The sequence below is a fragment of the Suncus etruscus genome, chromosome X (assembly GCF_024139225.1).
Source record: "Suncus etruscus isolate mSunEtr1 chromosome X, mSunEtr1.pri.cur, whole genome shotgun sequence".
Classification (NCBI taxonomy): Eukaryota; Metazoa; Chordata; class Mammalia; order Eulipotyphla; family Soricidae; genus Suncus; species Suncus etruscus.
The window spans coordinates 97,569,417-97,641,505 of record NC_064868.1 but is presented as its reverse complement, the minus strand read 5'-3'; the positions used below and the strand labels follow the sequence as shown (position 1 = coordinate 97,641,505).

General features: G+C 40.2%; 2 protein-coding genes across 2 annotated transcripts; both read left to right on the top strand.

Moving 5' to 3' along the window:
• The first annotated feature begins 26,073 nt into the window (after window positions 1-26,073).
• LOC125998967 (casein kinase II subunit alpha-like) lies at window positions 26,074-27,273 on the top strand. Its single transcript, XM_049766983.1, has one exon. The coding sequence runs from the start codon at window positions 26,074-26,076 to the stop codon at window positions 27,271-27,273; it is 1,200 nt and encodes a 399-aa protein (XP_049622940.1).
• A 25,980-nt stretch (window positions 27,274-53,253) lies between these two features.
• LOC125998966 (casein kinase II subunit alpha-like) lies at window positions 53,254-54,678 on the top strand. The gene has a single exon (XM_049766982.1). It carries the CDS (start codon window positions 53,254-53,256, stop codon window positions 54,676-54,678), a length of 1,425 nt encoding a protein of 474 aa, XP_049622939.1.
• The last annotated feature ends 17,411 nt before the right edge of the window (window positions 54,679-72,089 follow it).

Below are 72,089 nucleotides of genomic sequence, written 5' to 3'. Positions count from 1 at the left end.
GGCATAGTGACAACTAATATGATCATTAGTTTCTTCCTTTCAAGACAAGAATTAAGAGAAAGCATCATGAAGAACTGGAAAGCAGGGTTCTGACATCAGACAAACATGTTCACATCCTGGTTCTGCTAAATACTAGCTATGAGACCTTGGGCCAGTTATGTAACATTTTCTGTGGCTCAGTGGTCTGCCTCGGAAACCTGGGCATCTAGGTATCCCACCTTAAAGTGGTAGAATTAAATCTCTATGTTTAGGCTAACAGACATACTGAGCATAGGTATGGACTGCATCACTCATGTCATTATTATCATGTTCCTGATTAATTGGGAGTGGTCAAGGGTTCTTGAAATAATTGGTGTTATCACCTCAAGATATAAAAAAACTACATTATAGGGAGAAATAAAATGAAAACAACAAAGAATATCAGTAAAGCAGAAGAGATTAATTTTAATTTACTTCTTTTAAAGAGCATGTATCACATAGTTGACACAGTTGACTATAATACATTTTTTTTTCAAATGAATTTTTCTTCGTTCTTTTTTTAATATAATTTTTATTTTGATCATCATGGCTTACATATTGTTGACAATATTATTTTAGGTACATATTTACATAAAATCAAGGGGGATTCCCATCACCAGATTGTCTTCCCTATAACTCCATTTTTGTCCTCCCATTTCCTCTTCCCTCACCCCCAGGGCGGCTAGAATATGTGGTCCCCCCTGTATCTGACCTACTACTTAGTAGTCTTGCACCTGTTTGGTCTTGATGTCTCCCTTATTTCCCCCTCTAACTGGAGGCAGGACTAGCTAGTTCAAGATGCATGGTTTTGTTTGAAAAAGAGAAAAGTAATAAGCTGGGGTAAGAGTCTAATACGCCGAAAATGGGCGGAATCCTTCTAGGGGCTCTCATCAACGCTTTGAGTGATGAAGGAGATAAAGAAGGTGAAACACTCCACCAGTACCAAAAGAAGTGTCAGATATCCAGTGAGGATTCCAGCTATATCGATTAGCACCACAATACATTGGTTTTTAGAAAAGAGGGAGCAAAATAATTTAAAAAAGGAAAGGAGAAAAAGAAGGAAGTGGGAAAAATGAAGAACAGCAACAAGCAAATTTGTGAAAACTATTGTATCTTCAGAGAAGTCATTAAGTTCTTGTCAGACGGTTTAGTAAGCTCTTGTTGCTAGCTGACCATTCTGCTACTTCAATAGTTTCAACATTAGATGGCTTCAGATACACATTGGCATCTAGATTGGTATGGTCACACAGGTCACAGTATTAAACAAAAATGGATTGTCCAGGAATTTCAAGTTCTATTGGTGATACTGCAGCTTCTGTGGGGTGTGTTTTCTATTAAGTCTTCTGAAAGTACAAGAAGGGGGAAATGGGGGATGGTTCCTGCATTAACTCCAAAAAAGTCCTGGTGAGATCAGCCTAAATACAGACTTACCTGGAGTGTTGGTCAGATTGGTGTCTCTGCAGAATTCTAGAGGGGTGGTGAAGCAGAGCAAAGTCGTGATTGTGGACCATGAGTGCAGCAAGCATGGCTGCAGCAGGGCAGGGACTTAGCTTGGCTTTTCTTTCCAATATTGATTGATTTCAGCTGTGTGGCTGGTGTACCCATGATTTCTTTCATGATTGGTTTACATCTCTTTCAAGAACAAAGTGAATCTATGGAGCTGGCCTGGCTTAGACATGGCGACTGCCTTTGTGCCAGAAAGGAGATTCTTAACACAGAAAGCATGAATATGATAGAATCAAAGAAAATATAAGGTTGTCATTTCAGATCAGGTCATGGCCAAAAAAACCCCCATAACCACTTCTGAAATGAAAGTGTATGTGTCTGAGGTAGAGGGAAACCCAAGAGTCCTGATTTGTTATACTAACTAGTTTCAACATATTTTTTCAGATTTTCTGTTCTACTGAATTCATTTTCACTGTCATCCAGACATGGATAAAAAGGTAATTTCAAGATAACCCCAAGTATACAATCCAAAGAGAGCCCCATTTTACCCATTCTTTCTTTTTTGGAAAGTTCTGATATAATATTTTTGTTACAGTTTAGGGCATGGCTCAAAAATAAAACAAGAAAAATTAAAAGAGCAGTCAGGTACAGATTATAAAAATTATAAAATATCCATGCTTTCATTATTTTTTCATTTTTTCATGGAAAGAAATTTATATAAAAATAAGTTTGTTATATTTCCATTATACTGTCAAGTCAGCATGTAAGTTTACTAGAAAAATAAAGTATTCACTTTTATTTTTACTTGGTTATATACCAGAATTTATGAAGTATTTTTGATTGTTTTTTTTTTTGAGGGGGAGTGGGGCCACACCCAGTAACGCTCAGGGGTTACTCCTGGCTATGCACTCAGATATTTCTCTTGGCTTGTAGGACCATATGGGTGTCAGGAATCGAACCCAAGTCCATTCTGGGTCAGCCGCGTACATGGCAAATGCCCTACCGTTGCACTATTGCTCCAGCCCCTTTTTGATTAGTTTTATTTTCAATTGTGATTATTATTATTATTATTATTATTATTATTATTAGTAGTAGTAGTAGTAGTAGTAGTAGTAGTAGTAGTAGTAGTAGTAGTATTTGGAAGAATCCAGAACTATATTTCATATTATTTTATTTTAAAGTTAAGATTTCATGTCCAAGAACCTAAATAGAGGAGATATTGATATATTCTTAGGGTCCTATAAAATTCCCTTTCAAAAATAATGCATACATGCTATATAGATGAGCCATAATGTATTTCATCTATTCTACTGCCTCACATAGATTCAAAAACTACTTTCTGAATTGTTAAGTGCAGACATTAAGGCTCATTTACCTGCCTAGTAAAAGAACTGCGATTCTCAGTATACTAAACGTATAGTGAGTCTCACCTACACAAAAGTTACAAGCAGAGGTTTCAGCTATCAGTACTTAAATAAGTTGCTGAAGCAAGCACCTCCAAAGTCAGAGGAAAGAACACATTATTCGAAGGTAGGATGATATATCTCTTACAGAGTGGAACAATTGCAGTGCGGCGGACTTAGGTCATATCACTGGAAAGCCTAAGAAAAATGCCTTGATACCAGACTATTTCCTACTGGAAATTTGAGAGATATTGGAGTCAAAAGAAAATGCATAAAAAGAAGTGCCCTAACTGTGTGTGAACCTTGTGAACGAACTAAACACTTATTCATTGTTCTGGCAACTCCTGGGCATGACTATGCCTCTTGGTCTTTTTGTTTGATTAAGTTTTGGAAGTACAATATTTGGACTTTTAAAAAACACAATATCTCTTTTATATTTAGTTACGTTAATTTTTTTTTTTTTGTGGTTTTTGGGTCACACCCGGCAGTGCTCAGGGGTTATTCCTGGCTCCATGCTCAGAAATTGCTCCTGGCAGGCACGGGAGACCATATGGGACGCCGGGATTCGAACCGATGACCTTCTGCATGAAAGGCAAATGCCTTACCTCCATGCTATCTCTCCGGCCCTACGTTAAATTTTTCTTAAGCTCAGATCACAGATGATTCATACTTTTTTTAATAATATAATTTTTATTTTGATCATAGTGGCTTACATATTGTTGACAATAATATTTTAGGTACATATTTACATAAAATCAGGGAGGATTCCCATCACCAATTTGTCCTCCCTACACCTCCGTTTCCGTCCTACCTCCCATAACCTCCTCCCTCACCCCGGGGGCTGCTAGAATATGTGGTCCCCTCTGTACCTAGCTTACTACTTAGTAGTCTTGCACCTGTTTGGTCTTGGTGCCTCCCTTATTCTCCCCTCTAACTGGGAGGCAGGACTAGAGAGTTCAAATTATGTGGTTTTGTTTGAAGAAGAGAAAAGTAATAAACTGGGGTAATAGTCTAATGCGCCAAAAATGGGCGGAATCCTTCTAGAGGCGCTCATCATCGGTTTGAGAGACGAAGGAGAAAAAGAAAGCATTTCACCCATTCTTACCACGACCACAACATTGGGGGGAAAGCCCCAAATTTCACCAGCACCCAACAATGTTCTGATTTTTTTTTTCTTTTTGGTTTTTGGTTTTTGGGTCACACCCGGCAGCGCTCAGGAGTTTCTCCTGGCTCTACGCTCAGAAATCGCCCCTGGCAGGCACCGGGAACCACATGGGATGCTGGAATTCGAACCACCATCCTTCTGCATGCAAGGCAAATGCCTTACCTCCATGCTATCTCTCCAACCTCCTGTTCTGATATTTTTACATGCTAGGCAACTGGGTCGGTATAGACCTCTCAAGATAAATATGAATATAGATGATGAAACTACCTGCTTATGCCTCCTGATAAGTTTGAAAAATACTAAAGAAATGTTCTAAAATAGAAAACAATTTCCTTGTTTGAGTTGCTAAAATTAAAAATGCTTCTTTATTTCTTCTAAAAGAATAAAAAAATTAAATTAAGTAATTAGATTTGATCAGCAATTCCGGGTTCATTGATACTTCATTATGACAGCATTTCATGAAAGATAAATCAGCAGACAGTCAACACCTTAAAAAGATACACACACAGCAAAGGTCCAAAGGCAGTACAATGGGAAAATTGAGCCACAGAACCAAATTGGGAGAGCAAAGTTGAAAAGCAGCCTCCTGGGGTCCATGGGAAAGACATTGGTGATGGATATGGTGTTGTATTATGTACACATGAGATCATCATTAGTAGCATTGTAAATCACAGTACCGCAATCATCAAAAATTATTTTAATAAAAAAAGAGATACTTAGAGTCTGATACAGTCAATGTAATCAATGCCATAAGGGCTTTATGTATGGTAAAATTAATTTCCTCTGGACTCCGGGGGAAATATTCAACTATTCCAGTGTGGACAGAAACTCAATAGTTGAACAGACATTTTCCTTTAACTTTCAATTACTAAAAACAATAACTCCTATGTATTGACCACTTAGCCTGACTCACAGCAGGGAATAAGTATTTTATCTCACTTAATCTATGCAGCCACTCAATGAGGTAAGTACTGTCAGCACCTGTATTTTACTTAAAAATTACTTTGCATAGTTTAGGTAATAGGGTATCACTCATGTTTGTTTATGGTATTGATGTACAAATTGACTGCATACCACTGCCACCCAAATGTTCATGACCCTCCATCTGTCATCTCTACTCCAAACTTCGTCCTTTATTTTCCAAAATAGATTTTTGTTTGCTTGCTTGCATGCTTGCTTTTGTTTGGGGGCCACATGCAACAGTGCTCAAGGGTTACTCATGGCTTTATCCTCAGAACTTACTTCTGGCAGGCTCTGGGGACCATATGGTATGCCAGGGATTGAACCCAGGTTGGTTTATGAAAGGCAATTCCCCTACTCACTGTGTTATCACTCTGGCCACTCCACAATAGTTGTAACCGAAAAAAAATTAGAGAATGTATGGGGAGAGAAAGAGAGATGAGTAAATGTTCAAGAAAGAGCAAGGCCTTTTTCAGAAGGGAAAAATCTCCAAATTTTCTTTCTTGGCTAAGTATTTGCTCTGAACCCTTTCATTCCTTATGGATTGTTATGTTCATAGGGCCTTCCTAGGTTACTCCGGAGTGGAGAAATGTTCTCTCCACTACAGAAAACTCTAAAGTCCACTCCAACATTTTATGTATTAACCCTCACATAGAAAGACCATGAGATCATCCTGCACATCAGATTTCTTGCACCTTCATTTGAAAGCAAAGTGAAAAAATTTTTAATGCTAGATCATTCTAGGACTCAAGATTCCTTTCTATGGCATTTTGGAGACTCATCCTCTGGCTTCACTCCAAATCCTTGTTGCATGCCCTGGTGAAAAAAGACAAGAACAGGCCCAGAGCTAGTGAAAGTGGCTTAGGTAGTTTTTAATAATTCAGAAGTGAGCATCAAGGGACCAGAGGATGGGGAGCTGGGAGGTAGGTAAGCCTAAGTTAGTCTAAATCAGTTCTTCTTTTGATCAGGGAATATGCTATAGAGTTGAATCTTTCACTCAATGTCTCACTCTACAGTTTTTCATAGTTGCAAAAAATGTTCATGGTTGTATTTTGTCATATAACGTTCATTACTCTTTACCAGTACACATTTTTCTGCCACATAGGTCTCCAGCTTCCTTCCTGTCCTCACCTTTCCCTCCTTTCCTTTCCCCTGCCTGCCTCAGTAGTGTTACTGAAGGGGTATTATGACTATCACTTTATCTCCTTTTAGCACCCAGTTATAGACGGGCCCTTATGTGCCAGGCACTATTCTATGCATTGGGGTTCTAGCCTTGACTAGAGGGAGGATGTTCTGCCTCACTGGAATTTGTCTTCTATTAACATCTACCACCCTTAGAGTTATAGGTAAATGCAGCTTTGGGATGGAGATATTTAGAGCCCGTGGCTTCTGTCACTTCCACATATAATCTGCTGGCTGGAGGCAGAAGTATTCTCTGAAAGTGAGAGCAGATTATTAGAAACATCCTCCCACATCAAAACAAGGCCAGAGAGTGGTACAGTGGCAGGGCATTTGCCTTACATGCGGCTGACCTAGGACAGACCGTGGTTCAATCCCCAGGCGTCCCATATGGTCCCTCAAGCCAGGAGCGATTTCTGAGCACATAGCCAGGAATAACCCCTGAGTATCACCTAGTGTGGCCCAAACACACACACACACACACACACACACACACAAAACCAACACTCTCTAACATGTTCCCTCTTTCCTTCTCTACTCCCACCCCAATATATACTTTAGTGTGGGGTGTGCATATTGTCCCATTCCTTCCTATTTATCATGTTTTCCTCTTAGAGAAAGTCAAATCACTATTACCAGGAACAAGGCAAGGAGCTTCTCCAAAGGCAATGTTTACAATACATTACCATAGTTAAACTTTTATTCCTTGATTGTTTTTATTTGTTGTTTGTTTTGGGGCCACACCTGGAAATGCTTAGGGGTTACTCCTGGCTATGCACTCAGAAATCACTCTAGGCAAGGGGCCGGAGCGGTGGCGTGAGCCATAAGGCATCTGTCTGCCTTGCGCTAGCTTAGGATAGACAGCAGTTCGATCCCCCTGACTCCCATATCGTCCCCCAAGCCAGGAGCGATTTCTGAGCGCATAGCCAGGAGTAACCCCTGAGTGTCACTAAGTATGGACCCAAAACAAACAAACACAAAATAATAAAGAAAGAAATCACTCCAGGCGGGCCCAGGGGGTCATCTGGGATGGAGGGGATCAGCCGGGTTAGCCGCATGCGAGACAAGTGCTCTATTTGGCTGTTTTTCTTTATATTTTTGAGCATAAAGACCTTTGTTAATGGGAGCCAGAGTGACAGCACAGTGGGTAGGCTATTTGCCTTACACCTGGTCAACCCAGGTTCGATTCCCAGCATCCCAAATGGTCCCCTGAGCCTGCCAAGAGTGGTTTCTGAGCCAAGAGTCAGGAGTAATCTCTGTGCGTCGCTGATTGTGGCCCACAAACAAAAAACAAAACGTTTGTTTTAATAGAGGTTCACAATGACAGGCTTGGCTCGCCACCTAGTGGTCAGTAGAATTAAATACACAATCCTTTTCATAGTCTCCATTCCCTTTAATCCATTTGTTTCCTTTTCTCCTCCCTCTTCCTCCTTGATTTCCCTTCCCTTTCTTTTTTCTCTTTTTTCTTTACTCCATGTCACCTGAAAAGACAGTTCTTTCATGAAAAAAATGTATCTCATTTTCTGAGTGTTCTAGTTAGTAGAAGGAGACAACATCTAGTATAGACACTCTAATTAGTACAGGATTTGGTGTCCCCTATCCCCCCCAGACTAGAATAAATTACAGATTTATTTCAAAACACACAGGAAGTAGCTCCAGATTAAGACATATGACTCTTGACCACTTCAAGGAAGGCTCAAATCTCATGCTCCTGTTCTATATAGTTAGTGGTTATAAACAACAGAGGCCCTGTAGCACTCAACTACAAGCAACATAAGTAGAAAAACCAAAAACAACACAATTTAGCCAATAGACAGCAGCTAAAAATTCCCAATTTGTTTCAGGCAGGAGATCTGGTAAGCAAGTGAAACCAAGATAACACAAATCCACTGCAATGCTACGGAGATAGGACTAGCAAGTTATCTGTGCAAGCACCTATATGGTTTGGACATGAAGGTCCTGCCAGCCTCTTGAAGGTAACCATCATGCCAAGATCCACTTTGATCAGAGTGAAATGGTAACTGATTTCTATCCCCAGAGTTTTGGAGGATCTATGGTTCTATTGAAGCAGAAAACAGGCAGACAAGTGAGGTCCTGGCAATGTATTAGAAAGAATTCACAAAAATAGGCTGTGATAAGAGTATCATTCCAATGATACACATCAACCATTCCAAAGCCTGGACAATACCTTAGCAATTGATTTTTGAGGGCAGTTTGTGAAAACATTCTATAACCTAACTTTGCAGGGGTATAGATGTGAACTCTCCATCCTGGGGGTCCCCCACCTCTCTGCTTTAGATGTATGTTCTCAAATCTCTCCTTTTTGAGAAGTCCATATTTCTCTGAATTATGTTCTTTCCTTCCTCTCTACAATAAAATGATTTTCTCACAAACTTATCTTCCTTCACTATTCATCTCTTTCCTGTAATTATTTTCTTAGAAGATGAACTTGGGAACTTGGGCTAGAGGTCTGGACTAACTTTTCTTTATTTTCTTTTTTTTTAATTATCTTTATTTAAACACCATGATTACAAACATGATTGCAGTTGTATGATTACAGTCATGTAAAGAATACCCCCCTTCACCAGTGCAAGATTCCCACCACCAATTTCCCAGATCTCACTCCTCCCCACCCCATCCACACCTATACGTTTCCTTATTTTCAAAGAGCAAATTCATCACTCTATCTTCCATAGTACCCAGAGAAATTGGTTCATAAGGAATTATTCTTGCAACATGGTAGAGTTTGGACACAGTCCGGGGCTAACTATCAGTATTGGCAGGATTTCCTTGCTGAGTGGGGTCTCCCGAAAGATTTTATCAGTTCTAACCTTCTCAAGGCACTTTATTGGGTGACTAAGGAGGATGAAGCAAGAAGACAGTAGCACTCACCCTCTCAAGGTTACAATCGCCCTTGTTCCCCACTTCACAAAAGTAGCCAGCAATATAATTGGTAAACCAACATCTTAAGAGGCATTCAGGAGTTAACTGACTTGAAAAGTTTCAGAAAAAAAAAGTTTCAGAAGTTACTCAAGATACTTATTATTATTATTATTATTATTATTATTATTATTATTATTATTATTATATCATTAACATCATCATCGTCATCATCTTAGTCTTGGGGCCACACCTATCAATATTCAGGGACCATTCTCTCAATGACATGCGTATAATGACAGATGAGTACCACAAAGCTCCTTTATCTCTTTGATCTCTGGGCCACTAATCATTGCTGTTCTATTCACACATTACTCCTGGCCATTTTCCCAATCATCTATTACTGGAATGTGCTAGAAACACTGTGTAGTATGCATTATGGGTGATATCTAGGCAGGATATTTGCTGCAGAGTAGGAATTGTATAGATATAACTTTAGACTATTTCTGTCCGCTCATTGTTTTAAATATTAAATAAATATGTTATCAAACAAATAAAGAAGGTGGAGCAAGAAAGAGGAAGGAGAGAAGTCAGACTAGTAAATTATCTTATTCATCCTAATTTGAAAATATGATACTGACCTTCTGGCAAACCTTATTTGAATACCTATATATGAGGTGAACTTAAAAACCCTTATGAGCCTGATTGGTTTTCCTTCAGAACACATTTGCATCAGGGCATTTGAAAGTTTCCTACAAGTTCTTATAAGGGCATGTGCAATCTGAGTGGACACTCCACAAATGCCCCACACCTCATCTGAATACACAGTAAGATTGGATATTTCAATTAGATGACCTCAGAGGATTTAACTAATTAGATAGCAGAAATAACTAATGGACATAAATTCAGGTCACCAGACAAAAATGGGTGCTTCTGTGACTGGAACTAGGAAAGAAAGAAGGAAGAGAGTGGTGTGGTGTGAAGACTGGAAGAGCTGAGAACAGCAAGTGATGAACCTAATGCAGTGTGGCTTGAAAGAGGAAAAAAAGGGGGGAATATTGGGGTTGCTGTCCAGAACAATGAAGTTCCTGTTTTTGTAGCTTTTGCACTATATATATAGAAATATATATAAAAATATGATTCCATGAATAGATAAAGCTCTATTGATTAAAATAAAAGATTTAACACAGAAAATCCGCAATGGTTAGTGTCCTAATCTTACATGCCATCCAAAAGAATTACAACTTGTTATAACACATGTACCAGTAAGTACCACCTCACATACACACACATTCATTGGGTACTTTTCTTGGTGCTTTCTATATTGATTTTTTCCTATTCAAAAATTTTAAATTATTTTATTTAAACAGCATGGTTAATAAGGTTTTTCATAATACAGTTTTTCACATTTGCAAAAATGTTCATGGTTGCATTTCAGTCACATGATGTTCAACAACCTTTAACAGTACACATTTCCTGCCACAAATGTCTCCGGCTTTCTTCCTGTCCTTACCTTTCCCTCCTTTCCTCTTCCCTGCTTGCCACAATAGTGTTACTTAAGGGGAATCATTTCTTCATTTTATCACTATATCTCCTTTCAGCACCCAGTTCTTATCCAGACAGATCATTTCCAACAATCATTTGATGGTGGTCCCTTCTCTGCGCTAACTGCACTCTCCTATTTCTGGCAAGCTTCTTACCATGGACTGGTACTATTGACCTTCCTCTATTGTCTTTGAATATTATCACCATACTACTTTTTTATATCTCATAAATGAGTAAAACCATTCTACATCTATCCCTCTCCCTCTAACTCATTTTGTGCAGCATGATACTCTTCATATCCATCCATGTATAAGCAAATTTCATGACTTCATTTTCCCTAACAACTGCATAGTATCCTTTGTACAGATGTACTACAGTTTATTGAGCAAGTGGGCTGTTCTCAGGCACTTGGGTTGTTTTCAGGTTCTTGTTATTGTGAAATTACTTCAATGAACATAGAAATGCAGAGGGCTTTTCTGCATTGATTTTGGGTTTGGCACACCCAGAGTCCCTCAGAGGTTATGCCTAGTTCTACATTCAGGAATTACTCCTGGTGCTGCTTGGGAGAACCAAATGTAATGCTGGGAACTGAACCTGGGTCAGAATTATGATATACAACTGTTCTACCCACTCTAGCCCTGCTGCTTTCTAATTTGAATCCTCTCCCCTACTACAGTTGTAATTTTCTTTTATTAGCTTCTATATAACTTTAAACTGTACTTCCTTCTTTCCTAGAATCTTCCCACATCAATTGAGTTCATAGAAAAGTGCATTATTTAATTGCTTTTAAAAGCACATTATTTACATCTGCCTAATACTTTAATTTTTCACAAGTTTATCATTTCCACCTATGATAACCATTAATAACTCAAGTCATTAATAAGTCAAGTTATTAATAATTAATCCATAAGCTGAGGTAAGGAGGGAAAATAAGGAAACTAGTGGAGAGTCATGGACACTAGTGAAGGGATTGCTGTTGGAACATTGTATACCTAAAACTCAATCAAAAATATCTTTGTGGGGCCGGGTAGGTGGCGCTGGAGGTAAGGTGTCTGCCTTGCAAGCGCTAGCCAAGGAAGGACCGTGGTTCGATCCCCCGGCGTCCCATATGGTCCCCCCCAAGCCAGGGGCGATTTCTGAGCACATAGCCAGGAGTAACCCCTGAGCGTCAACCGGGTGTGACCCAAAAACCAAAAAAAAAAATATCTTTGTAATGTTCCTTAAAAAAGGACATCATAGTGCTCTAAAGTACAAAAGTCAGAGAATAGAGGCAAGGCCATGATGGTGTTGAAAGTAGTTTTCTAATCTACACTACAGTTCAAAATCAAAAACCAGAATTGGTGAAAAGTTGCTAAAAGAACAAAAGGAGAAAAAGTCATATGAATCCCTCTAAGAGTTCTCAAATAAGTGAACTACACAGATTCACTCGAGTCACAAAAACATAAAGAGAAGACCACATAGAATTGTACAAAACTTAGTGAGTAAATATAATAGCCTGGAACGCTCTATCAGTAATAATCAGCTCTAAAACTTCTCAGCTAATGACTTTAGAGAGATCGATGGGTGTGTTTAATGAGTTCAAATGAATGATAGAACAGTTTGTCAATAAAGCAGGAGTCCAGAGAGATAGCATAGCAGGTTTGATCCCTGATACCACATATGATCCTCAAAACAACTGCTAGGCGTGATCCCTCAGAGCAGAACCAAAAAGCATAAAAATAGAAATGATAAAATATAAACTGTACTGGACGCCTCATTCCCCAAATCTAGGGATATTAGGGAATGTGGGTCTGGAAGCAACACTTACTCAAGAAATAATCCCACCAAGTTAGGGAGATAAAACAGTCTCAGGAACTTCCACCACAAGCTGTCTGCAAGAAGGCAAAAGGGCACTGGCATGCAGACATAAAAGCTGTGGCCAAAACCAGAAGTAGTCTCTCTGATCCGAGGTCTTCATTGGAAAGAGTAGGACCACCCCCATGGGTGGAGAACAGGTAGGGATAGGTAGCCAATCCAGGGGTACTTTCTTCCCAAAAGAGAGAAGTACATGCAAAGAAGAAATACCATGGTTAGAGTGAGAACCCGTTACACCTAAAAAAACAAAAAAACAAAAAACAAAAAAACAAAAACAGTAGTGACAGAAGTGAATATTGCGGCAGGAGAAAGTTTAAAAACTCAGTGGATGACCTCAGTAGCAGAATAGCAGAAGTTGAGAAAAATTAGGTGAATAGCTGCCAACATAATTTAAGGAAAGTTAAAATCAGAAGGTCCGCTGGACTCCTCCAGTGGGGATAGCTGAGAAAAGGCCTCAAAGAGAGCCACTTCCTTGAAAAATGAGGGTGCTATTTCTCAAGCTTAGTAATAGTTGCAAACATTTATTGGGCCTAATAAGAATCTCCCTGCTGCTGTGTTAAGTATGTATATAGTTGAACATTTACCTCTAGGTGACGAAATTAGTACACACAAATATGGCTTTGATTAAATATCTCTTTTCCTGGGAAAATCAGCATCAAGAGAAACATAAAAATAATTTTGTAATCCTCAAAGTAAAGTTAGTCTTTTAAAAGATGTTCTGTATTTTTAAACAGATTAAAGGAACCCTTCACAGGAACACTTGGCAAACTTGCTAAATCTTTTAATTTATATCAGAATTGACACCCAGGGTCCAGCCTAGAAGTAAAAAACTGTGAGATGTTAAAATTTGCCCTTGGATCCCAGAAAAGTCTCTGGCTCAACTCCCCTTTGTCTTTTAATTGGGACTTATCATTCAGAAGATTTGTAACCCATTTAAAGGCCTGTGAATTTTCTGTTGTGAAGAAACTTATAGATCAAATAGTATGTACTGATAAGCTTGGTGCTAAGAAGAAAGTACATTTTTTAATCTTGCAGGAAAGCAGATGTAGGTGGTCTCTCACATGTAAAATTCATGTTCAAATACATCCCTGTAGTAGTCAATAAACACACACAGAATTATGAATCAACACAATCAATAACTGAGTATGTCTCTGCCCTTGACCAAACACTGCAACCACTTTCCTGGAGACCCAGAGAACTCCCTAAACTGTCCAGACCCAAAAAGGCCATGGCAGTAAACTCCAAGATGAGATGCAGAAAACAGAATAAGACAAAGGAAAAGTCTGAAAAAGAATGAACAGTACAGACAAGATCTATAGGATGAGTTTAAGAGGAAGAATATAAGACTTGTAGTAGTTCTTGATGAACAGAAATGCAAGGACAATGAACTATTAGTCAAAGAAATTATAAATCATAACTAATAACTTCTCAAAGTTAAAAAGTGCTTGGGCTCTTATTTAAGATAAACTTCAAGGCACATAGTGATCAGAATGGTGACAGTCAAGGGTGAGACAGAGAATAAAAGCAGTAAGATCTAAGAAGGATTCCATAAGCACGGGATCTCCTGTGAGTCATCAGAGACCTATACAATGAGACTAAAGGCCAGAAGAAAATAGGGGTTATATTTGTTTTTATTTTAATAAAATGAACACATTACCAAGAATACTTTATCCACCTAGGTTATCATTCACATATTAAATACAATACAAAACTTTAAAACTTTATGGCCAAGACCTTTTGGGTGTGTGTGTGTGTGTGTGTGTGTGTGTGTGTGTGAGAGAGAGAGAGAGAGAGAGGCAAACTTCAAGAAAATAAAATGATTGAGGTCTGACATGGAATAACATGATGTGTATGTTTTCCGTAATCAGAATGACAGAGGCAGTTTGTATTTAAGTGCACAGCCATGACCAAATGAGTTGTGATTTGTGATTTCAGGGCTGAACTTAATGGGTCTCATTGGTGTGATTTTCACAATATGATTTAATCAGTTATTGCTACTTGCAGTGTGAATATGCTAGTGTAGTTACAAGTAGTGTATAGATCATAGACAAGGTGTCTATTAGTAAACATGAGGGGCAATGCTTTCCTTCCTATTACCATGAGATGTTCAGTTCAACATATTTACTGAACTACAGACCCTAGAAGCTTGTTGTTTTAGTTTTAAAGGTTTGGGGGTGTTTTCATCTAGAAAACGGCTTATGATGTTGGCTTACAATGTCTCTGTTCAGCACAATGGAATCTGATATCAGCAAACTGATTGTGGATTTTATCTTACATTTTGGGGTACATATTGGTTGCTCCTGGATATTGATTATCATCTTGTATATAATAATGATACATAATTAATCTTATTTGGCATAATACTGAAGTTCTCTAAACACCATTCAACTTGATAGCATTGAGAGTTTGAGGGAATGGTATGGTCTATTATTTAACCCATGCCTTGTTTTTGACTAGACTGAAGATTTCAGTGATTTAACACTGAAACACCTTGACAGACTGAATTTTCAGGCAGGACCCTGACCTCAAACAGTTTCTAAATGTCCAATGAAAGCACTTGCTTCTTATTAGTTGTCCACAGTTTCCAAGGGGTATGTATAGAGTTGAAAACAAACCTTCTATAACTATTTAATTTATTAAAATATATTTTGCCACTTTTTTACTTGAGGAACTTTGGTATATTGCAGCATTGTGTACTTTAGGTAGAATATCGTGAAATTTTCAAAATGAACCTTGTTAGTGTCTAAAGTAGCATTTATCTCCCCAATGTTTTGAGAAACAAACTGTATTATCCTTCAACAATATAGCTATCAGAAAAGTAATAGTTTCTTACAGTCAAAATTTAATAACATACTAGTTCATACTCAACATCATCTAAAAGATTTGTGACCAACTTTTTAATGATTCGATAGTCTTATATCTAAAGAGAAAATGAATCATTTGGAAATACCTTTCTAGGAAAAAAAAGTAGCATCATGACATAATATTTACAATTTCTTCTTGGAAATTCATCTCCCCAAAATAACAACAAAAAAGAATGAATTCATTTTTTATCATCTGCAAATGCTTCCTGAACGAGGAGTACTGACATAGAATTTTGTACATATTACTAACATATGAATTCTGCATTTCCACATTTTCACTCTGCTCCTATGACAGTATTTCTGGATGCTTCCTATATAGTTCATTTCAAACATGACTTAAGTCATTGGGAGAAGGATATGTGGTCTAACAAGTAGAAGAGCACAGGTTTCTAATGCCAAGGATCAAGTTCTTTGTGTTTGATTAAAAGGAATTGCATTAAAAATGAAGATATAGCACAATTACCTTAAACTTGTACTGTGTTCTTATATAAGATACACCATTCAAGATCTAATTGAAAAATGAGAAAAAAAACCAAACAATTCAGAGCTTCTTAGCCTAAATTAGAATCTGCAATTAATTATAACAATGAATTAATTACTATAAACTTCAGAATATTGATATATGTGACATTAGTTATGGTAGCGATAAATTTTATTTTTATGTCCCCTTGCAAACATTCACACAATTAAAATGAATTTTATTGCCATAAGTTTTTCTTGACACCACCCTCAGAAATGTTTAAAAAATTTAATAGTTGCAATTTTCAGGAGACAACCTTAACTATGAGTGCCAAAAATGATAAATACCTATAGTTTTTGGTTACATACTATTCACCTTCAGAAGATGTTAGCCAATACACAACATGGTCCATAGGGTGTACTACACAGAAATTGAATTTATGTGACAACAGTGAAACGATGCTCCTAGCACTGTAAGAGGTTGGCATGATGAATGAGAAGAGCACAGAGTAAAAAAGATAAATTATGGATTCTGAGGATCACCGGGAGGCAACAGGTTGGATGAAAAAGGAGAAGGAAATGAACTGCAACAGAGGGAAGGCTTTGCATAGGGTAAAGGAACCAAATGTTTTCTCTAGGTTAGCCACTGCATTATATGTGCCCCCAAAGATAAATGAACCACAGAGATGCTTTGTTGGTTATATGAGGCAGTTATGACATAGATACATACATAGATACAATGGTAGCATGTTAACATAATCCTAACATTGCAGAACCACAAAAATCAGGGGTCTTATATAGCATCTGCTTCATCTTACATTCTATACCTTTGTCTCCGGCTCATACTTTCCTTATGGTTTTTCATTGGTGAGCACATCCTTGAAAACGTTGCCTGGAGTTCTACTGGCTCTCATTAGCACTTCACCTGTCCCTTCAACTACCAAGATCTCACATTGACAAGAACTTATATTCTTTCATGATCTTCCAAATCCAGATTGTAGTTCTATTCATTGTTGACCTACATTTCCAATGTCGAGGAAATCATCTCAGAGTATGTGCCATTAACTTTTTCTTTTACAATAGAGAGGTGGAGAGTGGTCTCTATTTGTTTTTTAAGAATATATTTATTTGTTTGGTAACAAAAACTAACATAGCAAGTCACATGCATTAATCACTTAGATTTTTATTCTGAGAAACATTTCTTTTACTAATACACTGGCCAACAGAGCCCAAAACTGAGTGAAAGCAATACAATTTGCATATCCCCAGACCTCTTTCAGACACCAACTAAAATGCAAGTGTTAGATATGTCCAAGAACTAGAGCTGACTTCTGTAATAAAATGTGTGGGCACTACTTTTCAAATATAATAGTCATGAAATAAGAATATTTCTGAAGAGAAAAAAATGTAAAGGAAGCAACAACATTTTGAAAAACAGTAACACAGGTGAATTGTCGATTATTCAATGGTGATAATAGAAATTATTTCAAATTCCCAGTAACTCTTAATTTGATATTTTGGTGACATCATAGCATAGAAGAATCAAAGTGCCACTGGATATGAGTCATTGTTTTTTGTTTTTGTTTTTGTTCTTGTTTTTGCCACACCTGGTGACTCTCAGGGGTTACCTCTGGCTACGAGCTCAGAAATCATTCCTGGCTCTGGGGACCATATGGAATACTGGGTATCGAATCAGGTCCGTCCTGGATCAGCTACCTACAAAGCAAATGTCCAACTGTTGTGCTATCGCTCTGACCCCAAGAGTCTTAGTTTTAAATTTATATAGAAGGTTGCTGGTAATGTTTGAGTGGGACATTGAATGCACATGTTTATATTCATGATATCAAAATGCTATCATTTTGTATTTATTTACATGACTTAAAATTTAATTTTATTGAAATGCCATAATTTATAACCTATTTGTAATTGAGTTTTAGACTTTACAATGTTCAAACATCATTCCCACAACCAGTGGCAACTTGTCACCAATGTTCCCAGGCTTTCTCCCTTAACCATCACTTCCAGCTCTCATCTAAAGAGGCACTTTTTTAAAATTTGTTAAAGTTTGGGTCTCAGAATTTTAATGTTGCTGGCTTTGTGGTTTGGATATTAAACTATGAGTTCTTAACACCACCCATTTATTTACATTCCCTTGTCCCTGGCTGCAGCTGCATCTCCCCATTCCACTCGATTTCTTTGCTCTTCCTCCTACACTCTGAGACAATATAGGCGACAACCCTTTAAACCATTGCATTTTTTCATCCCAGTTACTTTAAATACCACAAATAATTAGAATATGCTCAGATAATTTTAGTATCTAACCCCAATGTTAAATATCATATGGTTACAAGTGACATTTATTTCAATGATTGATGAATATCATTTAGCTTTTTGTCTCACTAACTGCTGAATATCATTAGATTCTGTTCTATGTATAGAATATAAAAATAATAATTTTCTTCCAATGCAAAATATGATTTGATTGATATTTATAATTCAATATACTGACTAGAAAGCTGAAGCTCAGAAAGTTTTATGAACTCATAGTCTGTCATTCTAATCATTGCAATTGAATCCAAATAATACTTCTTAAGATTTTGGAATCTGACGATATACAGAGTAACTATTAGATAAGAAGTAAATGATAACTTTCTTCAGAAAGTCTTTGTCAAACTTTGAAGGATAGGTGAAACAGAAGTGAACAGTGCCCAAAAACAGATAGACAGAGATGACCTAGGATATAGGACTGTGTTATTATTGGTCATTGTATGCCAGATACTGGGAGAAAGCCAGCAAGTGTCCTCAATCAAGACCAGTGAGAAAGGCATCTTCAGTAATATACTAGAAAAGAAAAAGTTCCATTGAATTTCTGGAAAAGGTATGCAAGTGTGTCCTCACAGTCAGCCAAATATGGACATGGAAGAACAGATTTTAGGTTCCAGTCTATGTGTATACCTATATGTACCAACATGAGCAAAGTTGTGCAATCCCTCTGGGCCTTGGGCTCTACAGAGAGGCGTCAGGCCGATATGGGCAGAGCAGAGAGTGGGCCTGTCCATCATCACTGCAGGCTGTCCAATGATATTGCTGGGGGGCGGGACCTTACAAGTTCCGGTTCCTGCTCTATGACGTTGCACTTGGCCACCATTGCTCCCGTAGCAGGATTGCCGTTAGGAAGACCGAAGCTTGGTGAGACCTCTCCCGCGTGTATTTGGACAGGTTCTACTGCCTTTCCGTTTTCTTTGGGTCTTTGATAAATTGGGTGGCAGGTGGGTCCTTCTCCACACTTTTCCTCTCTTTCTTTGGGCTTTTGGGTCGGCACCAACCAGAACTCTGGCCGGACTAACGGCTCCATGCTCAGGGACCACTTCCTGCCTGTGCGTGGGTGTCCGGAGCTTCACCGCCGCCATTTTCAATGCTGGGGACCTCGTGTTAGGGACAGCCGTGCCTCCTGCACACTCTTGGGGCACAAATATACTGCAATAATACGGTTTTCAAATTAAAGCCCAGGAATTCAGAAGATAAAATGGCGCCTGAACTGCCCTATGGAAGGCTGGTAACCACCCAGGGCCTACTTTGTGTGAGCGTGTGTGTGTGTGTGTGAGTGTGTGTGTGTGTGTGTGTGTGTGTGTGTGGAGGTAGTAATCTCTCAGGGAAATGTCCTTTATATCTAGAGTCTGGAATCCCTTCAGTGGTGTGTCTGTGGCTTGTGGGGCTGTCTTGCAAATGAAAGGCTAGGGTTCCTGACAGCATATGTCTTTTGGGTGACACAGGGGTTTGTTGTGTATTCTTTGTCCATAATGTGTCATTTCCCCCTTAGTAAACAATATTTCCCTTGCTAAAGCTTGGATTCAGGTGCCATCTTTTCAGTGAGAGGCTCCTGAATGTAAATTGTACTCAGCACTTGTTAAAATAAAGATGGTGGGAACAGTGGATAGAACGATAGTAAGTCAGGTTGGGCTTTTGCCTTTGGTGTGCCTGACTCTAGTTCAATCTATGTTATTTCTTCAGGTACTGAAGACCATCTGGTGTGTTCCCTGAGCACAGAGCGAGGAACACTCCCTGAGCACCACTGGTGAGCAAAACACCTCCCCTGCAAACATGGCATGTCCAGCAATGGCAATAGTTTAACTGGGTGGGTGCTTGCCTTGTACTTGGCAATCAGAATTGTATTTTCAGCACCACATACCATCCCCCCGATGTTATTGAAGAGTCATCCCTGAGCACAGGGACAGGAGTAAGTCCTGAGCACTTCTGTAGTGCCACAAATAAAAATCAATAAAGATTGGGCCCGTGTGATAGCACAGGAGGTAGGGTATTTGCCTTGCACACGGCCAATCCTCTGCTTCCCAGATGGTCTCCAAGACTGCCTGAAGTAATTTCTGATGGCAGATCAAGAAGGAACCCTGGACTGCACCTGGATGTGGTCAATAAAATGACAAAAATAGAATAAGAATAAAGCTGGGGCTGGAGTGAAAGCATAGTGGTAGGGCATTTGCTTTGGAACTATCGACCAGGTATGGGTTCAGGTATGATGACCATGATCCCATATGGTCCTCTGAACACAAAAACATGAGTAACCCCTGAGCTATGCAGTTGTGGCCCCTCCAAAAACAAAACAAAACAAAGGAACAAATAATAAAGCTGGAGGTCAGATAGATAACACAGCAGTAGGGCATTTGTTTTGCGAGCTACGGAACCTAAGAAGGACCCGGGTTCAATGCCCAGCATCCCAAATGATCCACTAGCCTGCCAGGAGCCATTTGTGAGCATAGAGCCAGGAGTAACCCTAATAGCCGTAGGGTGTGACCCAACAACCAATAAACAAAAAGAAAAAACAGAAGAAAACTGGATAACAGCCTGTATAATGCCTGTTTAAATGCATTTTCGCTGGCTTTTTTCTTGATATAAATCTTTATTTAAGCACCATGATTACAAAAATGTTTGTAGTTGGGTTTCAGTTATAAACAGAATACCCCACTTCAACAGTGCAACATTCCCACCACAATGCCACCCTCCTCCCCCACTCCTGCCTGTATTCACGACAGATATTCTACTTCTCTCATTCTTTAACATTGTCGTGCTAGTTGTTAGTCTATCACTGGTTTTACTTCCATTTTTATTAGCTCAAGAAGATGTGGGAAACTGTCTTTAGTTAGTCTTATACCTCTTATTTAATACGATTGATTCTTTAAATTCTGTGTAAGCCTGGTAGTTAAAAGGCTTTCTATCAAACCCAGAGCAATAGTATAGTGCTTGCTTTGAAACTGGCCAACCCAGGTTTAATTGCAGGTATCCAGTATGATTCCTGAGCAACACCAAGAGTAATTCCTGAGTGCAGACCCAGGAATAATACTTGAGCAACTCCTGGTGGGAACCAAAACCAAAATCAAAAGAATATTTCATTACAAAAAGTGCAGTTAAAGCAGACATCACATTGTTTTTTATTAATTTCTGCTCTTCTGTGATGTCAAAACCATTATCTGTGTCTTTGACCAGAACATCACTTAGGCTTTTACTTGCACAGGAATTCAGTGTCTTGTCTGAATTGAGTCAGTATTGTCTGAGTCTGTTCACTTGCTGAGCTCTTTGGTAAAGGTACTTACTGTCTTCTCATCAAAGGTAAAACAAATTTCTCTGTGTTTGGGTCTCTGTGTCTCAACTGAACTCCTATCTTTTTTTTTTTTTTTTGGTTTTTGGGCCACACCCGGCAGTGCTCAGGGGTTACTCCTGGCTGTCTGCTCAGAAATAGCTACTGGCAGGCACGGGGGACCATATGGGACACCGGGATTCGAACCAACCACCTTAGGTTCTGGATTGGCTGTTTGCAAGGCAAATGCTGCTGTGCTGTCTCTCCGGGCCCTGAACTCCTATCTTAAGGCAGCAAACTCAGATAAACCACCCTGACAGTTATCCTTAAACTCTTTGACTTTCAAGTCTTTGTCTCTTCACAGGTTGACTATACCTGAGAAAGTCAGTGGTATTGAAATGTAAACAGCATACATTGTCACAAGAATTTTAGCTGTGATGCTTATATGATATTTTGATTTTGTGAATTGTATTTTATCTCGTTTTACTTGTGGCAGTTTTTGGCTTGACATCATCAAGTGGCTCTCAGGTTTATTCCTGATTCTGGCATCAGACATCACTCCCTAAATTATTGAAGTGGGAATTTCCGTATAGTAAGAAGCAGTGCTCAAAACCAAACCAGGGTTCATTAAATGCATAGCAAGCATTTAAACTTTGTTTCTCCCTGACTCTTAATTTATTTTATTATTATTTTGGGGAGTTGACCCATGCCCAACCAAGCTCTAGGGTTACTTGTGGCTTTCTACCAGAAATTACTCTTTGTAGGCTTGAGGGACCTTATGGGATGCCAGGGATAGAACCCAGGCTAGCTATGTGCAAGGCAAACGCCTTACATGCTATACTATCTCTCTGACTCCCTCTTTATTTTATTTTAGTGTAGTTTTGGGGCCACAGCCAACAGTGCTCAGGATTTTCTCCTGGATCTGTGCTCAGAAATTATTACTGGCAGGATTGAAGTACCATATGGGATGCCAGGGTTTGAATTAAGTTTGCCCCCATACAAAGCAAACACCCTATATATTGTACTCTCAGGTTCCCGTCTCATTTTATCTTATACTATTTTACTTTCCTTTTGGGGTCACATCCGGTGGTGCTCAGGGATTACTCCTGGATCTGTGCTTAGAAATATCCCCTGGCAGGCTTGAGGGATTATGTGGGATGCCAGGGAACAAACCCAGGTCAGCCTCATGCAAGGCAGCACTCTATTCTCTGTGTATTGCTCCAACACTTTTTTACTCTTACTTTATTTAATCAGCCACTTTCACTATTATTCTCTAGGTCATATGCTTCAGGTAGCCTTAGCATATATTTTTCTGATGTACAAAATTAACTACACTTCTCCTCCTGCAAAGAATCTCTATATGATGTCTCTTTATTCTAGGGGTTTCCCTGAAAGTTCCCTGATCCCCAACAAATCCCCACTTGATTCGGGTTTTTAACTTTGTGGTCCAAGGGTTTTTTTTAATCACCAAATACTGCCCATTCTCAATTTGATTTGTCTCTCTATGCCAAAAATTTAAATTGTTACCTGATCTGTCCAGCCAACTTACTCCCAACTGGTGTTTGGTTGTAATTTGTTCTTATGAGTCACCTGTTTATAGTATTTTATTGTGGTTACATGGAAAACATATTCTTGATAAATTCTTTATCCATTTAGCGTTGTTAATCTGGGTTATTTCCATTACCCTGTCTGTTGTACTAAGTGCCACATTGAATAATTTGTCTTGAAGTAATAATTTTGATTTAGGTGTAGATGTTGAGAAGTGGAAACATTGGCTCTTATGAAAGCTCTGGTCTTTGCTGAGATCACCAAATTGTTCAAGTTTTCCTTCAAGGTGTAAGTAGACAAATCTGGTTCACTTCTCACAAATACACACCTACCCAACATATTGGTTGTTTCCTATTTTAGGTATTTGCTGTTCTCAGATATGTGAGAGGATATCTCCCAGCTGTATTTATTCGCATGTCCCTAAGTACATGTGTCTATGGACACTGCTATATGCCAATTGGAAGTCTGCATGCATGTTTCTCTGTGAAAGTATTTGCCCTCAACTCTCATAAAATTTTTGTGTTTGTTTTGGGGTGGGGCACACCCAGAGGCACTCAGGGGTTACTCTTGGCTCTGTGCTCAGAAATAACTCCTGGCTAGCGAAACCATATGGGATGCTGGGAATCGAACCCGCATCCATCTTGGGTCATCTGCATGCAAGGCAAAGACCCTCCCACTGTGCTACCAGTCTGTTCACGTAACTCTCATATTTCATGGTAAGTTTATGAGGTTTCCAATTATTGAATTTTATGAATTAGCTTTATATAGCTTAGAGCTTTATAAAATATTTGACATCTAAGTTATATTTTGTTCCATCGATCTGATGTCTTTTATTTTTAGCCTGAGTTTCTTTAGCCACGCCAAAAATTTTGACTTTGATAACCCATGTATTTTTGTTAAGTCTTTTCCACTATATTCAAATAACTATAGACACCTCTGAAATGCATGTCCTGCAGAGCTATCACTATATATTTATAAATAAAAATATCATGTCCAGGCATGCTGCAAACATTTGCATAAGGTGTGAAATATGGATCCAATCTCATGCTTTGGGGTCAGAGAGATAGCACAGTGGTTGGGCATTTGCCTTGCACATGAATTCAGGACAGACCTGGTTTTGATTCCTGGCATCCCATATGGTCCCCTGAGCTTTTAGGAGCGGTTTTCTGACTGCAGAAACAAGAGTAACCCCTGAGTGCCACCGGTGTGGCCCCAAAGCAAAAAAACAAAGCAATGAATTTCATGCTTTGCCAGTGACTAGACAGTTACCTATGTGGGCTTGCTGCTCAATTCCATGTGCCCATTCTTTGAAATAGAGGAACCATTTATATCAATGAAACCAACTGCTGCTTTCTTAAGATTTAGGAGAAGCAAGTATAACAACCAGAGATGAAATAATCTCATGTAACCAAAATTCTGCTATTGCAGATACACAAGGAATCAGGCACCCAATGTAACCCCTACTCCTCTTGGCTTCTACCCTCTCATATGTCCTTATTCCATTCATTTCGCTCTTTTCTCATAAGCACACATCCTTGAAGGCATTCTTTGGGTATCTGCTAGACCACCTTGTCTTTTTCTTTCTTGCTTGCTTTCTTGCTTTCTTCTTTCTTTCTTTCTTTCTTTCTTTCTTTCTTTCTTTCTTTCTTTCTTTCTTTCTTTCTTTCTTTCTTTCTTTCTTTCTTTCTTTCTTTCTCTCTCTCTCTCTCTCTCTCTCTCTCTCTCTCTCTCTCTCTCTCTTTCTTTTTTTTGTGGTTTTTGGGTCACACCCGGCAGTGCTCAGGGGTTATTCCTGGCTCCAGGCTCAGAAATTGCTCCTGGCAGGCACGGGGGACCATATGGGACGCCGGGATTCGAACCGATGACCTGCATGAAAGGCAAATGCCTTACGTCCATGCTATCTCTCTGGGCCCCACCTTGTCTTTTTCAACAGATGCCAAGAGCCTAGCTTGGAAGTTCACAAGAATAAATGACTATGACCTTTCATCAATTCTAGATTGTATTCCCACTCTTGTTTCTGACTTCCATAGGTCATTGATAACTGAGGACTTCTGCCAGAAAACACTTGTTCGTAAGTTACTCTCCTCTGCTCTATAGAGTTTATTTCCTGCCAATATCTTCAGCAACTGAGCCTTAACATTTATGCTTCTCCCTGGACCCTGCGACTGGTTTCCATGCAGTGGATGGAACAACAATAGGTGTACTTAGTTGAAAGTAACATAGAACTCGGTTTTGCTATTTCGTTAGACCGTTTTTTGTGGTGGGGCACATATGAGCCTGCCAGGCTCAGGGTGGTGCCAGGGTTAGAACCCAGGTCAAGCTCATGCAAGGCAAACACCCTAACTGCTGTGCTATCACTCTGGCCCCTCATTTATTTTCTTTTCTTGTCTTCACCTGAGAATTCTCAGGTCTTACTCTTGCCTCTGCACTTAGGGATCACTTCTGACAACGTCCAGGGACCATATAGAGTGCCTGGAATAGATCACTAGCCAGCCACATTGTGCAAGGTAAGTGCCCTCCCTGCTGAATTATCACTCTGTCCCCAGGACTTCACATTCCATGACTAGAAATCTGAAAAACAGAAATCATAGTAATTTATAGCACAGAGCATTAATGCCTAGAGCAGGAGTTCAGTAGACGTATCTGAAGTTCCTGTAATTTGTCAGTTTCTTTCAAGAATGTTAGATTAATGGCATGTTTTTCCTCCACCCCCACCAACAATCTGTGTACATAATTGAAAGTAAAGGTAGAAAAACAGTGGTCCCTCAACATATTGAGAATCCCTTAATCTGGTTCCTCAACCTGGTCCCTGGGACTGGTTGCCATGCATTGTATCTCCTTTTTTCTGTAGCTGCCACACTGTGGAGGAGAGGGGAGAGCCGAAGCCTCTTCTGCAGCTTGGATCAAAGAAGAGGGACCGTACCCAACAATACTCACCAGCCCACAAGACACTGCCAAGATTCCACCCCACCTCACGACTGTTAGGTATAGCAGTAACAGAGTACACCAGTATAGGATCAGCCAGATATTCAAATGTTGCTGATCTATTTTGCTTCTTACAGGGATAACAAGTCTGAAGCAAGATTTAAACTGCTTCTAAACACTGTGACCCCTTGTTTCTAAAGACTGTGACGACCAGGTCTGTAATCATACGCTATAACTATGGCTAGCAATATACCTGATTTATCCCCACCGTTGCCAAGCAAGGCTAGAGTTTATGCAGATGTTAATACACGCAGACCCTTACAATTCTGGGATTTCAGTTCCTATGAGGTACAATGGGGACATATGTATGAATACGTTTTGGGTCAAAGTATTGGCAAAGGAGGCTATGGTGAAGTATTTGAAGCTGTCAAAGTGATGACAAAAGAAAAGGTCGCTATCAAGTTAATCTTACCAACCAAGGAAGAGAATATCAAGCGTGAAATAAAGGTTTTGGAGATGTTGCGAGGTGGTCCCAACATCATAAATTTGGTAGCTGCTGTGAAAAGTTATGATCGTGAAAAAGTGGGCTTGGTTTTTGAATATGTAAACCACACGCATTACAGTCAATTGTACCAAAGATTGAAAGACTCTGATATACGGTGTTACATCTACCAGACTCTGAGAGCCTTGGAATACTGTCATAGCATGGGAATCATGCACCGAGATATCAAACCTGGAAATATCTTATATGATCAGAGTCGCAGAAAGCTTTGGTTAATAGACTGGGGGATGTCACAGTTTTATAATCCTGGTGAACTGTATAGTGTACAAGTGGCTACCCGCTACTACAAAGGCCCTGAACTGCTCGTTGAGTATGAAATGTATGATTACAGTTTGGATATGTGGAGCATGGGGTGCATCCTGGCCAGCATGATCTTTCAGAAAGAGCCATTTTTTCGTGGTCGTGATAAAAGTGATCAGCTGCTGAAAATAGTCAAAGTCCTCGGAACAACACGGTTTTATGAATACATTAGAAAGTACAAGATCAAGTTAGATGTACAGCTCAAGAAAACTGTGGGCAGGCACCCCCGTGTGGATTGGCATACCTTCGTTCGCAATGAAAATAAGCACCTTTTCAGTCCAGAAGCCTTGGATTTACTGGACAAGTTACTGCAATATGACCCACAGTCAAGACTTACTGCTAGAGAGGCCATGGAGCACCCCTTTTTCAAACAATTCGCAGAGCACAGTGCTAAAGAACCTAGTGAATCTAGCCATGCAGGGGCCAGTACATCTGCCCAAAATGACCCTGCACAGCCAGGGCCTTCTTCCGCATTCGGCCCTCCAACCTTTGTGCCCAACATTGCTTTACCAGTGCCTGAGACTTCCACAGCCCATAAGAAACCTGCTTCACCTTCGGCCCATGCTAAGAATTAATTACAGTTTCTCTCCTGATTCTCAGGCAGAAGTTGCCAAGATTGCTCTCATCTTTTTCACAATTTTTCCATTGATCTACAATACTACTCCTCTGTGATCTACAATACTGTGAATACTTTCCCACTACTTTTATCCCCAGTGTTGTTACCTCCCTCCTTTCCTCCTTCAAAATTCCACTCCCTTTAATTTGCTTTTGATTTTAGTCCGTACTTGGTAATACTCAAGGCTTGCTCCTTGCATCACTAATAGTAGGTTCGGAGAACCATATAAGATGCCAGAAATCAAACATCAATTGACTGCATGCAAGTCAAGCACCCCCTTGCCTGTACAGTTGCAATGTATCCAATGCTACTCCCTTTAAACTCCCACATCAACTTAATGTTATGGATCAGTTCTCTGGTAGCGTTGCCTTTCGTCCTTGTTGCTACCTTTCTCTGTATCAGTCCTCTATATGATAGCAGTCATTCTTTATCTATTGTTCCATCTGACTTACTTCATTCACATCCTTTTTATTGGTTTTGCTGGGTTTTTATCGCACCTACCAACTCTCATAGGTTACTCTTGACTCTACACTCAGAAACTACTGGAAGGCTCTGGGTACGACCATATGGAATGCTGAGGATAAAATTCGGGTCTGCCACATTCAAAGCAGAAATCCAACTCACTGTGCTATCATTCTGGCCCCAGAGTTTTATCCTTTAATTTTCTTCATGCTGCTACAAGCTGTTTGATTTTCATGAGGTTTTCTGCAATGTAGTGGGAAAGGCAAGATATCCTACATAGAAAAAATAAGAACAAACACAATACAATCTCACTTATCAGTGGTTTATGAAATAACTTGAAGAGGAAATGTAATAATAATAAAGGACAGTTAGCTGGACCCAGAAAATCCCACATGCCAGGATTACTGTTCCTCTCCTACAGGTATGGCTGGGATACTGGGCAGACAGCTGGCCAATGGCCTCCTGGGCTGACCAACTACTAGTCCAGGTGACCGAGATTCCCCCATGCCAAACTGGTCTTTAGGGCCAGGTTTGGCAACTGGGCTCTGGGGGTGGGGGGTAGAGAGAAACTCTCATATTCATACTGGATCCCCTGCAGAGGTGTCTTTTCTTACTAATACTCATTTTTATAACCGCGCGGGCGCATTTGTGCCCATGCAACTAATATACTTTTTGAGCAGTATCTAAAAATGTTCTTCATTCTAGATGGTTCCTAGGAAAGGAAACGGAATACCAAAGATTTGGATGATAACACTCAAATAGTTCTTTAAAGTCAGTCTTTATGGACGTGACTTTCCGTACTGACTCCAGGCCGAAATCACAATTCATATATATGTATTGTTTATATCCCCTGTCATCTATTGCCTCTCCCCTACCCCTGTGTCTCCTCTATCCACTTATTTTTCAATCCTGATCCATTATCTTCCCCTATTTTAACCCTCTTTACCCTCAGTTTCTAACTCGGTAGGCACCAAGACCGACCTCCTGCCCAAACAGACCACCTTCCAGCTCCTCAGTGAAAGACATCCTCTGGGCCCCCATTCTCATGCTTCAGCAAAGAACTACAACCATCATGCCTGCTGACTCATACTTCATGGCCCCTCTCACCCCCACCAAATCGTGGACTATTGCACTATTCAGGAATCTGCCTCAGCATAACTCCCAGCTCAAAGACACTATATGGTCTCGTAATGCAGCAAAGCATCTCTCAATCTCAATTCCAAGGCCTGTGAATCGAAAAGTGCCTTGGCTTTCACTCCCCACAAGAATATATCAAAAGACTTAATTGGGAGTCTTATATTGCCTATTGGTAGCTCAATACCTGTACAACAATACATGTTAACATGTGTATTCCTAAATATACAAGTAGTCTCCTCCACCACTTGTTTTATTCGAATACCTTTTCTTTTAAACTTAGTTTTATTTACTTGTTCTATTTTAATATATACATTTTTTTCTCTATCCTTACCATTTTCGGTGCTGCTTGGTACAAAATGCTTTGACTGGGATAAAAGCTCAGAACAAAACCAGACGACAGAGACTGTGTGCAGCCTGTCATCCTTACCCAGAATAGCATCAGCAACACAGTATGAAACCATACGTTTTTGTATGGGCACAGTAAAAAAAAGGGGGGGAAAACCATAGACACAGAAACAAGATCTTATCTTCTAGGGATAAGAACTCACTTTTTATAGCAGAAGGAAGCCTCCCATCCTGAACATGTGTCATGTGGATGCAACCAGTCCCCAGGGGATTGGACAGTGTTAGTCTAATCTGAAACCCCAGATCCCCGATGTAGAAATGATACAGCTCTGGGCAACACCACCAAGAACTCAGCTCCATTGGGAGATTTATAACACTACTCTGGCACCAACTTGTGCCAGTTTTTGATATGACAATGAGGAAAGGAAAACTTGGCCTAAGACCAGGCTGTCCTCTTACATCACCTAACACTAAATGGAAATCAGAAGAGCTATCGTCCTTTGAACTGTGAAAAATAAGAGCACCAACAAAAGAAAACTGACTTTGACAACTGTGACTGAACAGAGCCTACCTTGGGACTAATAAGGAAAACCCTACCCTATGCTGTAGTCCAGGACACATAAAAACAACAACAACAACAACAAGATGTCTTATTGCAGAGGTCAAACTTGGACAACAGACTGAGCAGAACCTTTGGATCCATAATATCCTAGGCTTCAGCCTAGGGACTTAACGAAACCAGGGAGCAAGTGTTACAGAAGACTGAGCACCACATCAACAATGGATAGGAACCTCTAGAACCTAGAGACTCTATCCTAGACCCTGACTTATAACCTGCGCAAATACCAAGATCACTAGCTACAGAGGCTTGAATTTCTCACACACAACTGAGAGGAAACTTTCCTGCCATCACAAAAAAGCCTTTGGGATGGGGTAATGAGTATATATGGAGCCAGGAGTTGATCCCATGATGGTATGCTAAAAGGATGGAGAAACCCTGAATCTCTTAGGCCATGGGAAGTCCCTTTCTTCCCCAATGCTTACTGTGCCTATGCGAAAAGAAAAAAAAAGTGGGGGGAACACCAAACCCCAGCACCCATACTTTTTCTTGTTTTGTTTTGATTTGTTAGTTTTTTACTTTATTTTCCTTCTCTTTGTTCTTCCACTTTTCTCTTTCTTTTTCACACCTGTGGTTATTATTTAGACTTTTATTTTAATTTTTATTTGCTGGGTCCATTTTTTTCTTATTTTTTCTCCATTTTTCTTTTTTTTTTCTTTTCTCCTTTCTTTTTTTGGTAGTTGTCACCAAATTTTTCCCCCTTTTTCTTATCCCTTTTTATCTCCAGTGACGGTGGAATGGATGCTCAATCTACAACAAACTGTAAAGTGGAGACCAGTTGCACTGGCATATTGGGGGGCAGAGGAGGGAGATGTGGGATGCATGCTGGGAATAGGGACGAGGGAGGTCAGCACTGGTGGTGGGATTGCCCCTCATTCATTGTCACTATGTACCATAAATGATGCACTGAAAGATTTGTAATGCACATTGGTCACAATAAAAATTTTAAAAAAAAATAAAGGACAGTTAGCAAATTACCCTGGATGCCAGATTGCAGTGTGAAGCACTTAGAAGGAAAGGAATTGCACAGAGAAGGAAGATGAGAAAAGGAAGTAATAGTACTGATGTGGTGTGGGGCAGATCTCTGCATCCAATGAAGAGACTCAACATTGAAAGCTCAATCTAAACTGTAGCCATTGACATTTGAAATGTGTCTGTCAAATTGGCAGGTGAAGCATGGGAGCATTGATGGAGAGAATTTGACTCTGGATGTGGCATTGCTATTGTATATTGTATGCCTAATGAGTAACCCTTAGAACTGGCTGTGGACACACAAAAGTTTAAGAATTTTTATTTTCTTTTTTTCTTCATAAGTCTTCGGGATGTATACTTGACTTGATTGTGCATGAATGATAGTTCAATAAAAACTATCTAGTTAATGTTTTTCTTCTCTATCTCTTTCATTTTCTCTTCCCCACATTGCATTCTTATGCAAATTGCATTCGTTATAGCAAGTAGTGCATTTGCTTTGCTGTAGTCCACTTGAATTCAGCCCTCAACATCCCATCCTCTAAATCCACCAGGAGTAAACAAACCCTGAACTCAGAATCAAGACTAAACCCTGAACACTAATGGTATGGCCCTCAAACAACAAACAAGCAATTTTGAATCGTTTGAACTTATTTTAGGGATAGATTCCTGAGGCCATTTATGAGTTACCATGTTGATTTTCCTGGAATTTCCAAAAAATTCTGTTTCTTAACTGACTTGCCAAGTTCCACATTTAAACCTTGACTCCTTTCTCCATGACCATCATGGATCCCAGTTCTCACGATATTCTGCTATTTATTCTTAGCATTCTACATGTTCATATCAAGCCGGAAATGATAGACGCCAGATTCATTTTTTTTTTTTGGTTTTTGTTTTCTGCGCCACACCCAGTAGCGCTCAAGGGTTACTCCTGGCTCTATGCTCAGAAATCGCTCCTGGCAGGCTAGGAGGACCATATGGGATGCCAGGATTTGAACCGCCATCCTTCTGCATGCAAGGCAAACACCTTACCTCCATGCAATCACTCCTGCCCCACCAGATTCATTCTCATGTGAAAAACGAGATATTTCCAAGAGGCAATTTCTCCCATAGACTATTATTGGAAAATACACACATATGGTATCAAAGAGTGGCAGCTTAGGGAGAGAGCTTCACCAGGCTTTTACAGGAGCAAACAATGCTTTTAAAGAAATTGGGCTCCCAGTGCCCTGGAGGTGAGGGCAGCCTCCTCCCTACCCCTCTCTTTTTGCTCGCTCCTTACACATACACTTTTGTATACAACTTTGATTTTCTTTTTTTAAGTGGTGAGGGTGGGTGGATGCTCAGGGACTGGGGTTTGTCCCTGTCTCAGTTTCTAGCTCCAGCAAAGTGGTGGGTGAGGCGGGATAGACAGGAGGACTCCATCCATTCTGGGGAATTTATATTGAACTGAGGTTCTGGCCCCGATGCCCAGGAATTTATTTAATTACAATCTCTTAAGAAGACCCCTTTCCCAGTCCTGGTCCTCTGGCTTCTGGAACGCCCAGCCCATTCTTCCATCCCTGTCATCATCATTAGCCCCCATCCTGCCTTGTCTTCCCCTCCAAGGGCCATGAGTGCCTGGGTTTCCCATACCCTCCAAGATTGCAGCAGGGGAGGGGGAATTTTATGATGATCCAAAATGAGGTGGAGAATGTGGAGGAGTGCCACTGAGAGTCCACAAATCTGCAAGTACCTGCTAAACCTTGCCCACTTCTGCCTAGTGAAATCCTGTCACCCACAGATGCTCCTAGGACTTAGCCCATAGAAGGCAGGTGGAGTGGTGGGGATTGGTGCCCTGAAACCAAAGTGGAAGCCTCCCAAATGGGCTCCCTAGGGTTGGCATTTATAGTCAAGCCTCATTCTGTATTGAGGATAAAAGGAGAGGGAGTCGGGACTGCTGGAAAATGTATTCGGAACAATAAAACCTTACACCTTTAAAAAAAAGACATCAGGGTTTATAAAACGAGGCAAGGAAAGGCTATATTGTCCAATCCAATGGTTTCTTTTTTTCCGTTCAGAAGCTTGTATTTTTCAGTCGACTGTGATTTCGTCCTTGACAGCTGATATCTGAGAATGTTGCCAGTTAAAGTCCTAATGGTGGAGGGGCATCAGTACACATAGTCCATGATAAGCATTGGCTGCTTTCAGAGACTTCATGTACAAACACAGACTCCACTCAAGTTTCTAATAAAATAATGGAGAAGTCGATAATCTTGCTAAATTTTACAGAATAGCTATTGGTCTTTCTGGAAACCAGCAGTTTTTCTCTTGTGGAGGGCAGCACTCCTACCTCCTATCCTATTTCATAAGGAAGAGCTCTGCTCTTCCTATAGAAGTCACAAACTTCAGGCTCTGGGGAAGAGGATGCAGTTGCACATATCAGCATTTTGGGCAACATTTATGAAGACATAGGTAAGAAGGAAGAAAACACTTTATGTTCAAATGTTTTATACATATCTAGTTATTGAGGGTGGAAGAGATATAAAAGGAGATGTATCTGTGCAAAGGGGATTAATGGTCCTAGTTCACTCAAGGCATGTGAAAAGTACAACAGTGCACCAGTAGCAGGCCCTTCAATAATGATACAGAATAATGGGGCTAATCAGTTGTGTGAGGAAACTTTACCACTTCACCAAGTTGGAAATTTTGCATTGCAAAGTGTGGATCCCGTGGGCAGTTGGTCTCTGTGAGAATGGGAAAGGGTAGTGGACTTCATTGCAGTGTCAAAATGTAAGTCGTACTTCTTTTATTTCTTGTGAATTTTTCATTTCATGTTTGGGTATTTTTTTCTGGTTGGGAGCCAAACCCATCAGTACTCATGGACTTATACCTCCTGGTTCTGCATTCAGGAATCACTCCTGGTGGGCTTCGGACACCATATGGGATACTGGGGAGTGAATCTGGGCCAGCCAATTTCGGTACAGCATAGCAAGTGCTGTACCTTCTGTACTCTGTACAGCCCCTCATGTGTATTGTTTGCAGGAAATAAGACAGAAGGTAGGACTTTACTTGCACGTTGCAGACTCAGGTTTGGCTCCCATATAGTCCCCTGAGCCTTCCAGAAATAATTTATGAGTGCAGAGCCAGGAGTAATCCCTGAGCACTGCTGGGTGTGTCCTCAAAACCAAACAGAGAAATGAACAGATGAGAGGGATTCTCCGAAGCAATGCTGGAGAGAAGGAATCACTATGACAATGGTAGTTGGAAATTATCTCTCTGGATAAGAACTCATTGCTGAAATGAGAGAAAATGATAAACACAATAACCCTTTAGTAATAAGATAGCAAAACACAGTGTCTAAGTGGGAAAAAGGAAGAGAGAGAAAAGGAAAATGTCTTCTACATAGGCAGGCAGGGGAGAAGCAGGAGTGAAATGGGACATTGGTAGCAGGAAATGTGCACTGGTAAAGGGTATTGTACATCACGCAACTGAAACTCAATCCTGACCAATGTCGTAACTGGTGGGGGGAAGAAATGAAATCAAGCATAAACAAGTTTATAAAGCATGTAGGATCAAAAAAGAATACATATTCTTAGACACATCCTCCACTTTAGTTGGGGCACAAGAAACTTCTGTAGTGTTAACTTTGATAAATATGTTAATGTACTCTATGCCGTGCTGTTCACATATACTTACTGACCATAGGAAGCTATTGAGCACTTAAAATGTAGCTTTTAGGGAGATAGTACACATAGCCGAATCCAGTTCGATTCATGGCACCATCTAAAAGCACCAATAGGAGTAATTCCTGTGCACAGAATGAGGGACATACCCAGAGTACTGCGAGTGTGACCTAAGTCTATTCCCACTTCTAAATTTAGTTATTGTCGGTGAGATACTGTTATCAATTCTCTTTTATAAATTTATTTGTATTTGCTTTATTTGATGAATTGAAACCAAAATGCTACATGTGTCTATCATAGCAAACAATATACACCCATATGTTAAACTAGCATCAGAGCTGATTTTAAGAAAATCATATTTTTTTCAGTTATGGGGCCATATCCAGCAGCACTCAGGGGTAACTCCTCGTTCTATGCTCAGAAATTACACCTGGCAGGTTCAGGGACCACATGGGAAACTGAAATTCCATTTCCTTTGCTCCCTTTCCCATTCTTTGAGGAGGTGGAGTGGGAAGCATGAAATCACGAGAGTCAGAGAAGAATCTTGGGACTGGGATTTGAAGGGAGGTTTGATTTCTACAAGTAGAAAAGGAGAAAATCACGAGTCTTTAAAAAGGAAATAAAAGGGGGCCAGGAAATATCAAAGTGGGTAGGGCATTTGCCTTGCATGCATCCAACCTAGGTTCAACCCATAGCAACCCATATTGTCTTATGAGATCCACAGGAGTAATTTCTTAGCATAGAACCACGAGGAAGGCCCGAACACTGCTGGGTGTGACCCCAAAACCAAGTTTACAAAGAGAGAAATTAAAAAATAAAAATAAAATGTACCCCTATGTGCTGGTAACCAGAGAGGGTGGGGACTGAGAAAAAAGAACGAAGGTTTGCTTTTTGGTTTGTCTGATTTTTTTAAAGTTGACTGTCTTGGAAGGATAGTACTACTTCGGCAGTGACAAAGGCATGCTAAGAGACATAGAGAGAGGTGTGAATCACGTCAGTGAATCAGATTTATTCTGTTGGGAACACTGCAAACAAATAGAAGATAATTGGAAAACATACAAACAAACGCATGCACACGATGTACAACACCGTTTTTCAGGTTAGCCTAAGTGTGAAAGGGTTGCTCTTATATTTTTGAGATTTTTATTTATTTATTTTTAATTTTAATTTTGACCAAAGTTGATTACAAATCTTTTACAGTCGTTTTTTTAGGTACATAGTGACATTGAATCAGGGCCATTCCCACCACCGATGTTGTCCTCCTCAATCCCTGTTCCAAGCATGCATCTCATATCCTCCTTCTTTCCCTGCCCCCCCCCCCGGGTTGCTAGTATAAGTGGTCCCCTCTTTGTGTAGCTTGTTGTAGGTTGGGTATCGATTATGTTGTCATTGGCTTTGAATTTAGTGTTTAAGTCTGATCATTTTTTTTCTTACTTAATGTTCATATGACTGTCTGGTCTTGGTACCCTCCATTATTTCCCCCTCAATTTGTGAGGTGGAACAAGATGGTTCAAATTATGTGTTTCTGTTTGAAAGAAAGAAAAAATGGGAAGAGTCCTTCTAGAGGCTATAAATATCAATTTAAGAGAAGAACATGAAAAAGGAAGAAAAACATAACAATACTAAAAAAAATTTTTTTTTTGGTTTTTGGGCCACACCCTGTGACGCTCAGGGGTTACTCCTGGATATGCGCTCAGAAGTTGCTCCTGGCTTCTTGGGGGACCATATGGGACGCCGGGGGATCGAACCGCGGTCCGTCCTAGGCTAGCGCAGGCAAGGCAGGCACCTTACCTCCAGCGCCACTGCCCGGCCCCATAAAAAAATTTTTAATACAAACAAAAAACTCAAAAAGCACCACAGTAATAAAGACAGCAACCACACAATAACCACAGTCCTGAAGAAGAAGGAAAAAAAGGCACAAAGAAAGAAAACCCAGGAGGGGGAAAACAAGCAACAAGCAACAACAACAAAACCAAAAAAATTAATTTGTGCTTCTCTTTTTTCTTGCATAGGCACAGTATATATTGGGAAGATTAGAAAGGGAATTCTCTTGGCCTAAGAGATACAGGGTTTCTTCGACCTTGAAATATACTGTCATGGGAATAACTACAGGCTCCATACCTGTTCTTTTAGTCTCCCCTTGGGCCTTTTGTGGTGTCCATAGTGGGTGATAAAATGATGCCTCTGTAGCTCTTATTTTTTAAATATTCTTTATTCTGCTCTCAATTTATATTACATGACATGTTGTGCTATTTTACTCATACATTTTCATTTTCTATGGAGATTATGTAGAAGAAAGAGATTAGTATATTCTCCATAATTCCAGTCTCTGACCAAAGTGTTCAATTTCATGTGGTTACCATTAAGGTGACTTTAGTCTTTTGTCTCACTCATTGCTGGATATAATTTGATGCTGCCGTCTTTACAGAAGACAAACACTAATGATTTTCTTTCAATGTAAAGTAGGATTTGTTGCATACCTGTAACTCAATTTACTAACTAGGAAGCTAAGGCCCAGAAAGTGGTATGAGCTTATCATCTGCAGTCCTTGTAATTGAAATGGAATCCAAACAGTACATCTCAGATTTGTAGAATTTGACAATATGCAGAGGGAATGTCAGAGAAACCATACATGATAACTTTCTTCATACAGTCTTTCGAGGATATATCTTTGAAGAATAGGTGGAACAGAAGTGAACCTTGCCCATGACCAGGCAAGTAAAGATGACCTGCGAGATGGAGTCGTGGTATTATCGGACATCACAGGACAGGTACTGGGAGAAAGCCAGCAAGTGTCCTCAATCAAGACCAGTGAGAAAGGCATCTTCAGTAACATACCAGAAAAGAAAAATTCCCATTGTATTTCTGGGAAAGGTATGCAAGTGTGTCCTCGCAGTCTGCCAAATATGGACATGGAGGAACAGATTTTAGCTTCCAGTCTATGTGTAAACCTATATGTACCAACATGAGCAAAGTTGTGCAATCCCTCTGGGCCTTGGGCTCTACAGAGAGGCGTCAGGCCGAAATGGGCAGAGCAGACAGTGGGCCTGTCCATCATCTCAGCAGGCTGTCCAATGATGCTGCTGGGGGGCGGGACCTTACAAGTGCCAGTTCCTGCTCTATGACGTTGCACTTGGCAGCCATTGCTCCCGAAGCAGGATTGCCGTTAGGAAGACGGAAGCTAGGTGAGACCTCTCCCGCGTGTATTTGGACAGGTTCTACTGCCTTTCCGTTTTCTTTGGGTCTTTGATAAATTGGGTGGCAGGTGGGTCCTTCTCCACACTTTTCCTCTCTTTCTTTGGGCTTTTGGGAAGGCACCTACCGGAACTCCGGCTGGACTAACGGCTCCATGCTCAGGGACCACTTCCTGCCTGTGTGTGGGTGTCGGGAGCGTCACTGCCGCCATTTTCAATGCTTGGGACCTCGTGTTAGGCACAGCCGTGCCTCCTGCACACTCTTGGGGCCCATGTCTACTGCAATAATATGGGTTTTAAAGTAGAACCTGAGAATTCTGAAGACAAAGTGGGCCCCTGAACTGCCCATGGAAGGCTGGTAGCCACCCAAGGCCTACTCTTTGTGAGTGTGTGTGTGTGTTGGGGGGGGGGAGACAGGGAAGTGTCTTTTCTTTTTTTTTTTTTTTTTGGTTTTTGGGCCACACCCGGTAATGCTCAGGGGTTACTCCTGGCTATGCGCTCAGAAGTTGCTCCTGGCTTGGGGGACCATATGGGACACCGGGGATCGAACCGCGGTCCGTCCAAGGCTAGCGCAGGCAAGGCAGGCACCTTACCTTTAGCGGCACCGCCCGGCCCGGAAGTGTCTTTTCAATCGAGTCTGGAACCCCGTCACTGGTGTGTCTGTGGCTTGTGGGGCTGTCTTGCAAATGAAAGGCGGGGGTTCCTGACTGCAGATATCTTTTGGGTGACACGGGGGTTTGCTGTGTATTCTTTGTCCATAATGTGTCATTTCCCTGTAATATACAGCATTTCCCTTGCTAAAGCTTGGATTCGGGGCCGGCCATCTTTTCAGTGAGAGGCTCCGGAATAGTAAATTGTACTTAGCACTCATTAAAATAAAGAAGATTGGGATGGAGTAATAGGACAGTGATAGTACAGCCGGTTGGGTATTTGCTTTGCCAGTGCCTGACCTGGTTTCAAACGCCAGCATCCCATATGGTACCCCCAAGACCACCAGGAGTGGTTCCTGGGCACAGATCCAGGAGGCTACCCTGAGCACCACTGGTTGCTCCACCCAAAAGCTGGCAGGGCACCGGCAGGAGTGATAACACAGCAGTAGGGCGTTTGCCTTGCACATGTCCAACCCTGGATGGACCCTAGTTTGATTTCTTTTTCTTTTTTTTTTTAGTTTTTTTCTCTATTCTTTTTTGTTTTCTTTTTCTTTTTAGGTTTTTTTCTCTTGATGGACCCTCGTTTGATTCCCGGCCTCCCATCTGGTCCCCTGATCCTACCAAGAGAGACATCTTAGCACAGATCCAGGAGTAACCCCTGAGCGCCTCCGGGTGTCACCTAACCTCCCCCCAAAATTTGGCAGTTCCAGAATGATAGTACAGTGGGTTGAGTTACAGCACTGTATGTTTGTGTCATATGCAACCATCCAGTATTTATTATCTGCACCGTATGTGGTCCCCTGAGTCAACCGAAAGTGTTACCTGAGTACAGGGACAGGAATAAGTACTGAACACTATTGGGTGGTGCCCAAATGAGAGATAATAAAACAATATAACTTTGAATAAAGCTGGGGAACCATGGCCCTTGGTAGTGCCCTTTCAATCATTTTATTTCCATTCTGTTTATTCCAGAGCTGAGGGAAAATCTGATGACTTTTATTTGTCTTATCTAGTTCATCCTTGTTTCTACAAATTCTAGAGTTGCTTATTCTTTGTGTGTCTGGTAGACACACATTTTGGTTGGAACTGGACAGTTAGAGCAGAATCAGTTATTTGTTTGAGTTCTTGTTCTGAAAACATACAGAAAACCATTATCTGTGTGGCTGCGTCTGACCTGACACCATTTCGGAATTTACTGCACAATAATTAATTGTCCAAACGTGAAAGACAGTAATGTGGGCTAGGCACTTTCTTGCCTTGCGTGCATCTGATGTGGGTTCTATCTACAGCACTTCATGTGGTTTCGCACTCCTATGGGGGATTCTTGAGCACAGAGCAAGAAGTAAGCCCTGAGCATGCAGGTTGTGGCCAAAAAGCAAAACAAGAAAATTAGTGCCTGCTCTGAATTTACTCAGTCAAATCTTGGTCTGATCTCTTAATAAGATCCGACAAAAGTCTCATTTCTTCTCTCACAGTTAAAGACAATTTTCTTTGTATTTACGTGCTGGTTTAAAGTCATTAACTGTCCTCAGGCTGCCAACACTCCTAAACTTTGCTTCTTTATATATTTACACATATTTGTATTATATTTTAAATGTCATATAAATATATTTATATACATTCATGTATATTTATATATAATGCATTTATGTATGCATATTAAACATTATATATGTGTGATAAATATATGATATGTAATGTATGCTCTTATATGATATAATGATAATATAACATATGATATACATTATATATGTATTATAAATATTTGTTTCTATATGTATTATAAATATATGTGTCATATTCTCATCATATTATATACTACATTATATATCACATATAAAATATAATGTCAATAGAATTCTATATTGATAATATTGAGGCAATAATAACTAATAATATAATTCATTAATAATCAGTAAAATTAATGATGTGTTAATGGTATATATACATGTGTTATATACATATGATTATACATATATGTTATATTGTTGTATGTAATATGATTGTATATAATGATATATGACTTATATACTGTCTAGATAATGTATAATTGTGTCTTTTATTTCACAGGTTGACTACATCTGAGAATCTCAGTGGTATTGACATATAAATAGCACACATTGCCACAAGACTCAGGTGTGCTGCTTTATTTTATCTTTTATATTTATTTGACTTATTTTATTCATTACACTTTTTGGTTACGTCTCATCTAGAGGTGCTTCAGACTTGTTCTTGTGCACAGGGATGACTCCTGTAAATGTTGGGGTAGGGGTGGGATTTCCCACAATCAGTAATGGGGACCAAACCAGGGTTGTTTGCATGCATGGCAAGTACTTTGAACTCTGATTTCTCTCTAGCTAATGTTATTTTAAATAAACACTTCAGATACGATCCTCTAAGCCATGTTTCAAATAGTTTTAACATTTTTGTTTCCTGTGTACAGAACTAATCACACCTCTCCAGCAAGGGTCTCAAGCACTTATGCAATGCCCCTTTATTCCAGGGGTCATCCTGTAAATCTCCCATATCCCCAAATCCTTGTTTGATGGGCATTTTCAATTTTATGATCCAAGGCCAAGGGTTTGCTCATCACTAGATACTGCCAATTTTCATTTTGGGTTTTCTTTATACTACAGATAAAAGACATGAGTCAGTATTTGTGCTCTCCCTCTGACTTATATCACTTAATTCAATCCTGCACAGTTCCATCGAACTTACACCCAACCAAGTGATTTCTTATCTTTCCTCTGTTGGTATAGTATTTTTTTTAGAATATAGCATGTACATGAACACACATGCATGTATACATAACAGCTTCTTTATTCATTCACTGACTTGTTCAGCTGTTTCATTCACATATTCTTCCTATTATACCAAGTGCTACAGTGAACTTAAGTGTGAATATTCTGTCTTTGTAGTAATTTTTGTGATTTAGTGTAATGCTGAGATGTGTAAACACTGAGCCATAGGCAAACTCTAGACTTTATTTGCTGATAAATATTGCCTTTTATTTTTCATCCAGGCTTTTGATTCATTTTTCATCACAGAGCTGCCAACATAACTGCCAATTTACTGTACGTATTCTGTCTATTGTATTGTACTGTGTTTATTGTACTTAGTATAATTTCTGCCTGTTGTTCTGAATTTCAGGGGTCCTCAAAATTTTTAAACAGGGGGCCAGTTCACTGTCCTTCAGACTGTTGGAGGGCCAGATTATAGTAAAAACAAAAATTATGAACTAATTGCTATGCACACTGCATATATCTTATTTAGAAGTGAAGAAACAAAATGGGAATAAATACAATATGTGGCCCACGGGCCGTAGTTTGAAGGCCCCTGGTGCTGCAGTAAACATAAATATGACTATTTTGTTCTTAAAGTCATAATTGTGTGATTTACTGAAGTGCAGTCACTGGGTCCTATGCAAACTCTAGTGCTCTTTTCTGAGGAATCACCATACTGTTTTCCATTAAGGCTTAACTAGACAAAAGTTGGCTCCTTTTAGGTATATGATATTCTCAGAGGTATGAGATGACTCATTACTGTTTTTATTGGCATGTACCTAAATATAAGTATGATGAACTTGTTATATGCTTATCAGGGGACCATATGTTTCTTGTTTGTCAGTTCTCACATTGTGTGATAGTTCATGAGGTTTTCTATTATTGAACTATATTAATTACTTTTATATATCTTGTGCCTTTTATCAGATAATGACATCCAAATTTGATTTTGTCCCATAAATATGCTGTCTTTTTATTTTTAGCCCAAGTTTCTTTGCGATGCAAAGACTTTTAAGTTTGATATTCTATTTCTTTTTCTTTTTGTTCTCTTTGCCACTGGAGTTTAAACACTATAGATTCTGATGCACATCTGTAGAGATGTGCTTATATTCTTTTTTTTCTTTTTTTACATTTTAATTAAACACGTTGATTACATACATGATTGTGTTTGGGTTTCAGTCATGTAAAGAACACCACCCATCACCAGTGCAACATTCCCATCACCAATGTCCCAAATCTCCCTCCTCCCCACCCGACTCCCGCCTGTACTCTAGACAGGCTTTCCATTTCCCTCATACATTCTCATTATTAGTTCAAAATGTAGTTATTTCTCTAACTAAACTCATCACTCTTTGTGGTGAGCTTCCTGAGGTGAGCTGGAACTTCCAGCTCTTTTCTCTTTTGTGTCTGAAAATTATTATTGCAAGAATGTCTTTCATTTCTCTTAAAACCCATAGATGAGTGAGACCATTCTGCATTTTTCTCTCTCTCTCTGACCTATTTCACTCAGCATAATAGATTCCGTGTACATCCACGTATAGGAAAATTTCATGACTTCATCTCTCCTGACAGCTGCATAATATTCCATTGTGTATAGGTACCACAGTTTCTTTAGCCATTCGTCTGTTGAAGGGCATCTTGGTTGTTTTCAGAGTCTTGCTATGGTAAATAGTGCTGCAATGAATATAGGTGTAAGGAAGGGGTTTTTGTATTGTATTTTTATGTTCCTAGGGTATATTCCTAGGAGTGGTATAGCTGGATCATATGGGAGCTCGATATCCAGTTTTTGGAGGAATCTCCATATCGCTTTCCATAAAGGTTGGACTAGACAGCATTCCCACCAGCAGTGGATAAGAGTTCCTTTCTCTCCACATCCCCGCCAACACTGTTTATTCTCATTCTTTGTGATGTGTGCCATTCTCTGTGGTGTGAGGTGGTACCTCATAGTTGTTTGATTTGCATCTCCCTGATGCTTAGTGATGTGGAGCATTTTTTCATGTGTCTTTTGGCCATTTGTATTTCTTCTTTATCAAAGTGTCAGTCCATTTTTTCTCCCCATTTTTTGATGGGATTAGATGTTTTTTTCTTGTAAAGTTCTGTCAGTGCCTTGTATATTTTGGAGATTAGCCCCTTATCTGATGGGTATAGGGTGAATAGTTTCTCCCACTCAGTGGGTGGCTCTTGTATCCTGGGTGCTGTTTCCTTTGAGGTGCAGAAACTTCTGAGCTTAATATATTCCCATCTGTTAATCTCTGCTTTCACTTGCTTGGAGAGTGCAGTTTCCTCCTTGAATATGCCTGTAGTCTCAATGTCCTGGAGTGTTTTGCCTATGTGTTGTTCCATATATCTTATGGTTTTGGGTCTGATATCGAGGTCTTTAATCCATTTGGATTTTACCTTCGTACATGATGTTAGCTGGGGTTCTAAGTTCAATTTTTTGCAAGTGGATAGCCAGTTGTGCCAACACCACTTGTTGAAGAGGCTTTCCCTGCTCCATTTAGGATTTCCTGCTCCTTTATCAAAAATTAGGTGATTGTGTGTCTGGAGAACATTTTCTGAATATTCAAGCCTATTCCACTGATCTGAGGGCTTGTCCTTATTCCAATACCATGCTGTTTTGATAACTATTGCTTTGGTGTAAAGTTTAAAGTTGGGGAAAGTAATTCCTCCCATATTCTTTTTCCCAATGATTGCTTTAGCTATTCTAGGGTGTTTATTGTTCCAAACGAATTTCAAAAGTGCCTTATCCACTTCTTTGAAGAATGTCATGGGTATCTTTACAGGGATAGCATTAAAGCTGTATAATGCCTTGGGGAGTATTGCCATTTTGATTATGTTAATCCTGCCAATCCATGAGCAGGGTATGCGTTTCCATTTCCGCGTGTCCTCTCTTATTTCTTGGAGCAGAGTTTTATAGTTTTCTTTGTATATGTCCTTTACATTTTTAGTCAAGTTGATTCCAAGATATTTGAGTTTGTGTGGCACTATTGTGAATGGGGTTGTTTTCTTAATGTCCATTTCTTCCTTATTACTATTGGTGTATAGAAAGGCCATTGAATCTTTTATGTTAACTTTGTAGCCTGCCACCTTGCTGTATGAGTCTATTGTTTCTAGAAGCTTTTTGGTAGAGTCTTTAGGGTTTTCTAAGTAGAGTATCATGTCATCTGCAAACAGTGAGAGCTTGACTACTTCCTTTACTATCTGGATTCCCTTGATATCTTTTTCTTGCCTAATCACTATATCGAGTACTTCCAGTGCTATGTTGAATAGGAGTGGTGAGAGAGGACAGCCTTGTCTTGTGCCAGAATTTAGAGGGAATGCTTTTAGTTTTTCTCCATTGAGGATAATGTTTGCCACTGGCTTATGGTATATGGCCTTAACTATATTGAGAAAGGTTCCTTCCATTCCAATCTTGCTGAGAGTTTTGATCAAGAATGGGTGTTGGACCTTATCAAATGCTTTCTCTGCATCTATTGATATGATCATGTGGTTTTTATTTTTCTTATTGTTTATGTTGTGTATTATATTGATAGATTTACGGATGTTAAACCATCCTTGCATTCCTGTGATGAAAACTACTTGATCATAGTGGATGATCTTCTTAATGAGGCATTGAATCCTATTCGCCAGGATTTTGTTGAGGATCTTTGCATCTGCATTCATCATCGATATTGGTCTGTAATTTTCTTTTTTCGTAGCATCTCTGTCTGGTTTAGGTATCAAGGTGATGTTGGCTTCATAAAAGCTATTTGGAAGTGTTTCTGTTTGTTCAATTTCATAAGAGTCTTTCCAGGATTGGTAGTAGTTCCTCTTGGAAAGTTTGAAAGAATTCATTAGTGAATCCATCTGGGCCTGGGCTTTTGTTTTTGGACAGACATTTGATTACCTTTTTAATTTCATCGATGGAGATGGGGGTGTTTAGATATGCTACATCCTCTTCCTTCAACTGTGGAAGATTATAAGAGTCCAAGAATTTATCCATTTCTTCCAGGTTCTCATTTTTAGTGGCGTAGAGTTTCTCAAAGTAGTTTCTGATTACCCTTTAAATCTCTGTCATATCAGTAGTGATCTCTCCTTTTTCATTCCTAATACGAGTTATCAAGTTTCTCTCTCTCTCTTTGTTAGGTTTGCCAGTGGTCTATCAATCTTGTTTATTTTTTCAAAGAACCAACTTTTGCTTTCGTTGATCTTTCGGGTTGTTTTTTGGGTTTCCACTTCGTTGATTTCTGCTCTCAGCTTTGTTACTTCCTTCTGTCTTCCTATTTTTGGATCCTTTTGTTGAGCACTTTTTAGTTCTATTAGCTGTGTCATTAAGCTACTCAGTTGAGCTCCTTCCTTCCTGATGTGCACTTGCAAAGCTATAAATTTTCCACTCAGTACTGCTTTTGCTGTGTCCCATAAGTTCTGATAGTTTGTGTCTTTATTGTCATTTGTTTCCAGGAACCTTTTTATTTCCTCCTTGATTTCATCTTGGACCCACTGGTTATTGAGTATGAGGCTATTTAACTTCCAGGTGTTAAAGTTTTTCTTCTGAGTCCCTTTGGAATTCACAAATAATTTCAGAGCCTTGTGGTCAGCAAAGGTAGTCTGCAAAATTTCTATTCTCTTGATATTATGAAGGTATGTTTTATGTGCCAGCATGTAGTCTATCCTGGAGAATGTACCATGTACATTGGAGAAGAATGTGTACCCAGGTTTCTGGGGATCGATTGTCCTATATATATCCACTAGGCCTCTTTCTTCCATTTCTCTTCTCAGGTCTAGTATATTCTTGTTGGGTTTCAGTCTGGTTGACCTATCCAGTGTTGACAAAGCCGTGTTGAGGTCCCCCACAATTATTGTGTTGTTATTGATATTATTTTTCATATTTGTCAACAGTTGTATTAAATATTTTCCTGGCCCCTCATTCGGTGCATATATGTTTAGGAGAGTTATTTCTTCCTGCTCTACATACCCCTTGATTAATATAAAATGTCCATCTTTGTCCCTTACAACCTTCCTGAGTATAAAGTTTGCATTATCTGATATTAGTATGGCCACTCCAGCTTTTTTATGGGTGTTGTTTGCTTGGATAATTTTTCTCCAGCCTTTTATTTTGAGTCTATGTTTGTTCTGACTATTCAGGTGCGTTTCTTGTAGGCAGCAGAAGGTTGGATTGAGTTTTTTGATCCATTTAGCCACTCTGTGTCTCTTAACTGGTGCATTTAGTCCATTGACATTGAGAGAAAGAATTGTCCTAGGACTTAATGCCATCTTTATATCGAAATTTGGTGTGTCTTTTGGTTAGTCTTGTCTTAAATTAGGTCTTTCAGTTTTTCTCTTAAGACTGGTTTTGAGTCTGTAAAGTTTCTGAGCTGTTTTTTGTCTGTGAAACCATGTATTCTTCCATCAAACCGGAAAGTGATTTTTGCTGGGTACAGTATTCTAGGTGAAGCATTCATTTCATTCAGTCTTCTCACAATGTCCCACCACTGCTTTCTGGCATTGAGTGTTTCTGGTGACAGGTCTGCTGTAAATCTCAAGGATGCTCGCTTGAATGTAATTTCCCCTTTTGATCTTGCTGTTTTCAGAATTCTATCTCTATCTGTGTGATTTGTCATTGTGACTAGGATGTGTCTTGGGGTGTTTTTTCTGGGGTCTTTTTTGGTTGGTACTCTTCGAGCATGCAGGATTTGATCACATATATTCTTTAGCTCTGGAAGTTTCTCTTTAATGATGTTCTTGACCATTGATTCTTCCTGGAAATTTTCTTCCTGGGTCTCTGGGACTCCAATGATTCTTAAGTTGTTTTTGTTGATCTTATCATAGACTTCTATCTTCATCTGTTCCCATTCTTTGACTAATTTTTCCATTGTCTGTTCATTTGCTTTAAGTTTTTTTTTCCAAACTCTCCTGCTGTATGGAATTGTATGTATCTCATCTTCCACAGCACCAAGTCTATTCTCAGCTTCTGATACCCTGTCCCAGAGCTTATCCATTTTGTCTTTCACTTCGTTTACTGACTTTTTCAGACCAGTTAGTTGACTTGTTATTTCAGTTTGGAGTTTTGTGATTTCTGTCTTCATATTTTCTTGGTTCTTATTAGTGTTCTGTTCAACTCGATCCATGGTTTCTTTGAGTTCGTTGAGAATCTTCCATATTGCTAGTCTAAAGTCCTTATCTGAGAGGTTGATTAGTTGGTTGGTCATTATCTGGTCCTCAGAATTGTCATCTTCATTCTCTATGTCTGATGCTGGCCTGCTTTGTTTCCCCATTGTCACACTTGTATTGTGGGTTTTTCTACGTGTTGTGGTGGAATTCATTGGCTATATGATGCAGGCACCACACTCCTCTGGCTCCGCCCTTTCTGGATGGGCCGACTTGCCTCTAAGGGAGGGGAGTCCTCCGTGGATGAAGCCTCACACAGGATCAAATCTTAGGCACGAGCATGCAGCAGAGAAGACAGTCCAGAGAGAAATGCTTGCTTCTGTGATCCAGCACGGTTCTTAGTGTGATTTTTTTCTTCTTTTTGCAATGGTGTTCTTTTCTTTAGAAAGAGCACAAGGCCGCGTAGCGAAGCGGAGTTAAGTGCTCTGCTGGAGCCTCTTTTCTGCCCACTTCCAAGAGGTTCATGTAAGGCACCCACTTGCTGGGTAGCTTCAGAATGCAGTTTTTGGGGGTTCGCTTCCCAGGGCTCTGAGGAGAGTTTCAGGATTCAGAAAAGACAGAGAAGCACAGGACAGGGCTTGTCTTTTTAGTTTAACCCAAGTTTCTTTTGCCATGCAAAGACTTTTAAGTTTGATATTCTATTTCTTTTTCTTTTTGTTCTCTTTGCCACTGGAGTTTAAACACTATAGATTCTGAGATGCACATCTGTAGAGATGTGCTTATATTCTTTTTTTTTCTTTTTTTTATATTTTAATTAAACACCTTGATTACATTCATGATTGTGTTTGGGTTTCAGTCATGTAAAGAACACCACCCATCACCAGTGCAACATTCCCCTCACCAATGTCCCAAATCTCCCTCCTCCCCACCCGACCCCCGCCTGTACTCTAGACAGGCTTTCCATTTCCCTCATACATTCTCATTATTAGGACAGTTCAAAATGTAGTTATTTCTCTAACTAAACTCATCACTCTTTGTGGTGAGATTCCTGAGGTGAGCTGGAACTTCCAGCTCTTTTCTCTTTTGTGTCTGAAAATTATTATTGCGAGAATGTCTTTCATTTCTCTTAAAACCCATAGATGAGTGAGATCATTCTGCGTTTTTCTCTCTCTCTCTCTGACTTATTTCACTCAGCATAATAGATTCCATGTACATCCACGTATAGGAAAATTTCATGACTTCATCTCTCCTGACAGCTGTATAATATTCCATTGTGTATATGTACCACAGTTTCTTTAGCCATTCGTCTGTTGAAGGGCATCTTGGTTGTTTTCAGAGTCTTGCTATGGTAAATAGTGCTGCAATGAATATAGGTGTAAGGAAGGGGTTTTTGTATTGTATTTTTATGTTCCTAGGGTATATTCCTAGGAGTGGTATAGCTGGATCGTATGGGAGCTCGATTTCCAGTTTTTGGAGGAATCTCCATATCGCTTTCCATAAAGGTTGAACTAGACGGCATTCCCACCAGCAGTGGATAAGAGTTCCTTTCTCTCCACATCCCCGCCAACACTGTTTATTCTCATTCTTTGTGATGTGTGCCATTCTCTGTGGTGTGAGGTGGTACCTCATAGTTGTTTGATTTGCATCTCCCTGATGCTTAGTGATGTGGAGCATTTTTTCATGTGTCTTTTGGCCATTTGTATTTCTTCTTTGTCAAAGTGTCTGTTCATTTCTTCTCCCCATTTTTTGATGGGATTAGATGTTTTTTTCTTGTAAAGTTCTGTCAGTGCCTTGTATATTTTGGAGATTAGCCCCTTATCTGATGGGTATAGGGTGAATAGTTTCTCCCACTCAGTGGGTGGCTCTTGTATCCTGGGTGCTATTTCCTTTGAGGTGCAGAAACTTCTGAGCTTAATATATTCCCATCTGTTAATCTCTGCTTTCACTTGCTTGGAGAGTGCAGTTTCCTCCTTGAATATGCCTGTAGTCTCAATGTCCTGGAGTGTTTTGCCTATGTGTTGTTCCATATATCTTATGGTTTTGGGTATGATATCGAGGTCTTTAAACCATTTGGATTTTACCTTCATACATGATGTTAGCTGGGGTTCTAAGTTCAATTTTTTGCAAGTGGCTAGCCAGTTGTGCCAACACCACTTGTTGAAGAGGCTTTCTTTGCTCCATTTAGGATTTCTTGCTCCTTTATAAAAAATTAGGTGATTGTATGTCTGGGGAACATTTTCTGAGTATTCAAGCCTATTCCACTGATCTGAGGACCTGTCCTTATTCCAATACCATGCTGTTTTAATAACTATTGCTTTGACTTAAAGTTTAAAGTTGGGGAAAGTAATTCCTCCCATATTCTTTTTCCCAATGATTGCTTTAGCTATTCTAGGGTGTTTATTGTTCCAAACGAATTTCAAAAGTGCCTGATCCACTTCTTTGAAGAATGTCATGGGTATCTTTAAAGGGATCGCATTAAAGCTGTATAATGCCTTGGGGAGTATTGCCATTTTGATGATGTTAATCCTGCCAATCCATGAGCAGGGTATGCGTTTCCATTTCCGCGTGTCCTCTCTTATTTCTTGGAGCAGAGTTTTATAGTTTTCAGATGTGCATATATTCTAAGTGTTCTTGATGGATTACTGTCTTATATACAGGCAAGTATTCAATCTGCAATGAACTTTTGTTTAAGATATGAAGTATAAAAAACAACAACAACAACAAGATGTGAAGTATGGATCTATGGATCTAGCCATTTACCCCAACACTGTGTGTGGACTAGGCTTTGCTGCTCAATTCCATGTGCCCAGGTGTATGCCAACCCAGTCTCCTGGCAAGGGTCAGCTTCCCTTCTCCCTGTGCACCTGATATTGAGGACATTCCCCTCAACTGATGACAGGAAAAGAACTGGTCCCAGGTTAATGATCAGAGACACATGATTCAATTCTAACAATGCTTATAGGATAAGAGGAACTGGGATCTATACTGGGTGGCAGGGCCCAGGACTTGGGCAACCAGGGACGTGAAGCACTAGGGAGAATTTAACCATAAACATTGGGTATTAGGAATGTTTACGGAGTAACACAACAGGGTCATAAAAGTAGCTTTATCTCTTGACTGAGTTATGAGGGCGGAGACTACCCAGAATCAAGTCTGTGAGTGACCTCTGATTATGGGAGATGCTGCCCCTCTTTGTGCTGTCCTTCATCTCTGAAGCAGCGTGCCTCCGAGACTTCTGCCTCAAGAAGAATCCCCAGAAGAATGGCTCTATGGGGGGGTCCCCTGGTACAGTTGTCCTATGGGAGGTTCTATCTGCCAGGCAGTTCAGGAACTGACCCTACCTATGACAGGGGGATCCACTACAAATCTTTGAAATAGATGAACTGTCAAATCAATGAAACCTGCTGCTGCTTTCCTGAGATTTAGGAGGGGTATGTGTGATAACCATAGATGCAATAATCTCATGTAGCCATAATTCTGACATTGCAGGTACACCAGGAATCAGACACCCGATGCAACCCCTACTCCACTTAGATTCTACCCCACTCACACATCCTTAGTTCTTTCTTCTGGCTGTCCTTTCATGAGCACGCCCTTAAAAGCCTTCCGTGGGTATCTGCTTTTTAATTATCACCATCTCTTTCTCAACAGATGTCAAGAGCCCAGCTTGAAAATCCACAAGAATAGGCAGCTATGACCTTTTGCCTTCCATAAATTTCAGATTATATTTCTACTCACTTGTTTGATTTCCTTAGGCCATTGCCAACTGGGGGCTTCTGCCATTAGATTGGCTTATTCTTTTTTTCTTCTGTCTATAGAATTTATTTTCTGTCAGTGTTTTCAGCAGCTGAGCCCTAAGACTTACGCTTCTCACTGACTTTCTGTTTTCTCTTTTCATACAGTGGTAATGGCATGTAAACTGTCATGATTCTCGGTTAACATTGACTATGACTTTGGAAGAGCTTGTATTTGTTACTATGCACAAAACTGCAGCTAATTTCCCAGAAGCATGCAGCTTCCTTTTATATGGTTACTCTACTTTTGATTGTTGGCTGTACTGGTGCACTGACCACAGGACTGACCACAAATTAGTTGTTCTGCCTTGAACTTCCATGCCATCTATAGCATTCACCTCAGGACTTTTATTGTGGTTTTACTTAACTCAGTTTCACTTCCCTCTTCTGTCATTAAATCTTGGGGGTGGAGTGACAGTACAGTGAATAGGGTGCTTGCCATGCCCATAGGAACCTGGGTTCGAACCTCAGCATCTCATATAGTCCCCTGATCTTGACCAAACTAATTTCTAAATACAGAACCACAGTAAACTGAGTGCCATCACCGGATGTGACTCAAAAACTAAAAAAAAATCTCTTCTCCAATCATGACTAACTCCGCATTATTCCCTGAGAATGTACGCTCTTTAACATCCCATGTTTTTGTAATTGTGATGCTCTGGAAAACTTTAAGCTGCCTCCTCTCCCTCCAAATGTCCAGACAACTCTCCAGGCACACAGATTTGAGCCTTGTTTGTCTTTTCCTGACTAATTGGCTGATGTACTCAGTGAAAACTGCAGAAGCTCTAAGCCGATTCATCTGTGTAAAACAGTTAAGGGGATTTTTACACAGTTATCCCAGTAAAAGTTGCGGTTTCTTTACTTTCTTAAATCCCTACTTATTCCTTGCAGTTAATGATCTTTTATAATAGGAGAGAAGAATTCACTCTTGTGGTGAATTTGAAAACTGCTATACTTTGTAGAATATATATCCATGAAGAAGCGGTGTAATTGTTGATATATAAATTAACATAGAGATCACCCAGCGCCGGCCCTCCCCCTTTCTCCTCCTTCCTTCCTTCTTCCCTCCCTTTCTCCCTCCCTCCCTTTCTCCCTCCCTCCCTCCCTCCCTCCCTCCCTCCCTCCCTCCCTTCCTTCCTTCCTTCCTTCCTCCCTCCCTCCCTCCCTCCCTCCCTCTCTCCCTCCCTCCCTCCCTTCCTTCCTCCCTCCCTCCCTCTCTCCCTTCCTTCCTTCCTTCCTTCCTTCCTTCCTTCCTTCCTTCCTTCCTTCCTTCCTTCCCTACCTCCCTCCCTCCCTCCTTTCCTCCCTCTCTCCCTCCCTCTCCGCTCCTGCAATAAAAAAATAAATTAACATAGAGACTTTAGAATAGATGAACTACCATGTGTTGGAACAAACAGTTGGTAAACTGGACAAGGTTTGTCATATATGGCTTTTGTATCGGTCATGAATAAGTTGAAATGGATCTATGGGGGGGCAGATTAATGTGGATTGGATGATAGGGGAAAAGCTCCAAATTTCAGCAATTATGTGATTCAAAAAAGCTTGAAGATGATCAAATAAATGATCTATTCATAGCAACTTTAAGCTGAGTCCATTCTACCCCCTAATCTAATGCTTTACTTTAAGTCACAGAACAACACAGCAACCTCAGATTTGCTTTTCCTTAAGAGCTTATTTTTAATGACTATGGATCTGAGATACAGAAAGCAGTACAGTACAGCGGTAGTGAGGGTTGGGCCAGGAGTTTTAATGGATATATCTGAATCTCATGTTATTTGTCAGTATCTTTCAAGACTGTTAGGTTAATGGTATGTTTTATTTTCCCTGCCCCCGCCAACAACCTGTGTATGTAATTGAAAAGATAGAACAACAGTGCCAGCCTGGTTGGCTGGTATCTTCTTTCCTTCTGCAGCAGCCACATTGTGGAGGAGGGGAAGAGCCTAAGCCTCTGCTGCAACTTTGATCACAGAAGAGGGACCACACCCAGCAATACTCACTAGCCCACAAGATACTGCCAGGATTCAACTTCACCTCACGACTATTAGGTGTAAGCAGTAACAAAGTAAACTATTGTACTGTCAAGCAGATATTAAAATGTTGCTCATCTGTTTTGTTTCTTACAGGGATAACAAGTCTGAAGCAAGATTTAAGTGCTTCTAAACACTGTGACTACCTGTTTCTAAAGACTGTGACGGCCAGGTCTCTGACCATCAGCTTTATCTTTGTCTACCAACATGTCTGAACAGTCTCTTACGGTCTTGCCAAGCAGAGCTAGAGTCTATGCAGATATTAATACAAACCGACCCAGAGAATATTGGGATTATGAATCCTATGAGGTGCAATGGGGCAATCTACGTGACTATGAACTGGGTAAAAGAATTGGCTCTGGAAGCTATAGTAAAGTTTTTGAAGCTGTCAAAATTGAAACAAATGAAAAGTTTGCTATGAAAATCCTCAGCCCAATCCTAGAGGAACAAGTCAAGTGTGAAATAAAGATTTTGGAGAATTTGCGAAATGGCCCCAACATCATAAATCTGACAGCTGTTGTGAGAAATCCTGCCTCAGGTACCCCCGGCTTGGTCTTTGAATACATAAACAATTTCGATCATACGTACTTGTACCCAAGATTAACAGGCTATGATATACGGTATTACACATACGAGATTCTGAAAGCTTTGGATTACTGTCATAGCATGGGAATCATGCACCGAGACCTCAAACCCGAAAACATCTTGATTGATCACGAGCAAAGAAAGCTGAGGTTAATTGACTGGGGAATGTCACAATTTTATCATCCTGGCGAAGTCTATAATTCTAATGTAGTTACCCGATATTTCAAAGGCCCTGAACTGCTGGCAGCGTATGAGATGTATGACTACAGTTTGGATATGTGGAGCCTGGGGTGCATCCTGGCAGGCATGATCTTTCAGAAAGACCCATTTTTTCATGGTCGTAATAATGAAGACCAGCTCCTGAAGATAGTCACCACTCTTGGAACAGGTCGCTTTTATGAGTATCTTGACAAATACAATATCAAGTTAAGTAACCGTCTCCTGCGGACTTTGGGCAGGCACGCCCGCATTGATTGGTTTCACTTCATTAGCAATGAAAATAGCCACCTTGTTAATACAGAAGCCTTTGATCTCCTGGATAAGGTGCTCCAGTACGACCCTCAGTATAGGCTTACTGCCAAAGAGGCCATGGAGCATCCCTATTTCTCAGATGTCGTGAAGAACCAGGCTAAAGGATCTGGTAAATCTCAAGTTCCAGAGAGCACTACACCTGCCGTCAGTGACCCTGCTGAGCCAGAGCCTTCTTTAGCACCAGGGCCTTCAACCTCTGAGCCCGTGGCTGGTACACCAGTACTTGAGGTCTCGTTAGCCCCTGAGACTTCCATAGCCCCTGAGATCTCCATAGCCCCTGATATCTCCGTAGCCCCTGAGCTCTCCATAGCCCCTGAGATCTCCATAGCCCCTGAGACTTCCATAGCCCCTGAGACTTCCATAGCCCCTGAGACCTCTATAGTCCCTGAGACCTCCATAGCTCCTGAGACCTCCATAGCCCCTGAGACTTCCATAGCCCCTGAGATCTCCATAGCCACTGACACTTCCATAGGCCCTGAGAATTCTGCTTCATCTATATCCAAAATGCAGAATTAACACACTTTGTATCCTAATGTTCAGGGAGAGGTAGATACATTGCTCTCTCCCTTAGATTTATTTACATTTTTATGGATAGAATTCTATGAGTTACTATAGCATTAATGGTGTTTCTAGTGCACATAATTCTGATACCACATTCATCACCAGTGTACCCACCACCGTCCATCTCCCAAATAGCACTTCTCTCTTTAAAATGCCCAACCAACTTAAGTGGATTAATTTTCCAGTTGTCTCATGTGTTTATTGCCACCTTGCTGTTTATCTTGAAGTCCCACATATGAGAAAGATCCTTCTCTATCAATCTCTTTTTGTCTGGCTTACTTCACTCAGCTTGATATCTTTTTAGTTTCATCCAGGTTGTTTCAAATTACATGGTTTTGTTCTTTCTTAATGAAGCTTCGTCCAGGCAGGGAGAGGGTTACTCCAGAAGCACTGTCTGAACTGTCACTGGTACATGCATGTTAGTTTAGTCATTAAAATTGAATAAAACTAACCAGTTGACTTTCTTATTTCAGTCCATCTGCAGGTCCTTGTATTTTTCTGCAGTAACGTCAAAACATCTATTTAAAGAGAAATCTTTTTTGGTAATGGGATTGGTGTGAAAATAGTAGCTGCCTGAACCTCAAATCTGAGTAACTTTGATAAACACAATGTGCTAATAAAATGTTTTAAAACATTTTTAGTTCTGAATTGTTGCCCCATTTGTTGGGTCCCGTTTACTCCTTTGTTGGTTGATTGTGTGTCCGCAAAGAGCTCCCAGAATGAGAAATTGATTCCCACCCCCTTGTCCCCTTTTGGGGGGAGATCTTGGTAATATTTATTCGCAGCAAATAATCCACACAGACAGGAGGGTTAAGAGGTAAAAGGTTGGGGCCGGAGAGATAGCACAGCGGTAAGACGTTTGCCTTAGACGCAGGAGGACGGTGGTTCGAATCCCAGCATCCCATATGGTCCCCCGAGCCTGCCAGGAGCGATTTCTGAGCATAAAGCCAGGAGAAACCCCTGAGCGCTGCAGGATGTGACCCAAAAACCACACACACACACACACACACACACACACACACACACACACACACACACACACACACACACACACACACAGTAAAAGGTTGGGCGAAGAGAGTCCTTTGTCAGCCTGCCGCTAGCTCCAAAACATACCGTGAGCCAGCCAGCCAACTCTGGCAAAAGATCCTGAACACCTTGTTCCCAAACTATTTATTCAGCTCTCAACAGCGCCCCCACCTGGAAGGTCAAGGTGGGACAACAGACAAAGAAGAATCTTACGGAAATATTTTCATATACAGCACCAAATAAACAGTTATTAACTATATTATGTGCTTGAAATCATGATGATGCTTGTTGCCACTGTAGTGGATTAAACGGAGGAGAAACCAGGCACTGGAAGAAAAAGATCTCATATTGCTGCCTCTCAGGGTGCCACACCTGAACATTTTTAGTGAAGGTGAGGAGTAAAGGGGGCACTGTTTGCTTTTTTTTTTTTTTTTAAAACCATGGTTATTTGAAGGAGAGCAAAATCATGCGTATCAAGTCACAGAAATTTATCTCTCAGCTCTGTAGTCTAAAAGAAATATCCTTATTAATATCCTGTCTGAGATATATTTACCGACAGAACCCAAAGATTTCATGAAATGATATGACTTTCTTATTTCCTTGACTCTTGTATTCAAACACCAAATAAAATGAAGTATAAGAGTTAAAAAATAACCAGAGCTCACTTCTATAATAAAACATTTGGGCGATTCTTTTCAATAGGATAACAATCATGATAGTATAATACTATGTGGAAAGAAAAAATGTTAAAGAAGTGATAACTTTAAAAATACATTACACAGGTTACTTGTTGTTTATTCAGTGGTGATCAGAAACTATGCCAGATTTACCAGCTAGTAAGATAACACAGAGTTTATGGTATTGCACATGATTGTCCCAGGCTTGATCCTGTGCACCCATATGTTCTCCTGAGTACTATCAAGAGTGATCCCTGAGCACAGTGCCAGGAGAAAGCTGTAAACACCACTGTTTGTGCAAAAAATATCCTAAATTTCTATAAAATCTCAATATAAGTCTGCTTCAGTATCATGGAATAGAAGAATTAAAGTGCCACTACATGAGGACAAGTTTTAAATTTATAAAGCAGGATGCTGGAGAAAATGTCATTCTAAATTTTTAGCTCAAACTTTTCACAGCTCAAGGGGTTCCATGAAAAATCACTTTAAGCAATGCACTTCTTTTTCAGAGTGATAATTTCCAACAACCATTGACATAATAGTCCCTGTTCTTCAGCATTGATAGGGAAACACACTCGTTTTTGACAAAATTATCTCCCTTTTCAAATGCAGTCTTTTGTTTGTTTGGGGGCCACACCCAGTGGTGCTCAGGGATTACTCCTGGCTCTGCACTCCTGGGAGTGTTCTATGAACTATATGGGATGCCAGAGATCAAACCCAGGTTGGCCACATATAAGGCAAATGCCAAACACACGGTTATCACTGAAGTCCGAAAATTCAATTTCTCATCACTTTAAAATGCCACAATTGAGAAATCCTTCCCATGTTAGCCATCACTCCCCTATGCTTGTATTCCCTCTTCGTAGAAGCACCCACTTATCTCTTCCCCACATTTTCTGATGCCTTTATTGACTTTTTCCCTGTTGATGAGCTGTGAGGAGTGTTTCGTGGATTTTGAATGTTAGTGATATAGCCATAGTATAATGTTCAAATCACTTCTAGCACGTGGATTTCTTTTTATTTTAATCTGTGTTTCTTTAAATGTGTTGAAACTGCTCAACTTCATATAGTCCGACTTGCTTATTTGGATTTATTTTTCTCAGTAGAATCAAATCTTTGAAGACCTTTGATATTCAGATCCTGTACAGTTCTGTCTATATCTAACTGAACATATTTTATGGCTTCTGGTCTTTGATCCACTTTGAATTGATTTGTGTGTAGTCTGAGATATGGATCCAGTCTCATTTTTAATACAAGTGACTATCCAGTTAGGATATGAAATATATGGAATTGGATTTGTGTATCTATGTGGGATTGAGAATTCCCTTGATCTCTTAACTGAAAACTGGAAATTAGGCAACTGGAAGTGTCATTCAGTTTCAGTCTAAAGGAATAAGAAGCAGATGGGCTAGTCTGTCTGAGGACAGGATAAGATAATTTTTTATCTTATAAAAAGTTTATTTAAGCACCATGATTACAAGCATGTTTGTAGTTGGGTTTTAGTCATAAACAGAATACCCATTCACCAGTACAACATTCCCACCACCACAACTTCCCCCCACCCTGCTGCCTGTATTCGAGACAGGCATTCTACTTGTTTCATTCCTTAACATTGTCATGCTAGTTGTTAGTGTAGTTATTTCCCTAACAGCATTCACCACTCTTTGTGGTGAACTTCAAATTGTCAGCTGGTTCTTCCAGCCCTTACTCTATTGTCTCTGGGCCTTATTATAATACTGTCTAATTTTACTTAAAACTTATAGATGGAGTGAGACTATTCTGTGTCTATCTCTATCACTCTGACTTATTTCACTCAACTTAATAGATTCCATGTACATCTACATATAGGAAAATTTCATGACTTCATCTCTCCTGATGGCTGCATAATAACATTCCATTGTGTATGTGTACCACAGTTTCTTAAGCCATTCATCTGTTGAAGGGCATCTTGGTTGTTTCCAGAGTCTGGCTACTGTAAATAGCACTGTGATGAATATAGGTGTGAGGAAAGGATCTTTGAATTGTATTTTTGTGTTCCTAGGGTACATCCCTAGGAGTGGTATAGATGGATCATTTGGAAGCTCAATTTCCAGTTTTTTTGAGGAATATCCATATTGTCTTCCACAAAGGCTGGACTAGATGGCATTCCCACCAGCAGTGAATAAGAGTTCCTTTCTCTCCATATCCCCACCAGCACTGATTGTTTTGTTCTCTGTGAAGTGTGCCAGTCTCTGTGGCAGGAGATGGTACCTCATTGTTGTTTTGATTTGCAACTCCCTGATGATTAATGATGTGGAGCATTTTTTCATGTGTCTTTTGGCCAATTGTATTTCTTCATTGATAAAGTGTCCATTTTTTTCTTTTTATCTTTATTTGAAGACAAAGATGCAAAGAAAGGACAAGGCGAAGTTACAGTGGGAAGGCAATCACCCGTAAACAGAATTCTCAAAAGAAATCCCCTTGGGGCCGGGCGGTGGCGCTAAAGGTAAGGTGCCTGCCTTGCCTGCGCTAACCTTGGACGGACCGCGGTTCGATCCCCCGGTGTCCCATATGGTCCCCCAAGCCAGGAGCAACTTCTGAGCATATAGCCAGGAGTAACCCCTGAGCGTTACTGGGTGTGGCCCAAAAACCAAAAAAAAAAAAAAAAATCCCCTTGCCGACACCTTAATTTTGAATTTTCAGCCCAAAAAATTGAGAAAAATAATAAAAACACATGCACATTTACTTTGTCCCTCAAGTCCCCAGATTGTAGTAATTATAACATTTCTTAGCTGTACATAAAGCAAGCAAAAGCCACAAAATTTATGTAACCCCTTTAACATTAAAGGCTATAGTATTGTTGACACAGTTGATCATAATACATTATTTCATTAAGGATGAGTCAAAGGAGCACAGGAAAGACGGTGTTAGTGTGACAATTGTTTGCATAGGCCCAGCAAAATATAGGGGGCATGGAAAGGAAAAGCCTTGGCCTACTAAGGAGACCTTACCCCTGAAGTTTTCTGGCATAAGACCAACTCTAGGCTCCAGGTATACTAGGTTGTCCAACCCAAGTCATTGTCTGTAGTGCCAATACACTTTTCTTTCTCACACAGTCACTGTTGTTGGTGTCAGGTTTCTGTAGCTAAGGATCCTGGAATGTGTTCATATCCTACATCAAAGTCAGGATGATGTGGAACATCCTTCAGTTTCATTCATAATTAGAGGGTGATGCAGAGAGTTCAGTCCTGAAAGCAGGTCATTGTTGTTGTTAAGTCCTCTGGGTGTTAAAAGGAAGTCTCTATTGAATAGGTCTATGCCAGAGCAGTGGTAGGGTCTTCCCTGGTAGAGGATTTCTTTCAGGTGATGTAGTACACAACCGTGGTTGTTTTGTAGATGGCATCCTTGGTTCAGGGGTAAATGGACAATGCCCGTTCTTCTGAGGCCTGAGCTAGGTCTTTATGACAATGTTCAGGATGTAAGGTTCCACTGCATTACAAGATTTGTGTGTTCCCATCTCTATTAGATAAGAACGTGTTTGTATATAATTTCCCAACTTAACGTGCCTGTGCAAAGGAAGAACAATGCCACATGGCGTGGTTGGTGCCTATGGGGATGCTAGAACAAGTCCAGCAATCCCCTTGACTTAGTTCTAACATAAACTTTAAATGGAGGGACACTTCTACAGACTTCCTTATTTAACAAACAACAAAGAGAAGGACAGAGAAAACAAATATATAGAGGGGAAATTTTGAAATAATTGGGTGGGGTGTAAAGTGTCCATTTTTATCTCCATTTTTGATGGAAGTTTTCTGAAGGGGCACACCTGAACATTTTAATGACGCAGCTTATAAAATTAGAAAAGATCAACAAAAGGAACCAAAAATAGGGAAACAGAAGGAAATATCAAAGCTTAGCGTAGAAATCAATGAAGTTGAAACCCAAAATGCAATCTAAAAGCTCAACGAAAGTAGAATTTGTTTTTCTTTTTGATAAAATAAACAAGATTGCCACTTTATTTTAATCACTATAGACACCTCTGAGATGCATGTCCTGCAGAATTGTGACGATTTATTTATAGATTACCATCTAATGGTCAGGCAAGTAGATGACATAGAGTGAACATTTGCATAAGGTGTGAAATGAGGATCCAATTTCATGATTTGGGGCCAGAGAGATAGCAGAGTGGTAGGGTGTTTGCCTTGCATGATGGATACATGCAATCCCTGGCATCCCATATGGTCCACAGAGCTTGCCAGGAGCATTTTCTGAGTGCAGAGCCAGGAGTATCCCCCGAGCGTCACTGGGTGTGGCCCCAAAACAAAAAACAAAAACAATCAATTTCATGCCTTGCCAGTGGCTAGACAATTACCTATGTGGGCTTTGTTGCTCAATCCATGTGCCCGAGTCCTGTGAAATAGATGAACCATCCATCTCAATGAAACCAACGGCTACTTTATTGAGATTTAGGAGAAGCAGCTGCAACAACCAGAGATGAAATAATTTCATGTAACCATAATTCTGACATTGCAGGTACACCAGGAATCAGGCACCCGATGTAACCCCTCCTCCACTTAGCTTCTACCCCACTCACATGCCCTTAGTTCTTTCTTTTGGCTGTTCTCTCGTAAGCACACCTTCGAAGGTCTTCTTTGGGTATCTGCTAATGTTCCCCTTAACACCATCTCTTTCTCAACAGATGCCAAGAGCCTCGCTTGGAAGTTCACAAGAATAAATAACTATGACCTCTTGCCTTTCATCAATTCTAGATTGATTTTCTAGTTGGTCATTGCCAACTGAGGACTTTTGCCAGAAGATTGACTTGTTCTTATGTTCCTCTTTTCTGCTCTATTGAGTTTATTTCCCACTAGTGTTTTCAGCAAATGATCCTTAAGATGTATGCTTCTCCCTGACTCTCTGTTTCCTCTTTTCATACAGTGACTATGGGCATAAACTCCTGTCATGATTCCCAGTCAACTTTGAGTATGACTTTGGAGCACCTGCATTTGTGACACCGAAACTGCAGCAAATTTCCTAGAAACATATAACCTTCTTTTATGTGGTCTCTTTATTGTTTTCCACACTAATGCACTAACCACAGATCTGAGAGCAAATTGGTTATTCTAGTTCTTGCCTTGAACTTTTTAGGACTCACAGCTTTCCCCTCAGGAATCTTTGCTGTGATTGCAGTTCCAGGTTTCTTTCCCTCTTCTGTCATTAAATCTCTTCATTCATGCCAGAGTGTGTATTCTGACCTGAGAAGCCATGTTTATTGACAAGTACCTTTGCTCTCGGGATGCTCTGGAAAATTTTCAGATGCAGATTTTCTCTGTTAAGTGCACAGTCAGCCCTCCTGACATAGTGCTTTGAACAACATCTGTACCTTCCTAAAAGACTCGCTGAAGAATCAGGAGCTCTTTGCCACTTCCTTCACACTATGCCTTCTGGAAAAACTAGCCAGAGGCCTGAGAACTTATGGATTGGTGTCCCAGTAAAAGTTGCTATTTCAGTATCTATGTAAATTTTTTATTTGGGGGGGGAGCCATACCTGGCAGTGCTCAGGGCTTACTCTTGGCTCTGCACTCAGGAATGACTCCTGGCGGGCTCAGGGATCCGTATGGAATGCTGGGCATCAAACTTGGGTTGGCCGTGTGCAGAGCAAATGCTCTCCTCACTGTATTATCACTCCGGCCCCTGCATGTTATTGTTTTTTGGGGGTTCTGCACCTAACTTGTTCTTGTACTTTCGAATGTACTCATAAAATTGGCTTGTTCTGAAGATTCTTTTTTTGTTTTTGTTTTTTGTGGTTTTTTTATGTGTGTGTGTTTTTTTGTGTGTGGTTTTTGGGTCACACCCGGCAGTGCTCAGGGGTTACTCCTGGCTCCATGCTCAGAAATTGTTCCTGGCAGGCACGGGGGACCCTATGGGATGCCAGGATTCGAACCAATGACCTTCTGCATGAAAGGCAAACACCTTACCTCCATGCTATCTCTCCGGCCCCTGTTCTGAGGATTCTATCTTCAGTAGCTGATCACTGTTATCACGACCACGGAAAAAATGGGTTTATCTGAAAGATCATGCTGGCCAGGATGCACCCCATGCTCCACATAGCCAAACTGTCATCATACATCTCATACTCAACTTTGTAATACCTGGTTCCCATTTCTACACTATACTCTTTGCCAGGATTATAAAAATATGGCGTTCCCCAGTCTTTTAACCACAGCTTTCTGTCATTGTGATCAATCAAGATGTTTTTTTGGTTTGAAATCTTGATGCATGATTCCCATGTTTATGACAGTAATCCAAAGTTGTAAGATTCTCATACATGTAGTACTGTATATCATAGTTTGTCATTCTCTGGTAGAATTGACTTTAATGGATGTGGTTTATGTATTCAAAAACCAAGCACACATCATCTGGATCACTTTTCACAGCACTTCTCAAATTTAAGATGAGGGGACCACTTCACAAAATCTCCAAAATCATTATTTCACTCTTCATAGTCTCCTCCTTATTTAGTAAGAGTAACTTAATAGCAACCTTTCATTTGTTTTTCGTTTGACAGCTTCATACACTCATACACCATAGCCTCCTCGGCCAATTATTTTACCCAATCTATATTCATGTATATTTCTACATTTTACTACATGTTATCCAAAACCCCAGAATTGTATGGGTCGGTGTGTATTAACATCTGCATAAACTCTAGCCTTGCTTGGCAACAGTAGGGATAAATCAGGTATATTGCTAGCCATAGTTAAATCTTATGGACAGCAACCTGGCTGTCACAGTCTTTAGAAACAAGAGGCTACAGTGTTTAGAAACACTTTAAATCTTGCTTCAGACTTGCTATTCTTGTAAGAAGCAAAATAGATCAGCAACATTTTAATATCTAATTGATCATATACTGGTGTACTCTGTTACTGCTTATATCTAATAGTCATGAGGTAGGGTTAAATTCTGGCACTGTCTTGTGGACTGGTGAGTATTGTTGGGTGTTCCTTCTTCTTTGATTGAAGTTGAAGCAGAGGCATCGACTCTCCCCTCTCCTCCAGTGTGGCTGCTGCAGAAGAAAAGGAGATACATTGCATGGCCACCAGTCCCAGGGGCCAGGTTGAGAGATCAGACTAAGGGATCCTCAACCACATTGAGGAACCTCTGTTTTTCTACCTTTATTTTCAATTATGCACACAGATTGTTGGCGGGGGTGGAGGAAAAATATGCCATTAATCTAACATTCTTGAAAGATACTGACAAATTACAGGAACTTCAGATACGTCTACTGAAATCCTGCTCTAGTCATTAATGCTCTGTTCTATAAATTACTATGACTTCTGTGTCTCAGATTTCTAGTCCTGGGGCCAGAATAATAATTCAGCAGAGAGGGCACTTACCTTGCACAATGTGGCTGGCCAGGGATCTATTCCAGGCACTCTGTATGTTCCCCTGACCTTGTCAGAAGTGATCCCTAAGTGCAGAGGCAAGAGTAAGCCCTGATAATTCCCAGGTGACACAAATAAACAAACAAACCAAAAAGAAATCAGGGGTGATAGCAGAGCTGGTAGAGTATTTGCCTTGCATGAGGTTGACCTGGTTCAATGCCTGGCACTACATATGCTCCACCCTGAGCCTGCCAGGAGTGGTTTCAGGGGTGCACCCTCCAGAAAAGGAGGTCCAAAGGAAAAGAAAATCCGAGGCTGCTGTGCCATTCTGTAAGTTAATGCAAATGATTAAAGTAGGTGGTGTATATAACTAAGTTTATAGTTGTAATAAACTTTGTGTTATTCATCTTAGAGCTAGCTTCATGTACCAATTAGTTGAATTTTGGAGTCTTTGTCCTATCATAATCACTCATACTAATCGCTACCTGTAGGTTCTTTCTTACTCATCATTCAGGAAAAGCATACAATCTACAATCAACCACCCTTGGCCCCTTTTCCAGTCTGATAATTGTTTCACTCCATAGGTTGTTTATCAATACTGAAGTGTTTTTTGATTTTGTGGGGGGTTTTGTGTTTTGTTTTGGGGCGAAGCTGATGACGATCAGTGGTTACTCCTAGCTTTGTGCTTAGAAATTGATCCTGACTCGCATGGGATGCTGGGAATCGAACCCAGACCTGTCCTGGGCAGCCTCGTGCAAGGCAAATGCCCTACAGCTGCGTTATCGCTCCAGTCCCCATCTATACTTAAATTTCTATGGTAGTGCTTTAGGCCAACATTCACACCACTTCTTCATGGATACGTCCTCTCCTAAATACACCACTATTTTCAGTTAACAAGAGTCACTTATTCTTCACTTAGAAAGTAGAGATCATTATGGCAGTGTATTAAATAGAGAATAAAAATTATGGATCCAGAGCGGTAGCACAGCGGTAAGGCATTTGCCTTGCATGTGCGTGTCTCAGGATGAACCTCGGCTCAAACCCAGGTAACCCATATGTTTCCCCAAGCCAGGACCAATTTCTGAGCGCATAGCCAGAAGAAAGCCCTGAGCATCACTGGGTGCAGACCCCCCAAAAAACAATAACATGCAGGGGCCGGAGTGATAATACAGTGAGGAGAGCATTTGCTCTGCACACGGCCAACCCAAGTTTGATGCCCAGCATTCCATACGGATCCCTGAGCCCGCCAGGAGTCATTCCTGAGTGCAGAGCCAAGAGTAAGCCCTGAGCACTGCCAGGTATGGCTCCCTTCCCCCAAATAAAAAATTTACATAGATACTGAAATAGCAACTTTTACTGGGACATCAATCCATAAGTTCTCAGGCCTCTGGCTAGTTTTTCCAGAAGGCATAGTGTGAAGGAAGTGGCAAAGAGCTCCTGATTCTTCAGCGAGTCTTTTAGGAAGGTACAGATGTTGTTCAAAGCACTATGTCAGGAGGGCTGACTGTGCACTTAACAGAGAAAATCTGCATCTGAAAATTTTCCAGAGCATCCCGAGAGCAAAGGTACTTGTCAATAAACATGGCTTCTCAGGTCAGAATACACACTCTGGCATGAATGAAGAGATTTAATGACAGAAGAGGGAAAGAAACCTGGAACTGCAATCACAGCAAAGATTCCTGAGGGGAAAGCTATGAGTCCTAAAAAGTTCAAGGCAAGAACTAGAATAACCAATTTGCTCTCAGATCTGTGGTTAGTGCATTAGTGTGGAAAACAATAAAGAGACCACATAAAAGAAGGTTATATGCTTCTAGGAAATTTGCTGCAGTTTCGGTGTCACAAATGCAGGTGCTCCAAAGTCATACTCAAAGTTGACTGGGAATCATGACAGGAGTTTATGCCCATAGTCACTGTATGAAAAGAGGAAACAGAGAGTCAGGGAGAAGCATACATCTTAAGGATCATTTGCTGAAAACACTAGTGGGAAATAAACTCAATAGAGCAGAAAAGAGGAACATAAGAACAAGTCAATCTTCTGGCAAAAGTCCTCAGTTGGCAATGACCTATGGACTTTAGAAAATCAATCTAGAATTGATGAAAGGCAAGAGGTCATAGTTATTTATTCTTGTGAACTTCCAAGCGAGGCTCTTGGCATCTGTTGAGAAAGAGATGGTGTTAAGGGGAACATTAGCAGATACCCAAAGAAGACCTTCGAAGGTGTGCTTACGAGAGAACAGCCAAAAGAAAGAACTAAGGGCATGTGAGTGGGGTAGAAGCTAAGTGGAGGAGGGGTTACATCGGGTGCCTGATTCCTGGTGTACCTGCAATGTCAGAATTATGGTTACATGAAATTATTTCATCTCTGGTTGTTGCAGCTGCTTCTCCTAAATCTCAATAAAGTAGCCGTTGGTTTCATTGAGATGGATGGTTCATCTATTTCACAGGACTCGGGCACATGGATTGAGCAACAAAGCCCACATAGGTAATTGTCTAGCCACTGGCAAGGCATGAAATTGATTGTTTTTGTTTTTTGTTTTGGGGCCACACCCAGTGACGCTCGGGGGATACTCCTGGCTCTGCACTCAGAAAATGCTCCTGGCAAGCTCTGTGGACCATATGGGATGCCAGGGATTGCATGTATCCATCATGCAAGGCAAACACCCTACCACTCTGCTATCTCTCTGGCCCCAAATCATGAAATTGGATCCTCATTTCACACCTTATGCAAATGTTCACTCTATGTCATCTACTTGCCTGACCATTAGATGGTAATCTATAAATAAATCGTCACAATTCTGCAGGACATGCATCTCAGAGGTGTCTATAGTGATTAAAATAAAGTGGCAATCTTGTTTATTTTATCAAAAAGAAAAACAAATTCTACTTTCGTTGAGCTTTTAGATTGCATTTTGGGTTTCAACTTCATTGATTTCTACGCTAAGCTTTGATATTTCCTTCTGTTTCCCTATTTTTGGTTCCTTTTGTTGATCTTTTCTAATTTTATAAGCTGCGTCATTAAAATGTTCAGGTGTGCCCCTTCAGAAAACTTCCATCAAAAATGGAGATAAAAATGGACACTTTACACCCCACCCAACTATTTCAAAATTTCCCCTCTATATATTTGTTTTCTCTGTCCTTCTCTTTGTTGTTTGTTAAATAAGGAAGTCTGTAGAAGTGTCCCTCCATTTAAAGTTTATGTTAGAACTAAGTCAAGGGGATTGCTGGACTTGTTCTAGCATCCCCATAGGCACCAACCACGCCATGTGGCATTGTTCTTCCTTTGCACAGGCACGTTAAGTTGGGAAATTATATACAAACACGTTCTTATCTAATAGAGATGGGAACACACAAATCTTGTAATGCAGTGGAACCTTACATCCTGAACATTGTCATAAAGACCTAGCTCAGGCCTCAGAAGAACGGGCATTGTCCATTTACCCCTGAACCAAGGATGCCATCTACAAAACAACCACGGTTGTGTACTACATCACCTGAAAGAAATCCTCTACCAGGGAAGACCCTACCACTGCTCTGGCATAGACCTATTCAATAGAGACTTCCTTTTAACACCCAGAGGACTTAACAACAACAATGACCTGCTTTCAGGACTGAACTCTCTGCATCACCCTCTAATTATGAATGAAACTAAAGGATGTTCCACATCATCCTGACTGTGATGTAGGATATGAACACATTCCAGGATCCTTAGCTACAGAAACCTGACACCAACAACAGTGACTGTGTGAGAAAGAAAAGTGTATTGGCACTACAGACAATGACTTGGGTTGGACAACCTAGTATACCTGGAGCCTAGAGTTGGTCTTATGCCAGAAAACTTCAGGGGTAAGGTCTCCTTAGTAGGCCAAGGCTTTTCCTTTCCATGCCCCCTATATTTTGCTGGGCCTATGCAAACAATTGTCACACTAACACCGTCTTTCCTGTGCTCCTTTGACTCATCCTTAATGAAATAATGTATTATGATCAACTGTGTCAACAATACTATAGCCTTTAATGTTAAAGGGGTTACATAAATTTTGTGGCTTTTGCTTGCTTTATGTACAGCTAAGAAATGTTATAATTACTACAATCTGGGGACTTGAGGGACAAAGTAAATGTGCATGTGTTTTTATTATTTTTCTCAATTTTTTGGGCTGAAAATTCAAAATTAAGGTGTCGGCAAGGGGATTTCTTTTGAGAATTCTGTTTACGGGTGATTGCCTTCCCACTGTAACTTCGCCTTGTCCTTTCTTTGCATCTTTGTCTTCAAATAAAGATAAAAAGAAAAAAATGGACACTTTATCAATGAAGAAATACAATTGGCCAAAAGACACATGAAAAAATGCTCCACATCATTAATCATCAGGGAGTTGCAAATCAAAACAACAATGAGGTACCATCTCCTGCCACAGAGACTGGCACACTTCACAGAGAACAAAACAATCAGTGCTGGTGGGGATGTGGAGAGAAAGGAACTCTTAATCACTGCTGGTGGGAATGCCATCTAGTCCAGCCTTTGTGGAAGACAATATGGATATTCCTCAAAAAAACTGGAAATTGAGCTTCCAAATGATCCATCTATACCACTCCTAGGGATGTACCCTAGGAACACAAAAATACAATTCAAAGATCCTTTCCTCACACCTATATTCATCGCAGTGCTATTTACAGTAGCCAGACTCTGGAAACAACCAAGATGCCCTTCAACAGATGAATGGCTTAAGAAACTGTGGTACACATACACAATGGAATGTTATTATGCAGCCATCAGGAGAGATGAAGTCATGAAATTTTCCTATATGTAGATGTACATGGAATCTATTAAGTTGAGTGAAATAAGTCAGAGTGATAGAGATAGACACAGAATAGTCTCACTCCATCTATAAGTTTTAAGTAAAATTAGACAGTATTATAATAAGGCCCAGAGACAATAGAGTAAGGGCTGGAAGAACCAGCTGACAATTTGAAGTTCACCACAAAGAGTGGTGAATGCTGTTAGGGAAATAACTACACTAACAACTAGCATGACAATGTTAAGGAATGAAACAAGTAGAATGCCTGTCTCGAATACAGGCAGCAGGGTGGGGGGAAGTTGTGGTGGTGGGAATGTTGTACTGGTGAATGGGTATTCTGTTTATGACTAAAACCCAACTACAAACATGCTTGTAATCATGGTGCTTAAATAAACTTTTTATAAGATAAAAAATTATCTTATCCTGTCCTCAGACAGACTAGCCCATCTGCTTCTTATTCCTTTAGACTGAAACTGAATGACACTTCCAGTTGCCTAATTTCCAGTTTTCAGTTAAGAGATCAAGGGAATTCTCAATCCCACATAGATACACAAATCCAATTCCATATATTTCATATCCTAACTGGATAGTCACTTGTATTAAAAATGAGACTGGATCCATATCTCAGACTACACACAAATCAATTCAAAGTGGATCAAAGACCAGAAGCCATAAAATATGTTCAGTTAGATATAGACAGAACTGTACAGGATCTGAATATCAAAGGTCTTCAAAGATTTGATTCTACTGAGAAAAATAAATCCAAATAAGCAAGTCGGACTATATGAAGTTGAGCAGTTTCAACACATTTAAAGAAACACAGATTAAAATAAAAAGAAATCCACGTGCTAGAAGTGATTTGAACATTATACTATGGCTATATCACTAACATTCAAAATCCACGAAACACTCCTCACAGCTCATCAACAGGGAAAAAGTCAATAAAGGCATCAGAAAATGTGGGGAAGAGATAAGTGGGTGCTTCTACGAAGAGGGAATACAAGCATAGGGGAGTGATGGCTAACATGGGAAGGATTTCTCAATTGTGGCATTTTAAAGTGATGAGAAATTGAATTTTCGGACTTCAGTGATAACCGTGTGTTTGGCATTTGCCTTATATGTGGCCAACCTGGGTTTGATCTCTGGCATCCCATATAGTTCATAGAACACTCCCAGGAGTGCAGAGCCAGGAGTAATCCCTGAGCACCACTGGGTGTGGCCCCCAAACAAACAAAAGACTGCATTTGAAAAGGGAGATAATTTTGTCAAAAACGAGTGTGTTTCCCTATCAATGCTGAAGAACAGGGACTATTATGTCAATGGTTGTTGGAAATTATCACTCTGAAAAAGAAGTGCATTGCTTAAAGTGATTTTTCATGGAACCCCTTGAGCTGTGAAAAGTTTGAGCTAAAAATTTAGAATGACATTTTCTCCAGCATCCTGCTTTATAAATTTAAAACTTGTCCTCATGTAGTGGCACTTTAATTCTTCTATTCCATGATACTGAAGCAGACTTATATTGAGATTTTATAGAAATTTAGGATATTTTTTGCACAAACAGTGGTGTTTACAGCTTTCTCCTGGCACTGTGCTCAGGGATCACTCTTGATAGTACTCAGGAGAACATATGGGTGCACAGGATCAAGCCTGGGACAATCATGTGCAATACCATAAGCTCTGTGTTATCTTACTAGCTGGTAAATCTGGCATAGTTTCTGATCACCACTGAATAAACAACAAGTAACCTGTGTAATGTATTTTTAAAGTTATCACTTCTTTAACATTTTTTCTTTCCACATAGTATTATACTATCATGATTGTTATCCTATTGAAAAGAATCGCCCAAATGTTTTATTATAGAAGTGAGCTCTGGTTATTTTTTAACTCTTATACTTCATTTTATTTGGTGTTTGAATACAAGAGTCAAGGAAATAAGAAAGTCATATCATTTCATGAAATCTTTGGGTTCTGTCGGTAAATATATCTCAGACAGGATATTAATAAGGATATTTCTTTTAGACTACAGAGCTGAGAGATAAATTTCTGTGACTTGATACGCATGATTTTGCTCTCCTTCAAATAACCATGGTTTTAAAAAAAAAAAAAAAAGCAAACAGTGCCCCCTTTACTCCTCACCTTCACTAAAAATGTTCAGGTGTGGCACCCTGAGAGGCAGCAATATGAGATCTTTTTCTTCCAGTGCCTGGTTTCTCCTCCGTTTAATCCACTACAGTGGCAACAAGCATCATCATGATTTCAAGCACATAATATAGTTAATAACTGTTTATTTGGTGCTGTATATGAAAATATTTCCGTAAGATTCTTCTTTGTCTGTTGTCCCACCTTGACCTTCCAGGTGGGGGCGCTGTTGAGAGCTGAATAAATAGTTTGGGAACAAGGTGTTCAGGATCTTTTGCCAGAGTTGGCTGGCTGGCTCACGGTATGTTTTGGAGCTAGCGGCAGGCTGACAAAGGACTCTCTTCGCCCAACCTTTTACTGTGTGTGTGTGTGTGTGTGTGTGTGTGTGTGTGTGTGTGTGTGTGTGTGTGTGTGTGTGTGGTTTTTGGGTCACATCCTGCAGCGCTCAGGGGTTTCTCCTGGCTTTATGCTCAGAAATCGCTCCTGGCAGGCTCGGGGGACCATATGGGATGCTGGGATTCGAACCACCGTCCTCCTGCGTCTAAGGCAAACGTCTTACCGCTGTGCTATCTCTCCGGCCCCAACCTTTTACCTCTTAACCCTCCTGTCTGTGTGGATTATTTGCTGCGAATAAATATTACCAAGATCTCCCCCCAAAAGGGGACAAGGGGGTGGGAATCAATTTCTCATTCTGGGAGCTCTTTGCGGACACACAATCAACCAACAAAGGAGTAAACGGGACCCAACAAATGGGGCAACAATTCAGAACTAAAAATGTTTTAAAACATTTTATTAGCACATTGTGTTTAACAAAGTTACTCAGATTTGAGGTTCAGGCAGCTACTGTTTTCACACCAATCCCATTACCAAAAAAGATTTCTCTTTAAATAGATGTTTTGACGTTACTGCAGATAAATACAAGGACCTGCAGATGGACTGAAATAAGAAAGTCAACTGGTTAGTTTTATTCAATTTTAATGACTAAACTAACATGCATGTACCAGTGACAGTTCAGACAGTGCTTCTGGAGTAACCCTCTCCCTGCCTGGACGAAGCTTCATTAAGAAAGAACAAAACCATGTAATTTGAAACAACCTGGATGAAACTAAAAAGATATCAAGCTGAGTGAAGTAAGCCAGACAAAAAGAGATTGATAGAGAAGGATCTTTCTCATATGTGGGACTTCAAGATAAACGGCAAGGTGGCAATAAACACATGAGACAACTGGAAAATTAATCCACTTAAGTTGGTTGGGCATTTTAAAGAGAGAAGTGCTATTTGGGAGATGGACGGTGGTGGGTACACTGGTGATGAATGTGGTATCAGAATTATGTGCACTAGAAACACCATTAATGCTATAGTAACTC

Excerpts from the sequence above, each read along its gene's own strand:
- LOC125998966 (XM_049766982.1), top strand. The coding sequence starts at position 53,254 with ATGTCTGAACAGTCTCTTACGGTCTTGCCAAGCAGAGCTAGAGTCTAT.
- LOC125998967 (XM_049766983.1), top strand. The coding sequence starts at position 26,074 with ATGGCTAGCAATATACCTGATTTATCCCCACCGTTGCCAAGCAAGGCT.